Raw genomic sequence first — 72,089 nt, 5'->3', positions numbered from 1 at the left:
ATTATAATTTTCTTCTCATAATTTAACAATGGAAAACATCTAATAAATAAAGAAGATTGGCCATCCCTTTTCAAAGTATCAATCATTTTAAAATGTTTCACATACCTTGCATTAAAATCAAATTCTTTTCCTTTCGTCTTCAAAGTGACATAGCAAGATTTCACATTTGCCTGAAAAAGAGTTAGTGTGATATAACTTAGTGCTATACCATCAGGTTGCCTAATCCTGACCCCCCTCTAAAACAAACAATGTACCCAAATTTTGGTTTAATAATCCTTTTTATACGACAGCATGGGGGAAAACATGATCATCTGTCTACCTGTATGACGTGTTTTGACCCTTTTTTGCTAATTCCATAAAATTACCAATATTTCTACTTTGTATCCATTCCTTTGGTTTGTTTATATATTACTTATAATGGATCGGCTCAGATTAGTCTTGTTTATGATTACGTAATCAAGTTTGTGGAGTAAAGACCAACATTTTCTGCACATTTGAGGGGGGTCAGGAACCTTAACAAGAGAAAGTGATCATAGACCAAAAACCAGAATTTGCCTCACATAGTAACCAATATCCAAAATAATATTTACTTACTTTAGTACATTTGCGGACTTCTACTTTTTTTTTCTTCCTCGACTGTTCCATTTCTTTCATTTTTTCCACTAGATCTTCTTTCATATTGGAAAATTTCTCTTCCATCTTTTCATACTTCCGTTCCAAGCTTTCGTACTTCTTTTCCATTGTGTCCATACGCAGGATTAGTTTAAACTGTTTGGTGCTCATCCGGTCTATGTCATAATCATTGAAGCCTGTGAAAACAAAACATAGTCATAGCTCTTACTCGCCTAGCATTTATTTAGATATTTTTTTACGAGGAAGATTTTGTAAAGGGGCAGCATCCAATAATCAGACCCATAAAAAGGCCTAAAATGGCCTGTACTGTAAGACCCAGTAAATTAAATGTACTAGTTTTACCAACAAAACATCAAATTTGTAAAAACACAACGTGAAAAAGAGAAACTTTCACGCCAACGGGGGGCTTATTAGTTCACTTTGTTTACCAAAATACTTAAGTGCAATACACTTTTGAATCCTTAATTCAATGCCTGTTGTTACTCACATGCTATTCCTTGTGATGACCAAGATTGTGTTTCCGTATCCCCTGTGTGTCTAGGTACAATAGGCATTTCAGGAATGATAGGAGGAGCTAAAAATAAGAATTTTTAAAAGTTAAAATATTAAAAAAAGGAATGCACAATAAGTTTTTAAATTTGGGAAAGGAACATTCAAAAATTATGTTTGTAATTATTTTTTTCAATCAATTTTAAGACCCCTACTCCTTTTTTGTTGGTGTTCATTTAAGAGAACCCCTGTCCTTTATAATTCTATGCCAAAAATTCTAGGTACCTCCCTTCCACTCACACTGAATTTTGTTTCTACCTAGTAAAGGAGAAATCAAAAATATGTTCCGTTCGGGTCAGCCGATCGACCAACTTGGCAGACATAGATTCCTAGTCAGACAAGTCGGAATTTTTCATCAAGCGAGCGAATAATTATTAAAAACTATCCTTTGAAACCATTTTCCAAAAAAACTTGACTAAATTTACTACCCTTACCGACCGACTCTATTTTAAGAAGATTTTTGACTCAAGCAGAACATATTTTCGATTGCTGCCAAACTACAGAAACCTTTCTAAAAAACTTTTCAAGTTTAAAAAAATATCTCACATTTGCATTGTTTTGAAGTTGGCGTACTTGCAGGATCTTTGTGTTTTTGCTGCTTCTTGTGCAGTGGGGTGGTGGAACCAGATAATAAGATAGATCGTTTTCTCTTCTTGTTTCTTATCTTGTTTCTTTGCCTTTGTGACATGGATACTCCATCTTCATCGTCGTGGCTGGTTGGATTGACTATATCATTATCATTATCACCAGAAAGTGAATTCTGCACTTGCCCGTTCTCAGAAGATGAATCATCACCAAATAAATCATCAACATCACTAGGCATCATTGTGTCAGTCCTACAAAAACGTAAAATTGAAAGATTTTAAGCACCAGAGCAGTTCAAAAGCATGTCACAATATTGTAATTAAATGTTATATCTCTTCTTAAAAAGGATACCATGATTATAATAATAATCAGGTGGACACTTTACAAAAGGAGAATTTAATGAAACTTATTTAAAAATAAAAAAATTGTTACTTGAAGTAATGTCTTTCCAAATAGAAAATTTCAGGTTATTATAATATTATAGATCTTCACTTTCTACTGCTGCTGCCAAAGGGTCGAAAGTAAAAAGGACTTGAAACATGCAGTTCAAGCATTTTAATATGTTTCATCAGTCACAGGGAGAATGAGACCTAGTGTTTGAGGGGTTTGACTTTTGCCTGAAGGCAGGTTGACATGTTCAGCCTAAACTCATATGTAATAATACCATTTATCATTAAAATCAAAATCAAGTAAATACTCCCCGTTTTTCCAGCAAAACACATTGAATTGATGTAGAGATTGATTCTGAAGTCCTTCAAATTCTTAATGTTGGCATAACAGGAATGGAATCTTCGAGTAATCTTTTTTTAATACAGAGCTAATTATAATGTTTCTTTGGGACAACCACAATCTTCTACCTGTACAGCCGCTGTACCCTGTTGTCAGCGGTTTTCATAATCATAAAAAGTGCGCCAATTTGTCAGTCAGGTACTATTGCAAACTAGGAGAAATGCGTGTATTTCGCTTAAATAGGATGATTTATCCTAAATAAGATAAAATCGATAGCTTAGTTAGGAGAAATAGCAGAAAAAGTTGATTTTCTGAACAAATTCAGAGATCCGCGTCAAGCTTTGCATAAATTTAAGAAATTTGGAGCCAGTATAGTATGCTTGTGAAGTTTGATCCATCAGTCAGCGTGCGTTCAGAAGTTATTCAACTTTTGACAAACTTCAGATTTTATGCATCAAACTCTCTTAGTAAAAACTTTGCTCGTAACGATGTTTTGAAGAAATAGAAACTTAGATATAAATAAACTTATCCTATTGTAGTAGACACATTTGCGCAATTTACGTTTGTGTGGTTTGTGTCAAGGAGAATGAACACTTTCTCGTCCTTCGACACTTTTCATTCACGCTCATATTTTTCATACGGCAAAGCGTGTAACAAAAGCATTATTTCTCCTAATTTGTATATTTTATCCAAAATAGGATAAATGTTTAATATTTTTTTACTCCGCGCTGATAAGAAGCTAACATTTGGCCTAACATGATCTTCCTTATGAGTATAATTGATTCAGAGAGTTAAAAAAGACGCGGATCTCTGAAGTTGTTCAGAAAATCAACTTTTTCTTCTATTTCTCCTAACTAAGCTATCGATTTTATCTTATTTAGGATAATTCATCCTATTTAAGCGAAATACCCGCATTTCTCCTAATTTGCAATAGTACTCGACTGTTTGTTGTGCATGGTACGTAAAATGACAGACTGGTCCACTATTTTATTTGAAAAAAAAAATACATTTTTAAAAAAATACTAAGGACTTATTCTTCATTATTTATCTCTAAATATTGTTATTTTTGTAAAATATTATTAAAATTGTTTTGAATTTCAAAGTTTGTGTAAATACAAAATAATATAAGTAGTCTGGAAATTTGATGTTTCCGTCACCTACAAATTTACGCTATTTTCCCCGATCGAAAGCGCTGGCTGGAATAATACTTTGCATAAAGTTGATTTTATGTCCGCCGAACTACATAGCGTGTTTTCAAATTGGAGATAAGCATTAGGTAACCTATGCAAACCAGGTTCCCAACCAGACAGCCTGACAACACAACCTGCCGCCCGCCTGCAAATAATCACTGTAAAATTTTTAAGTATTATGGATCACTCTCCTGCTTCTTCTGTTCCTGATTTGCATTCCAGTTCTAATGAAACTTCAATCTCTTCTAGTGAGCAAAGGTATTGAAATTTTTTTGCATACTTTAGCTAATATTTTCACTCCTATCCATCCTATTATCATGAATCCTCTATCCTTTTTTTATTGTGTTCAGCAGAATTACAGATTATATTAATTTAGGATTTCTCAAAATTAACAGACAGTTCCCCAGAATAAAAAAAAATAGGAGTGACAGAAATAAATAAGAAGGTCATTCCTACTACCTCTACCGTGAGATTGGGTAACTTGCATCCAGTGGAGGCTAACATGCATAATAGCCCTCAAATGAATGAAAGACCTGGCTGGTCTTTAAAATACAACTATGCATGTTAGCCTCCACTGATGCAAGTTACCAAATCTCACGGTATATCACGGTGGTATGGCACAAGTATTTTCGAGAATAGAAAAATCTTTTGATATCGAAAGTGTCAATCAGTTAGTCACACTAGGAAATTAAGCTTTCAGAAAAAACAACATCAGTCATCTACAGGATACATTTCAACAACAAGGATGAGAGTTACCTGAATCAAGTTCGAAAGACAATATTAATTAAAACTTGAAAGTTTGAAACAAAATAAAACATGCAGCAGACAAAATCAACCAACCAAAATTTGTCATTCAATTCCCGAGACAGCGCTTCGATTTTTAAGGCCTTGTTTATAAGCTAAAGTAAAAACAATTCCGCACATGTAAATGGGTCATTGTTTGAGGTCCGGCGAAATTTCCGGGAGATAGCCTATCCGGCCTATCCGGTGGTCCGCGGATCTAGGTGGGTTTCGCCTCCCCCGTAGATCTTTTTCTTGGGAAGTTGATCTTCAAATTAGTTTTCAAGGTTGGCTTGGCTCAAATTTTTTCATCTATGGCTCAAATTTTAGGCAATTTCTCAAAGTTTTTGAAAATGTTAATTTCATTAAAAAGCGCCGGGTTATTTTTTCAGGAATCCCCTTAGAAGTTTGGCGGCGCATTTCTTTGCTTGAGAGCATCATTAATCTTTGATACGTATTTCGGCGGGACGCTAGTGTGACTAACTGTCAATTTAATTTGCTATGTTACCAAAATTTTAGAAATTTATTTTTTTCTTTTTGTTTCAGGAATCGAAAATGTCCAAAATGTCATAATTCTTATGCTTCTCGTTACTTACAAAGACACATCAAAATTTGCAAGGGAAGGATTGACAAGGAACATGATCAATCACTTTTTTCTGATGATGAAAACTCTGTAACTGATGAAAACGATACCAATCAAAATAATATATCAGCTACTGTTGACTTACAAGTTGATAAGGACCAAACTGCAACAGAAAGCAGTCCAGAGTCCAGTATTCCAAATGATTTAAGTTCAGAAGAAAGATGTGATTTGGATGAAAGCTTGCTAGAAATGTCTAGAATAATTATGGAAGAGGAAGATGACTTTGCTCATGATCTTGATAGCTCTATATTACAGCTCGATTATAAAAAAACAGTCGGTATAGTTACATGGATTTGTTTATTCATATCTCTTTGGCAGTACTATTTTAACATAACTGACACAGCTATAGAAATATTGATAAAGTTCTTATATCATCTTTTCAAGATATTGGAAAACTGTTTCAATCTTGAAGGTGCCATCGCTGCTACGTTTCCTCCAAGTCTTTATCTCTTCAACAGATTGCATAAGAAAGATAAGAAAGATGGCTTCAAAACTTATGTGGTTTGCATTAAATGTTTTGCGTTATATGACTTGGATAAATGCAGCCGAAATTTAATGGGTGAACGTATTTCCAAACAGTGCACCAATGTAGCATATCCAAATCATACAAAAAAAGCAAGAAGGGTCAAGTGTGGCCAAGACTTGCTAGAAAAAGTAACTTATGGAAATATCACTAAGTTGATCCCCTATAAAACCTACTGCTACAAACCATTGAAGTTGAGTCTTCAGCGACTCTTTTCCAGAGCTGGTTTTCGTGAGCAGTGTTTATCATGGAAGACACGAGTGTCAGACCCAAACATCATGACTGATATATACGATGGGAAAGTATGGAAGGAATTTGAGAATAAGCATAACTTTTTCCAAGATGATGGAGTTCAATTGGGTCTTATGGTAAATTGTGATTGGTTTTGTCCCTACAAGTTTGTCAAAACATGCAGTGTTGGAGCAATTTATGCTGTAATTACAAACCTCCCCAGGAGCATCCGCTTTAAAAAGGAAAATGTTATCCTTATTGGTTTAATTCCAAACATGGAGCATGAACCCTCTACAAATAGTTTCTTGAAGCCCTTTGTAGATGAGATGCTGGAATCATGGAATGAAGGATTTATTATCAATGATATAGTGGTCAAATGTGCTGTGATGTGTGTTGGATGTGACATGCCAGCATCAAGAAAACTCTGTGGATTCTTGGGTGAGTTTTATTTCGTCAACCAATGATTATTTTCTTTCACTGCACTAGAAAAATCTTTTTGTCAGTTGAAATGAAGATTGTTATTGTTATTATATGTGACATGCCTCTTTCAAGGGCTTGTGAATGGCATATTTTTTAAAGAATTAGATTAGATAAGAGTTTCTGCATAATAGTAAAATAGAAGGCCAGATAATTCTTATTTCTATGTTAGCAGGTTTATTCCAGGTAGTGTCACTTTTCTAGAAGACCTAATTTTACCAAATCCTGTCAGAAGGGACAAAATGCTATGCTAATTCACTGGACTCACTTTTGAAAACTAACATTTTGATTTAATTTTTAGGTAAGAATGCAAACAAAGCCTGCAACAAGTGTGAAAAAGTCTTCCCAGGTGACTTTTATTTTGACCATTGATCACTTTACAAACATTAAATATATTATGCCAAACTTACATCTCTGCAATCTTTTCAAGATAGATTTTTTAATGATTTTTTCATGAGCCCTATTGCTTTTTTGTACGGTATACTTAAATACGAATTTTTATTTAATCATTCTCTTTTCACAGCTGAATATTGTATAGTGGGAATACATGAAACTTAAAGTACTGTGAAGCAAGTTCCACTCTTTTTCTTTATCATGGTATAACTGCTCCTTCATGTAAAGCACTCTCAAAGTTTTTAAGTTTAACTTAAAACTGATTGTAATCTTTTCAATGTATACGAATAATAAAATTAAGATTGTTTATACAAACTTTATGTTTGATTTTGAATGAACTTCATCTTGGAACTTGGATCATAGTTGAGGAAAAGAAAATCCTGTTTTATATCTATGGATACTATTAGGGGTCGATGAAACTTTTCCAGGAAATATTTTACTCAAAACAAAAGATGGACGTGGGAAATTTTGAACCTTTTTCAGGGATTTAAATTATACTATTTTGCTAAGAGACTCATCTTTGGTAAAATAAATTATGTCTAAAAGGTTCCTTCACTTCTGTTTAGACATCAAAAGGAATAGCCCAATGTTTAATCGTTTTTTTTTCAGGCCCGTGCACAAATAAAGATTACAGTGGCTTTGAAATTGACCCAAGAAGTACTGACCCAAAGAAGAATTGGATAAAACGCACAAATGCAAGGCACAGAGCACAGATGAGGCATACCGAACAATCCCCGACTATTACCGAAAAGCGGCGTCGAGAGAGTTTATATGGGACACGATTTACGGTTTTTTCTGAGCTTCCCTATTTTGATGCCATTTCTATGACAATAATAGATCCAATGCACAATTTGTTTCTTGGTACTTCGAAAAAAATGATAGAAATTTGGAAGGAAAAAAATTACCTAAACAAAAATAATGTTATCAAAATACAAAAGGAAGTTGACAACTTTGTTTGTTCGAATGACGTTGGAAAGTTACCAAGTAAGATTGAAGATTTTAATTTCAATTCGTTTACCGCAGACGAGCTCAAAAACTGGACATTAATATTTTCTAATTTTTGTTTGATGGAAATATTGCCAAAAAAAGACTTTGAATGCTGGAAAATTTTTGTTGAAGCATCCTTGTTGTTGTGTAACCAGGCACTGCCTGTTGCTGACATAGACAAAATCAATTCTCTTTTGTTCAAATTTTGCAAGTCATTCGAATCAATATATGGTAAAAATCGTGTTACACCAAACATGCATATGCATTGTCATCTGGCAGACTGTATCGTTGATTTTGGTCCAGTGTATAGCTTTTGGTTGTTCAGTTTTGAAAGATACAATGGCATTTTAGGATCACAGCCTTCAAATAATAGAGGTATAGAAAGTCAGTTGATGAGGCGTTTTGATTCAAATTTAGATGCATTGTGTTTGCCCTACCCGGACGTATTAAGTGAACAATTTTTACCCATAATGACAAAATTTTTCCCCGAAAAAGATTCAAGAGGTTCCATACAGCATGGATCCGATATGTCCATTGAACGCATTCTTTTGACATCGAAAAATACCAATGTCAAATTGGTTGATTGGTCTTCTTCAATTAATGTTGTAGAAAAACGTAAGCTTGTTGTTCATCATCTTAGCGAATCGGAAATTCGACATCTTACTGCAATGTACAACCATATATACCCGGAACAAAATGTATACGTTCATAGAGCTTGTTGGAAAACAAGCGAAGTTGTGGTTGATAATGTGTGTTTTGGATCTGACACGTCTCGTACACTACGCTCTTCACATATTATGGCTTTTTGGTGTGGAAAAGACGGAAAAGTGTGTGATTTGATGGATGATACCCCTAGACCAGGAAAAATTCTTTATTTTATAAAACACGTTGCAAGTATTAATGGTCGCTTCAAGACCCACTTTCTTTCAAGAATCAATTGGTATTTGCCAACAAATAATGAATTGAAAAAATAAGTATGGAGTACCTGTCATGTTATTTCGCGACTCTCTATTTGAATTGGGACATTCGGCTGCATTCATGCCAGTACAAAGAATTTTCTCTAAATTTGTATATACAAAAACAACCATTAATAGTGCAAACTATATTGTGGTTATTCCTCGGTATCGGCATTTAAATATTTAATTTTTTTATATATTTCATAGTGTGATACGGCAAGTTATAAGATTGAGATTAATCAAAACATTTCTATTTAAAAAAACTCAAACTATGCTTGAAAAATTCTCAATTTAAAGTCCCATTTTTAGCGTGTTTTCTACATTTTTAAAAATGTGTTTAGACTTATATCTTGATGCATATTTAACCTTAAGTTTAAGAAGAACCCTTCAACCATTATTTATTTATCGAGGTTTTTAGTTTTGTGATATGTCTCTATAATTGTATGCAAAACTTGTTTATATACACCTTTTTGTAGGACCTTATTTTGGTTTTCTTTTCTTTTTTTAATTTCGGTAATTTCGGAAAGGTTGAAAAATTGTCTTTCTTTTCAAAAACCATAAGAAGTGCTTTATGAACAACTCCAAAAAATAATTTTTTATTGTCTGACAAATTGCTTTTTGTTTTATTACCTTGTGTTGTGTGTGATCTTGTTTTCAAAAAATAGTCTACGTAAAGTCAATGTCTTCCTATGTGCTGGGTTAAAATAGCAACATAACCAATGTAATTTTTTAGTAGTTTCTAACCATTGGAAAGAGAGATGAATATTTTATTCCCTAGTTGTATAATTAGTTCTTTACTATTTCATATTGCATCACTTTATCTAGAAATGTTATGGTTTTTTAAATTACTCGTTTGTAAATTTTACATTTTAGGGTCATAGAATTCAAGAGGTTTAACACTCGATTGAGTTATTTTGTAAAGACAAGCATTTTGGAAAACTTTTTTTCAATGCTGGAAATTTCGGATCCTTAGACTTTTTAAAATCATGGAAAGTTTGTATTTTTTTCTCTTTAAAGATTTTGGAAAATTCATCTTTCAGCTCTTTTTCAATGTTGGAAATTTCAGATCTTTAAACATTTTAAAATGATGGAAAAGTTCGTTTTTTATTTTTAGAAATTTCGGAAAAGTCATATTTCAGCTCTTTTTCAATGTTGGAAATTCCGGATCATTAAACTTTTTAAAATCATGGAAAGTTCATCTTTTTTTCTCTTTAAAAATTTTGGAAAATTCATCTTTCAGGTCTTTTTCAATGTTGGAAATTTCAGATCTTAGGACTTTTTAAAGCCATGGAAAGTTCGTATTTTTTCTCTTCGAAAATTTTGGAAAACTCATCTTTCAGCTCTTTTTCAATGCTGGAAATTTCAAATTTCCAAATCTCTGAAAAGATTACAAAATTTCAAATTTCAAATCTAGAAATATCAGTAAATATCAATTTTCTGAACTTTCAAAAAACTGAAAGCTCAGATTTTGAAATATTTGGAAACATGACTTTAAAAAAAAAAAAATCCAGGAAATATGAACTTTTCGAAATTTGGAATTGTAGGAAAGATGGCTTTTCACCCAGTGTAACGTTTATCATGAGGTAATTTGCCCTAAATTCCTTGCTTATAAATTTCAAGTTATTATGGACTTGTTAACCGGTTTCTTTTTTAAAGCGGGCTACACAGCTTTTTGTGCAATGCAATTGGTTCTTTTCACATGACAACGGGCCTAAAACTTCCCAGAGTTGCCTGTCGTTAGGAAATTTATTGTGACGTCACTTTTTACAAGGAAAATGAACAGTGCGTTGACATCATATTCTTTTAATTTGTATTTCTGACGTCAGGAATTATAAAATTTTTTTATCTATCGCTTGTTTTTTTCGCTTTATTTCGCTATTTTTCCTAGATGAAAGCGCTAAAAATTTAAAGGAAACGGTTAACAAATACAATAAACGACCGTTTTTTTCGGGCTGTACTGCTGAAAATAATGCAATACCATCAGCTTAAAACGGCAGTTTAGGGACTTATGATCACGTTATTGTTTTTTTTTACGACTAATGTCAAATAGACCTTTTTTCAAAGAGGACGTCCTGTTGAATAATTATGTAGTCCAGCCATAAAAACAATGATAGAGCCATGCATAATTACTGTATCATGCATATTGTAATAAAAATTATGCATGGTTTTATCATTGTTTTTCTGCTGGACTAGATATAATTATTCAACAGGTCGGCCTCTTTGAAAAAAGGTCTATTGCTGTGAAGGATTTGGATTATATACATTATAAGATCAACTTTATCCTACCGGGAGTAATCCTGGTTGGATACTGGATGATATGATATTTTATAAAAGATATTGTTTTGCTTTTTGCTTAGACATCACCTCACTGGAGTAGCTGTTGAAGATTTGATTGCACTTATTGAAGCTCATATGATTATACCAAATTTAAGTAAAACCACCATGAAGTTAATTCGCAGATTTTTTTGCAAAAATAAGAGAAAATGTTATTTTTCATTATTTTTGTGTCAATTGCCTTGCCTACATTGGACTACAAGACAAAGATTGTGAAGTTTGTAAGAAGAAATCTAATGGAAATCCATACTTTGTTGTTATCCCTTTGCTGGATAATTTGCAATCCTTATTCAAATGTAAGATTTTTTTAAAACTAATATAGCCAATTTTTAGTAAGTATTATTTCACAGAACTATTGTTGTGGTATACATTACCTGAAAACACGAAAGTTAGTTTCCATGAAAATTAGTTTGTTAAAGTAGACATATTTGTTGAGAGAATTCTTCTTTGAATTTCTTCTATTTGAAGATGGAAAGCTATAATCATGATATAGAGTTGTTGTTTGTTATTTTAGGACATTAAAACATCAATTTAGAAATTTTTAAGATTCAAATTCTTGCTAACATTTTTTAATTTTAGATAAAGAATTTTTGAAAGATTTGAGCTACCCAATTTCAAGAAAGAAGAAGAATCCTAAAAATATCGAAGACATCATTGATGGAGAGATTTATCAAAAGCATTTTGGTTTGATGGCTTTTTACATGGTACACCCCAAGCTTCCAAGAAGAAAGAAATTCATATTTCGCTTCAATGTAACACCGATGGTGTATCTCTTTTCAAATCGTCCAAAATGGAAATATGGCCCATCTATTACACAATTAACGAACTTCACCCAACATTACGGTAATGATCAAATTTTAGGGGTAAAACTCCTAATATTCAATTGAAATGAAGGGCAAGTTTGTAACAAGACACACCTTCAAATTAAATCTATTCATTGAAAATGAAGGTTTTCTCAATGGCTAATGATCAAATTTTTGTGACATACTCTTTTTAAAGGTGCTTAGCCTTAAAGATAATTTTCTTTATGATATACAGACAAGGCAGATACTTTGTGCTGATACAGCAGATTTCGAGTCCCACAAGAACAAGGGAAGAAAATTTTTGTTTTTTTTGTTTCAAAAGGCTGAGTAAGCAAATGATAGAAGATACATACAAACATTATCTTAAAGGCTTTCAGAACCTATTGAATCGTAAAAACCTGTTTGTTAGCAGTTTTATTTTCAAGTTATTATGAGACAATAAAAGCCTACGTCTAAAATCTAAATAAGAAACTTTTAATTTACTCCTTAATAGGTTTTAAATTGTTTTTTGTATATGGTTCTGTTTTTAGATATCGAAGAAAGTATCGATTATTTGCTGGGCTTTGGTTTTCAGACAAAAAACCAAACTTCAAAACTTTTCTTAAGCCATTTGTTGAAGAACTAAAGGAATTTAGTACATCAGGTAAGTTTGTCACTATTTTTCTTTGCTATTTTTAAATTTCAATAGGTCTACATGTTTTTTTTTTATAAGCAAGTGTATGCCCCTTGGTCAGGCTCGTGTATGCTTAAGTTCTCAAAGCATCCAGGCATAGATTATGCTTATTATATGCTTATGAATCATGCTTATAATTCACCCCGAGTCAAATTTTATTGAAATCTTAGAAATTTTGTAAAAATTGTAAAAATTTGTTCTGATTTGGGAGCAGTGTAGCCGTGGAATGTCTTTTTTTACTTGACCTCAACCAAACCATTTTAAACTGATAAAAAATGACAACTTGAAAAATATTTCAGGCTGACACATATGCTTATGTTATGCTTAGGAATTATACAAATCTGAGCCTTCATATGCTTAAAAGCGTTATGCTTATAAAAAAAAAACATGTATCCGCAAAGTTCAAAAATTTCATGGGGACTTAATTTCGCGGGCGGAACTATTGGGTGGCAATATTTTCACGATTTTGTGACTCTTACTTTGTCAAATCTTGCATGTTGGTTGTTGTAATACACATTATTTGCACCTCTTTGATGCAAGTAATCATTATTCAAAAAGTATTTATTTGACATATTTGGAGTTTTGTTTATAAATATTTCGCGGATGAGGCCCTCCCTTCTAAATTTTCATTGAGACTTAATTTTGCTTAAAATTATACGTGGAAATAATAACTTTTCATCAGGAATTTATGTTTTATTCACCCGGTCAAATATTCTGTTATATACATTTTTAGTACTAAACCCATTTTTAAAATCATGGGGCTTACAGAGAGTAATTTGTTCAACAAATTAAATATATCCACAGCACAGAGAAAAAAAAAAGGCTGAAAAGCATTCATCACTTTGCTACAGTATTTGTTGAAAAGTGGTGTTGCAAAGCAGGTGTTGCACATGATGATGACACGCTTAGAGCTGCCTGTGGAAATTTAATGTTCTAATTATACCTCTCCCATCTCTTTTCACAGGAAAACCGATAATGACAGAAAAAGGTGAGAAACTGTTAAAAGTTTTTCTTTTTTCTGGTATCTTTGATGCACCTGCGAAAAGCATGTTCCAGAATGTTGTACAATTCAATGGGTTATACGGCTGCTCTTACTGCTTGGAACCTGGAGAAACCTGTAAAGCTGGTAAAGGTCACGTTCATGCTTTTCCTTTTAATTTTGACGAAAAATCAGGACATACTAAACTACGCTCTCATAACGATACCATTAGTCATGCAAAGAAAGCCCAGAAAAGTATTATTGAGACCGGAAACATAGTTCCAGAAAAAGGTATGAAAGGATTGTCTTGGTCAATGAGCCTTCCATGCTACAATGTTGTCAATGGTCTAGGTTTGGATTATCTCCATAATACGCTTCTGGGTGTGGTGAAAATGATGATGCAATTGTGGTTCAACAATAAGTACAAAAATATGCCTTGGTTCATCGGTAACCATGTTAATGAAGTCGATAAATGTATTGTACAACTGAGACTTCCTAACCTAATCAGCAGAATACCAAGAAACATTGAAAAGGATTTCAAACATTTTAAAGGTTCAGAATTTCGGACATTTTTGTTATTCTATTCCGCTCCAATTTTATACAATTTTCTTCCAGATGAGTATTTCCAGCACTATATTCTTTTGGTAGAATCAATTTATTTGTTGCTGAAAGATTCTATCTCCCCAATTGATCTTGAAAATGCAGATAAGATGTTGCGTCATTTCTGCTGCAAAATTCCTAGATTGTATGGATACCGATATCAAACATACAATGTGCATAATCTCCTCCATATGGTTTTTTCTGTTAAACAACATGGACCTCTATGGGCCCAGTCAGCTTTTTGGTATGAAGATTACAACGGAGATTATAAAAATCTCTACCATGGCACCCAGAACGTTAATATTCAAATTGTTACAAATTGTATAATACAACATAAAATTCCAGATATTGTACAATCACTAACCCCTGGTACTGTTGGTTTCGTTCTATACAATAAAATGACTGTTAAATGCCATCAAAGCACCCAAAAGCTGGGAGAAAAAATTTCACCTGGAATTTACTGTGTAGGAAATCAGGGTGTTGTAAATTGTTGTCAAACTGTTGAAGCTATTTTAAAACATTACTATTGTCATAAAAAAGATATATTTTCTTTCAAAAGGATCTGCTTCCATGGTCTTATTATTCAAAGTCAAAGTTACAAGCGCGTAATCAAAAGAAACACTTTCACAGTAAAGTATGATGGAAGATTTGGTGTACGCTTTGGCTTTATCGAAACTTTCCTGAAATTGACTGATGGTAAAAACATAATAAGGCATTTAGCTGTAATTCAAGTCCCTGAAGTCCAACAATACAAAATGAGTAAAGATTCAGTAGCAAAATTGAACCATATGATTCCAGTATCACCTGAGATTACGACTTATGATGTTTCTGATGTCACTGAGATAATTGACATATGTTGTTATATTCGCAGTAGAGATGGGTTGGGTTTTATTATGGAATTTCCAAATAGGATTGAGAAGGATTGAAGTTTTATTGTGATTGAGTTTATTAAATTTTTCTAAGGGACCATGTACAAATATTGTTCCACTTTTCAACGAATTTACACGATTTCTTTCGTTTTCCCAAATGATTTTAATAGTTTAAGAATCGTACCAATTTAAAGCGATGTCAGGCTGAAACGTTATTAAACGATTTTAAACGTTTTTCTTTGAACAAAAAGTGGTAAAACGATTTGAAAAAAAAATCTTCAAGTTAAAACGATTTCCTAATCAATTAAACGAATTTGAAACTATTAAAACGAATTTGAAACTATCAAAACGAATTTGAAACTATCAAAACGAATTTCTTACCTCTAAAACGAATTTCTTACCTCTAAAACGAATTTCTTACCTCTGAAACGAATATCATACCTCTAAAACGAATATCATACCTCTAAAACGAATATCTAAACTAGTAAACGAATATCTAACCTATTAAACAAATATCTGAAATATTGAACGAATATCTAAACTATTAAACGATTACTAGCTAATAGCAAAGGCTTTTCAAATCCCCAACCATAATAAGCAAGGGATTTTCTACCTTGTTGACTTTAAGCTCCTCCATTTTATCCTCACTGGCTAATAAATTCTCACCGGGTCACTGAGACAGGGGTGTGATAATTCTTCTTGCTCCCCTGTGTGCGCAAACTAAAACCAGTTTCTTAGCCCCTCTAAAAAGTCAAAGCACTCGTTATATATTTTTGGAAAGTTAAGGGGTAGGGAAATCAAAGTAGCATGGACTTTCACACCGACAATTAAGAGTCCACATATTTTATATATGGACCTATGCATTGTCTCTCCACTCTTGTGCCTTTACTTGGCCATGTCTGGTACACTAACTGATTTTTGATGAATTTTAATGGGGCAAAAACGATTTAATTTTATTGAAACGTTTTGCCTCCGGATGGAACGTTTTTCTATTTAAAAGAACGATCTATATAAACCAAAAACGATTTTGAGAACACCAAAACGATTTTGAGTACACCAAAACGATTTTGAGAACACCAAAACGATTTTGAGAACACCAAAACGATTTTGAGTACACCAAAACGATTTTGAGAACACCAAAACGATTTTGAGTGCACTTAAACGAAATCTGGATATTTAAAACGGTTGTAAACGATTTTCAAAATTTAAAACGAATGAAAACGAATTCCTTTTCATAGTTTGTCAGTCATCGTTTAGAAAACGATTTTTCTTCAAATTTTTGGCTACTAAATCGTTTCATACCTTTTCACTATACGATTTTTTCTCAAACGATTAAAACAATATTTGTACAAGGTCCCTAAAGTCAGTTAAAGGTTCCATTACATGGAGCAATAATGTAATAAGACGATACTGAAAGTTATAGGTCTCTAAATGGCTTTTTGATAATTTCACGTTCGTCAAGACTCTGCCTAAAAATTATTTTTCTTTTCTTTTGCTCTTTAGTACAATGAGTATTAATTTTAAACAGTGCTGTTACTATATTCCTAACATTTCTTATCATTTTTTGCGTTTAATTCAAACATTGGCACGATAAATGAAATTATATGAAAAGATTTTACATTACTCTAAGACAGACAAATCTTAGGTTTTGTTTTGAATTCATTAGACACATTGTAGCATTGAAATGATGATCTCTATTGGTAGAGTTTTACGTTGCAATTCAGAAACTAATAAAGTCACAATCACAGCAATTCACATTCCCTTTGGTATGGAGAGCCGTTTGTAGAAAAATTCACACGATCATTTTTTCGATAAATATGTAACATTATCGTTCGGTAAATTCAATTTTCATTCTGTAAATTCAATTGTTTTTCGGTAAATTTAATTATCGTTCGGTAAATTCAACATTATCATTCGGTAAATTCAATTTTCGTTTGGTAAATTTAATTATCGTTCGGTAAATTCAATTATCGTTCGGTAAATTCAATTATTGTTCGGTGAATTCAATTGTTGTTCGGTAAATTCAATTTTCGTTCGGTAGATTCGATTTTGGTTCGGTAGATTCAATTATCGTTCGGTGAATTCGATTATCATTCAGTAAATTCAACTTTTGTTCGGTTTGTTTCAATTATTGTTCGGTAAATTAGAGATACAACAATTTTTATGTTTTTTATTTTCATGTTTCTTAGACCACCGGTCGATAAGGATTTTGTTTTTTCTCGCTCATGCATTCTGGTCTTTGAAATTAACTGTTTTTTCTCTGAGAGCTCCATCCCATTTTGAAATTTCGACCGAGCGTGCACGACCGCGCGGCCGATGGGGGAAATAGGGTAGGGTCTTTTTAACTGGGTCGATCGAACTGCGAATCGAGCCCTCGATTACATTGCCGATCCATTCGGATAATTATCGAAACAAATCGAAGTTTAATCAAATCGATTTATTCGGGGAATAGGGCTTGGGAACTAAAGCCGCTTTCCCGAGCACGAGACTAGCTCCTAGTCCTCTTAGCAACAGCAACATATCGTCAACGAAAGCAGATAATTCTTCACGTGTAACGTAACCTCGTAACATGTAGGTCAGTTGTCTTACACATCAAATTGGAATCTATTTAATATGTCTGGACCTTCAATACCATCCTATTTATTCTGTTGATGGTAGCATACTGACCAACTTGTAAGTTATAATTTGTATCTATAGTATAAAGGCTGTATCTACAGTAGTAACTCCACATGCAGCAGACCAGGGATTTAGTCAAAAGGAGGCAGACTTGCTCATTTTCAAAAATTTTGCTGCTCAATATCTTGCCCATATCTTGAAATAACTTTCAAAGGATCCTTACTGAAGATATGGAGATAGAACCATTGAAATACAGCCGAGTGTGGTGTGGGTAGCTAATGGGCTAGACATCAATTGTCATACGTCATCGAATTTAATCGAAGCTAATCGAAGCAATTAGTTTTCAATTAATCGAACTAATCTAATACTGTCAACGGCTCTAACTTGGGACGAGTGGTCATAATATGGGATGGTTGATTTCTGGTCTGTATTTTCACTTACTGTTAATCTCCCTTGACAACAAGTTTGTTTTCTATGAGATTTGCGACTATTATGTTAATTAAAATGACTTCGGAGGCTCGGTAAATTATGCCTGAATTGCTGTCCCATGTTTCGTCAGACTGTCCCAAGTTAGAGCCGTTGACGGTACTAATCGAAGACTAATCGAACAAATTGAGATTAAAAAAAAGATTGGAAAATTTGATTAGTTCTATTAGATTCGATTTAAGCTTCGATTACCTTCAATCGAAACTAATCAAAGCTAATCGAAGATTAATTGAATTCATTGAAACTAATCGAACTAATTAAGAAAAAAATTGATTGCAAAATTCATTTACTTCGATAAGTCTTCAATTAATTTTGATAATCGAAGACTAATCGAAGTGATTATTTTCGATGAATTCGATTAAAAATACGTCGTACCTACGTCTGGAATCAATAAAATCGATTACCGATTAAGATTGATAGATAATCGATATTAATCGATGGATTATAAATATCTATTAAAATCGTTAAACGGTAAAAAATCGATATTCATAATTATAATCAATATTAATCGATGACGAAAAGCAATCGATACTAAACGATATTTACAATTTTTTCGACCTCGATTAGCTATCGATTATCGATTTTAATCGGTATTTAATCCATCGATTAATATGGATTATCTATCGATTTTAACGACCGTCTGGTTTAACCCGTTTTACCATAGTGGGGGGTTGACTTTTGGGTCAAATTTTTTGATTGAAAGAGGAGGGTTGAGGCTATTTGAGTATAAAAAGTGCTTAAACAGTCATAAAGTTCCAAAAAAAAATCCCCCTACTACATTTGGTTCCCTTTTTGTTTATCCTTCCCCTTACATTATTCTTATCTTTATAGTAATTGCTACTTACTGATTTTTTAGCCAAGACAATGAATAGTAGTAGGATTGTAGCAAGGATTCTAGGTTCAGACAACAGTGTATTATCTGAAAGGAATAGACTTTTTCGGAGAAACAACCGTGATAATGGTACTCCCAAAGCTAAAAAAGTCAAGATTGTGTCAAAAGATGTTTACCTTCTTGACAAAGAGACAACCACAATGCCTCGTGGGGCAGATAAATGCAGCTTGCATCAGAGGAAACAAGTTATAACAGCGTTTCAGTTAGAAGGGTATCTCACAGAGGAGGAGCTGTATGATAGACTTGAGCAATGCTTTTCAGAAGTGTTAGACTTTTCAAGTCCTGTTCCCAGGTATCTATATATACATCACTTTTTGTTACAGACTCATGTCATCAAACTTTCATTTTTACTTTGTATTCCAAGAACTGTATCAGAGGAACTCTCTTGCAAGAATTTAACCTTGCAAGAAATTGACTTCTCCAATTAGCAAACCTTTTATTTTATTGTGATTTAAAGAAATACTGCAGATATAAATAGGGCTAGGGACCCCTGGTTTTGATGGACTTTCATGGTATACGCCACTGAAATCTAGGCTGAAATCAGTGGTTGACAGATTGGCATTCTTTGAATTCAATTTGAATATCCAAAGTGATAATCACTTGTGTCAATTAATGAAGAAGATTTGAAAGAAGATTTTTTTTCAACAAATTTCATGAAAGTGGAAAACCCAAAAAAGCAAGACTCACAATATCTAATCTTTTCCAATTCTTTTCGTTGCAAATCACCCTGCACTTTTTTTATTGCTGTTCGTTCGTCTGTTACCAGCTTTTCTCGGGGATTGGCTCATTAGTTTTTGCTGATTTTTGGCACAAAGATGCAAAACAGTATTCCCCTAAATGTGACGGAGCACGATTTCCGGAAAGAATTTTTTTCGGCCGAAAATACCAGAATTATGCCGGAAAACTGGTTCTTTAGCATTTTCTCGAGATTTAGGCATAATTCGCCAAGATTTTTAAGATTTTTCTACTCAATAAATTAGTTCTCGTCAAAATAAGGCTTTTCTAAGATAATATTTTTGCAAATTGCTGTAAAAATAAGATGATTTAAAGGCAACTAGAGTGGGCGAATTTTCCAAATTTTCTGCCCCTCAGGGCGAACAATGGTCGCGCTTCGGTGACACTTCCACGCAAATGATTCACAAAATAACCGACCAGAAGAAAAAAGCTTATTTCGACCACTGCCGTTTTCGGATATATTGAACTTTCGAATTTTTCAACTCAAAGGAAATTTCTAACGTCAAAACCAAGATATCCTTTTTCGCATATCGGACAGACTGCCATGGTGGCCACACTCCTGGAAATTCCTGGAATACCCTGGGATTAATGTTTTCTCCTGAAAAGTCCTTGAAACTCCTGGGATTTCTGGATATTCAAAATCCCTGGATAATCTTTTTTCCAGAAGGTTTTGATCCCTCTTAAAAAATTTTTTTTTGCCTGCGGCGCAATACATTTATTGCCAATTCTTTACAAGCAAAATTTCTTTGATATTTTGCTCTGTGAAGGTGGGGCTACGTTTTTAAAATTCAGCAAGGGCTATTTTTCTTAGCCTCCCCCCTGAAAAATGCTGGGGGCTGGACCCCTCTGCATACTAGATATGTTTAAATATTAATTTTTCTTGTTGAGATTTGACACCTTTTTATCCTGGAAAATCCTTGATTTTTTCTGTTTTATGCTATTTTGTCCTGAAATATCCTGGAATTTTATGACCTAAAGTCCTGGAAAAAGTCAAAATTGTCCTTGAAAGTCCTTGAATTTGCAAAAAATAATTGTGTGGCCACCATGGACTGCTAGATATGAAATTATTTTTAATATCATCCCTCCAAAAATTTGTTATAAAACTTTTTCATATTCTTATAATTACATAAACAGGGGGGTCAGTACTAAAATGTAAGACATACATGAGTACTAAAAGGAATTTTGCTAAATTTTGACACCCCACCTATTGTTCGAAGTGTTATTTTAGTACACAAGCACTAAAATTATTTTGCCCTTTTACGGCTTTTGATTTACCAAAACATGGCATAGTGCGGAAGGGGGTCTGGCTTTGGCATCCCCCCCCCACCTTGAAAAATGCCTATCCCCCAAGGTTTTTGGGCTTTTCGAGTTTGGAAATTAATGCATGGTTTTGACTGCGTAACACTCAAATACCACACTAAAATTGCCTTATAAATAGGAAATGCATTGTAAATTGGGCAAATTTCCCTATTGGAAGTACAAAAGTACAGAAAAATGCACAATCCTGACCAGAAAAAGAAGATTTCATGTCAGTCCCCCCTTCGTGCTATCCCCCCCCCCTTTTGAGGAAAATTTCCAATCCCAATTAAATTGTCCTAATTTTTATAACAGAAGATGTCTAATTCAGATTACTGGGGAAGCCAAAAAGAATTTTTATTTTCATTACTTCATTGTTTTTGAAAAGTTATTTTTTTATCTGGTATAAATTTATATCATGTTTCTCTCTCGCAATTTAGGTTTGAGTATGTCAAGTACATAAGTGGGCAGCTTGTCACGCCAACATTGGGCCATAATGTGACTTACGATAGCACAACAGTGCTATCAATCTGTCGTCAGGAGATATCTATCTTCGAGCAACCCATGATCTTGTAAGTTTTTTGTATTATAGTTAGCAACATGATTGACTATTTACTCAAATAATTGTCTCTTTCGGAAACAACAAAGAGAAAAGAAAGAATTCAGCTGATGTTTATTCTCACATCTATTGAATAGTAACATTTTTGACACGTTTCTCTGATTACTCAATTAAACAGTAATTATCTCGTCAAAAATTTCAAATTGATGTAGAAAAAAACGAAATTTTACCATACCATACTACGTTTAACAAAGTTAAAGTCACCCATAGCATTTAGCTATCGACTTCATTCTTTTTTTATAAGATTCCCAAAAGATCAAACTTAAAAAGTGTCTTAGGATTTTATTTCTAACCGAGTTGTTTTTCCTCAATTTACAGATAACTGAAAAAATCACATTTAAATTTACTTTTTTATCGATATTTTTACAGAATTAAGGATTTAACGGGTTAAAATCAATCCGAAAAAAAATCCCAAGACACTTTTTTAGTTCAATCTATTGGGAAGATAGTATCGAAATTATTTTTTCAAAATTCAAAAGCTATGGGTGACTTTAACTTCTTTGAAGTAGGTAAGGTTAAAATTCTTAAGATTTTAATTATATCCTGCCCAGTTTTTTAAATTCAGCTGAAACTTTTACCATTAGAAAGAGAATATTATTGGTTTTCAGAAAATATATACTTTTGATATATAAAAATTTGTTGTTCTAAAGATATGATCAATTAAAGAGAATGTGTCAAGAAAGGTGAACACATACCTTAAGTCATTTTAAGTTACTGTTTATTATTTCCTAATGCTTTGGTATTATTTAAGCAAATAGCAATTAATAATTGCACCTAAATGAAAAATGTTTGATTCATTATCAGGTAGGTCCATATAAGTATAGCTTGTTAAGGGGGGTCTTAACCTCACTAGAAACTATTTGTTGAAAAATGCAACAGTGTGATGTCCTTCACCCAATGAAATCTTGAAAATTTTTAAGCAACCTTGCAAGCAACTTTGGACCTGGGTTTTGAAAAATGCTTAGCAACTCAGTTATTAAAAATAAATGTGTATGGAGTTGCTTTATGTGTATCTGAATTTACGCTTTTTGGACCTACCTTGGAGGTCCTATAAATCAACCGTTGTCCTGCCATTCGTTTGTTACCAGCTTTTCTTGAGATTGGCTCATTGGTTTTTTTCTGATTTTTGGCACAAAGATGCAAAATGGCAATTCACAAAATGTGATGGAGCCCGATTTCCGAAAAAAAATCATTTTCGGCCAAAAATGCCGGATGCTGGAAAAACCAGTTTTTTGCCATTTTCTTGAGATTTCATCATTTGTTTTTCCTGATTTTTTGCACAGAGATCCGTATTAGGAATGCTCAAAATATAACCCAGTCCGATTTTTGAGGAATTATTTCTTTGTTTTTAATCACATAAATAATTGTTGAAAGCAATTTCTGATATTTTCTAAAAATTGCCGGAACAGCTGGTTGCCGTGCTGGAAAAAACAGGTTTTCTTTATTTTCTCGAGTTGTACTCAATTCGTTCATGAATTTTTGCTTACGTTCGTTCGTTTTTTAGGATCTTTTCCATTAATGTCTATAATTGCTCTCATTTGTTTAACTTTCATTATCAGGTAGGTCCAATTAGCATTCAGCTTGTTTATCTGAAAATTTCTGTTGTCCACCCCCCTCAGCTACCAAATTGCTTGAAATTGATGAATATATAGGACAGGACCTTCACTGATATTTTCATTTATTTTTTTAGAAAAACATTGAAGTAGATGGTGCTAGTCCCGACAATAGTTTGGAAGTAATTTCTTGCATTATTTACAGTTTCCTTTTTTATTTGTCATTTTTCTCTCTGAGTAATTCTTAATAAAAGGCCAGAAAAGGCATCTTTTTTGAGTGTACTACGAAGCTTCAATGTTTCAATAAAAAATATTTTAAGATAAAAAAATTTTGTATGGAAATCCATCAGTGCCATTTAGATTCTCCTTTAATTTTTTAACGACCAAACTAAAAAAAAGACTATGGAACTAAAGAATTGACAGCATAACTGAAAAATGGTTGTTTCATTTCGTTGTTGAAAAAATCGACAAAAATGATGAAAAATTATTTCAAAATGGCGGCACTGATGGTTGCAAAATGGATTTTGATTCTGGTGGATTTTGATAGTGTCTGCTGATTTTCATTGGATTTTTTCATTAAATTTTTGTCCTTTTTCACACAAAAACACTATGGTTAACAATGCCCATGATAAAGCATGATTCAATTATCAATTAAACTGATTTTTGCTAGAAAAGCGGTTTTTCTTTCTCGAGCTGCATTTGACAAATTCTTCGTTAAATTTCGCACCACATCGCAGCACATTGGTGCAAAATAACAATGCCTAAAATGTGACAGCCCATTTTTCAAAAAACATTTTTTCCTGGCAGAAAATGCTGAGAAAAAGCTGGAAAATTTTTTTTTATTCCTTTTTTTTTTAATGGCAGAATGCCTTGCTGCAGCACCGAGGAACATCCTCAACACCATCAACAATGTCATTGCATGGTTCGACCACAACACCACAATTAGACCAACCACTATCTCAACGGCCAGGTGGCTCAAGATCAGCAATTTCATTGTGGGGTTCAACCACCACACCGCTATCAGACCAACCATCATCTCAACGCCCAGGTTGCTCAAGATCAACAGTGTCATTGCAGGGTTCAACCACAACACCACTATCAGACCAACGCCCAGGTTGCTCAAGATCAACAGTGTCATTGCAGGGTTCAACCACAACACCACTATCAGACCAACAACCATCTCAACAGCCTGGTTGCTCAAGATCTCAGTCACAGTTAAGGGAATTATTCCCAAATCTAACAGACTGGCAAGTGTCCGAAATATCTTCATCATATCCGGATTTGCAAGAGGCAGCAAGCTTTGCTGCTGAGATCAGTGAGAAAAATGAGAGTAAAGCTGATAAAACATTGGAAACGCTAGAAGATGTCTTCATATACTTTGAGAACAAATTTGATTCAGCAACTCAAATTCTTAGAGTTCATGACAAGGATATATATTCAGGGGTCCTGTCACTTTACAAGGACAAAAGTTTTGACCCACTGAAGAAACTTCGGGTTATCATTGAAAATGGGCCTGGCATAGACGCTGGTGGTCTTACTAGACACGCCTTTGACACAGTCTTTCTTACTCTCCGCAAATCAGGACACAGCCGTTTATTTGAGGGCAATAGGTATTCCCTTCTGCCCATTTGTACCGCATCAACTGCACTGTCACAGATTTTTGTTTTCATTGGGAAAATCATAGGGCATGCTTTGTTGCATGGCATCCGAGTGATTCAAATTCCTACAGTAGCCTACTATTACATTATTACACAAGACATCACACATTGTTTGCAGTATTTAGATGCGGATGATGTTTCATGTGAAGCAATCAAATATTACGTTGATGAGGTAGGTATGAAGCCAGGGTCAAGCTGTTACTCTAGGGTCGAACTAACTGCTTATTGCCCCCTGTATGAAGCTCTAAATCTTTGACATACAGAAGTTTTAAGGGTTCTTATCTGTTAGTTTGTTGCTGTTTTTGATATGCATCAATGTTCAATGTTCGGCCCCATAAGTAGCATGTTGGAAATCTAAATCTTTACCAAACTTTCCTCGCTAAAAATTAGTTCGTGCAGAAGAAGAACTTTTCCTCTAAAAATTAAAAAAGTTTCATTGTAAAAGCCTCAACCTTTTCGAAGATATCGAAGACAATATAAGGTACCAAGAAAACTAGAGCTTACCCAATTGGTGTGATACCTAAAAATAGCATTAGAAGTCATTGTACTGTAAGGAATTCTAACGTTATTTCGAACTGGCGTCAAAATTAACTGACGCTGGAAGAAAACTTCCGAAAAAAAGACAAAATTGTGAAAAATGACAATCCTCTATTTCAACCTTGTATCTTCCAAATATATGGAGAATGTTGAATTTTACCACAGATATCGAAAGATGAGGGGTTTGAGCTTCTATACATCTAAAAATTGACGCATTCTACCTCACTATTGAGTGTGATATTTCTCTTCAAATTTTATCACGCAAACTGGGTAAGACTACCGCCAGCTGGGTAAATCAAAAATGACTTTCAAACTGCTATAATTGAAAAACTAAATCAAACTGATTAAATGAAATAAGTGTTTTGTACTCCCTTCCTTAGTGGCTATCTAAATGTGAAAAGAAGTCCCAGTAAGATATACGGCCGATGTAAATAAACAGGAATCTTTATAAATTCACGCCAACTGGGTACCACACTCTAGCCATGCAAAAATAAAGTGATAAAAGTAATTAACAAGTATTTTATATTGACTGAAATTGTAAAAATTAACATTTAAATTTGATTTCTTTATGATAACTGGATACTGTAGGAAAATATTGACCAGCCTTGTTACCTTAATTGGATTAATTTTCGCATGGACTAAATTTAGCAAATCAGCTTTTTTTCACCTAATTTCTTTCACTTTCCTAGGGGTTTTGGCAAAAATTTCAATCAAAAAAACTTCGCGTTGACAAAATTTCGTGAAAATGGCCAAAATTCGCGAAAATTAATCCACGCCAAAATTAATCCACTTAATAAGGTACATCAATATTATCCAATCAGTTTTCTTAAAAATGATTGACAGTTGTATTACAAGGCTTAAAACAATACAATTTAGTGAGTCAGCTCAGACCCACTGATTGTGTATATAGTTGCTAAAGAAGAGCTTAGCACAATACAACTAATTTTATATATTCTCTATAATGTGTTCCAGCAGTTCGTAACTTAAAAATTTTGTTTTTCCTAGATATCCGATGCAGATGAAAGAAAACTGAAAGAGCTGGCAGAAAACGCAGAACTACTTCAATATATTGAAGAATCAGGAGAAAGATGCACTCTGACTGTAATGCTATTTTTGCTTGAATCATTTTTTTGACAATCAGCATAGAGCAACACTGGCATTATTCAGACCAGAGTTAAAAGGGGCATAATAAAATTACTAACAACTTTGCAAACAAACTGTCTGAAGCTGGGTACAAAATCAGGGTTCCCAACGGTCAGGGAAATACTTGAAAACCTGGAAAGTAGATTTTTCAATATCTTTCTTTGATCAGAAGCTACAGCCCATATAAGTGGATCCACTTTTACCCTTTTTGACAGTTTTTGCTTGTTTTTGCTCACTTCAAAGGGCTGTAACTTTTGATCCGAGAAAGAAATCTGAGCACAGATTTGGAATCAACTTTTATCTTAAATTTTCAATAAAAAACTTGACCAATTAAAATATTCAAAAAATGGGAATCTCTCTGTAAAACATTCATTCGTTTGTGCTATTTTTGCCGTGACAGCTTGATGTGTTGTGAGTATGTTTAAAGTGATTGCTCTCACATTTCCTTTCTACATTTATAAAGAAGCACACTTTTTCACTTGTGAATTCTGATCTCGTTTCTTCAGTAAACTGTGACAAAATTTTAAAGTTTTTTTTGACCAGATAGTTATTCTTTTTTAAGTCAGCAATTCATATCCTAGATTGAGACAATATCTAGGGCGTTTCAAAGCTACTCTTAATTTTTTTAAAGTAATGATCGATTTTTCTTTTAGAAAGAAACAAAGCAACTCGTGCTTCAGTCATTGATAGTATATGATGTATTAATCAAAAGACGTACCTCTTATGAGCATATTAGAAAAGGTCTGGAAATTGTTGGAGTTTTAAAAACTCTACAACTCTACAAAGACTTATGTAAACCCCTTCTAACATATGATGCCCGCTATGATGATGTAAATCCTGAGAGCATGCTGAGAAACATAACATGTAGCAGTCAAAATTTGTCACACGGGCCTTTGCTGTCAAAAGTGATCCGTAGAATGAGCAACAAAGAACTGAAGCAGTTGCTCAAATACGCAACTGCTTCAGATAATTTGAACGTATTAAAAGATCAAAACCTTTACGTCAGAGTTGTGCCAGACGCGGCTGGATTTTTTTCGTCAACATGTTCAATGGAATTGACGGTTCCTGAAGCACTTTTTGAAAATGAGGAAATGCTTTTAAATGCCTTCAAATCAGTCATTATACCTGGAGAACAAAGTTTCAATGCGTCTTGATTCATGGTTATTACCATTGACTTTTTTTTTACTTTCGTTTGTATTACTGATTTAGAAATTAATTTGTGTATAATTATAGGGGAATTAACATTTTAAATCCGTCAAGAAAAGAACGACAGTTTCAAATATACTGCAACTTTTAACACTGACATGAATTGGTGTCAATCTGAATTCCATTTTTAATAGAAAAAGTTTGACTGGACCAAAAGTTAGGGATTTTAAAATAATTTAAGTTGTTCATTCTGTCCAGAAATCTATAAAACTCTGATTGATGTCAATTCCCACATGCGTCAAAAGTCGCAGTATTTTAGGCTTAAAATTGATGTTAAACGGCAGTGAATTGTCTTAGTTGTGTTTTCTGTTTTCTACTTGTGACGTTCTGCAACATTTTGCTAAAATAAATTTAAAATGGAATCATTTATAGTGTTCTATACTTCTCTCATTTACAACCAAATGGGAGGTTTTTTAAAGGTTTTTCACCATAGCATATAACATAACTTTTGAAGTGGTCTTTTTTTTGTTCGTTTTTTTTGTTCCTTTTCCTCTTTAGATTTTTTTTAGAAGATTAGGGTTAATTGGAGACGTTAATTCCCCTCTAAGTTTTCTTGTGGGGGGCTTCTGAGGATAGAAAATACCTTTAAAAAGTGGATTAAATTTTGCAATTTTCACGAATTTTGGCCATTCTCGTGAGATTTTATCCACCCGAAATATTTGGTAACAGCTGCTTCATAAAATAAAGTCCAGGTAATATTTTTAGGAATTTCCATAAAGTATCAAAAGTAGAAAAAAAATTCATAATCTGGTAGATTTTAACTAAATTCGTTGAATATACCTTTCTGAGTGAAAAGGATTCAAAATTGCCTTTAAAATTTCTTGAAATTTAAATGAAATTTTTAAAATCCAAAACTAGCATAACAATGAATAACAAAGACATTTACAGTTGCGAATTTTATCATTGAAACCCTTTTTTGCTAAAAGAAGTCGTCACAAAATATTTAGAACTGCGCGTTTCGTGAAGGTAAGTCCACGTGAAAATCTAAATTCTTGATTTGCGAAAATTCTTTTTTCCTGAAATACAAACATACCGGTGGAAATACTTCAAATACCAGTCAAAATGTTCTGTCAAGTACTGGAATACTCTTAATTTGTCCACCCAATCAATACCTGAATACTAGTCATTTTCTGCCTCAGAAGTGCCCCTTACTAAGGTGAATATGGAGATATTATTTTTTAACTTCAAAATTTCAATTCATGGTCGAATTATGGTCATTTTAGAACTAAAACTGTTAATATTTGTTATCATTTTATGTCAATTGACAAAACTATCCTGACAGTTTTACACTTTTTCAGCTTTTTATTATGACATACTCATGTTATGTAAGCGATCATTTTAAAAGTACATATATTATGATCAGTTTTTCATTTGAATAGTAAGTCTTGTAAGTGCAGTTACGTGGAGTAAGATATGCTTTATAAAAATGTGAGTTATTGTTATAGTTTTACGACAATAATAAAAGGTATATTCTTTTATTTTCAAAAAATTCAATAAGGGTGGGTTTACAGGTTTACAGGGATTTCTTGGCTTAGGGAGAGGTAGAAGGCAAAGGATGGGGTGTAATATCCGAGGATGGGGTTGAGGACTTTCTAATTCAATTTTTATACTGTGTTTTATTCTGTTTTGGTTATAGTGATTTTGAATTATTGTTAAATCAGCTTTTCAAACTTTTGCTCTATTATATATCGTCTTTTTTTCAACAACACGGTGTGCAGGCGTATACAAAGGAAAAATATTCTGCAAGATCTATTGAAATTTTTTTACAAAATGTGATTTTAGTATAATTATAAAAAGTGAACTTACTCTGGCCTACCTGAGACCAAGTCTGGAAACGTGGAAATTATTTTTGTTTTTAAAGGGTGGGTGGGGTATGGACATTTTGGTGGTTAAAGGTAGGGTTTTTGTGAAGGGGAGGGGTTCAAGGAGTTTCTTGATTTAGGGCGCAGTTGGAGGCAAAGGGAGGGAAAGTATAGAAATATGATCTCAGAACTATCACCATACTGGCTCTTCTTTTTTTCATTATAGAAAGAAATCTAGTTATGAAATAATGGCAGCTGTAGATGACACAAGGACAGATCTTGAAATTTTTTTTAATGATTTAATTTCAATATCAAACCAATTGGAAAGAAATGATGCTCGAGCAGATGGGGCAGACAGAGCTGAATATTTAATTTTGGTTAGCTTGGATTTGCTGAGAACTCTTTGCTTGATTAAAAATCATATAGATATGAGGATTCCTGTAGCTGGCGATGTTGAAGCTGTGGGGGGTAACGAAGAGGGACAAAACAATACGGGCCTGCAAAATGATTTTAATTTACTAATTGAAAACTTTCAAACCTTAATTCAAAACTATGGAAGGAATTTCCCATTTGAAATCGATGACTTTGATGATGTATTTGTTCGTCAAAATGACAACGATGCTGGTATTGTTGATGCTGATGGCGTGAATCATCCTGTGTCAAGATCTGTTGGTAGACCCAAAATACATATAACTCAAGAGCAGTTAGAAGCTTTCGATGATCTCAATTTCACCATTACTAAATGTGCTCAATTGCTTGGCGTTAGCAGGCATACTATATTAAATCGCAGAGATGAATATGGAATGCCATCGGTGCGAAGAACGTACACTGACATTGATGATAATCAATTAGACGAGGTCATATCGGAAATACTGAGAATAACCCCAAACAGCGGAGAAAGGTACACCATTGGTGCATTACGTGAAAGAGGCCTACACGTGCAAAGAAATCGAATCCGTCAATCGATTCTCCGTCTTGATCCCATTGGACGTGAATGTAGAAGACGAAGGACTGTGTTTAGAAGGCAGTATCATGTACATGGACCTAATTCGTTATGGTATGATTTGAATTCAAATTACCCCCAGTAGCATTTTTATTAATCTATTCCCCCATTTATTCGACCTACCTGGAGGTCCTGTTTTCTGTTCGTTTGTTCGTCTATTTTTCGTCTGTCTGTCTGTTACCAGCTTTTCTTGAAATTGGCACATTATTTTTTCTGATTTTTGGCACAAAGATGCAAAAGTGCAATGCCCAAAATGTGTCGTAGCCCAATTTGCTAGATAGACTGTCCAATTTTTTGAAATACCTTAAGGGAACTAATTTTTGCGGTTCACAGTTTTGATATTTTTTGCGGGAACTTAATTTTGCGTATTTCTCACTTGAAAGAAAATTAGAGCTGTTCTGTAATTATTCAACCTTTGTTTTTCACATTTGAAAAAGTCTGTTACCGGCGTTTCTCGAGATTGGCTCATTAGCTTTTTCTGATTTTTGACACAAAGAGATACAAAATGGCAAAATGTGACGGAGCCCGATTTTCGGGAAAAAAATTTTTGTACCGGAAAAACCGTTATTTTTGGCATTTTCTCGAGATTTCATCATTTGTTTTTCTGCTTTTTTGCACAGAGATGCGTATTAGGAATGCCAGAAATATGTCCGTTTTCCGAGAAAATTTTTTTTACTACCGAAAATGCCGGAAATCGTCGTTTTCGTAGATTTTCATCAGACTTTTTCCTTACATTTCGTTGTATTTTCAGGCAAAAACATTACTAATAACAATGCCCACCATCAAACACGGTTCAATTGTCACTAAAACTGATTTTTGAAGCCGGAACTTTCTAAAAATTACTGGAGCAGCCAATTTTCGCCGGAAAAACGGTACTTGAATGTCTTGACCTGTACTTTGTTTTTTTTCATGAAATTTTGCACACTTATACAAAATGGCAATACTTTTAAATGTGATGAAGCTTGATTTTCGAAAAACTTAATTTTTCCAGCCAAAAATGCTGGAAATGTGCTGGAAAAACTGGTTTTTGGAATTTTCTAGAGATTTCATCATTAGTTTCTTCTGGTTTTTTGCACAAAGATGTGTATTAGGAATGCCCAAAACATGGTTGAGTCTGATCTTTGAGAAAAATTTTTTTTTTGGCCAAAAATATGCCGGAAATCGCCGTTTTTGTAGATTTTCATCGGACTTTTTTCTTATATTTCGTTGGTTTTTCACGCAAATACATTACTAATAACAATGCCCACCATCAAACAAGGTACAAGTGTCATTAAAACTGATTTTTGTAGCTGAAACTTTCTAAATAGCGCCAGAACAGCCGATTTTCGCCGGAAAAAGGGCATTTCTTGAATTTTTCGAGCTGTACTTAAAATTTTTTCATAAAAATTTGCACACTGATGGAAAGTGATAATGCCTAAAATGTGATGCAGCCCGATTTTCAAGAAGTATTCTTTTCCAGCCGAAAATGCTGGAAATTTGCAGGAAAAGCCTTTGCATTTCCTCGGGATTTAATCTTCTTTTTTTTTTGATTTTTTGCTCAAAGAAATTGTTTTAGCAACGTTCAAAACATGACCGAGTCCGATTTTGGAGAAAAATTTTCTATGCCGGAAATCGCCGTTTCGGCAGATTTTCATTGGACTTTTTCCACATATTTTTTTTTCACACAAAAACATTAGTGATATCGCTTTTACGTTCGTTCGTCCATTCGTTCGCTCGTTCGTACTTTCATTATCAGCATGTGGCTTGTTTTTTTTAGGCATATCGATGGACATCACAAGTTGATTAGATGGAGATTTGTGATCCATGGAGGTATGTACAATAGTTCCTTTACTATGTTATAGTATTTTATCATTACCCACCAAAAATTCATAACTAATCTTACTTCCTAGCATTCAAATTCAATCAAACTCTTAGGTAATCTCAGTATCCCATAACTTTATAGAAAAACTTTGAACATTGGGAGTGAAGATTTGCATTGTGTATTTGCAAAGAAAAGTTTTTTTTTTCCTTCCAGTTCCTTAAATTTAAAGTTCTCTTCTAATATGCTGTCAGTTGAATAACTTTTGATAGAGTTTGAAGTAAAAAGTGGTCTTTGCTCGTTGAAAAATTGATCGTGAGTGAAATATTACCATGTAAAAAATTTACTCAGTAGAAATCGAAAAGAAAATGCTTTTGGTGCTACAGTCAGGCCAGACTGAGTCGCCATAGATATGTGGTCTGGATTCTAAGAAGCCACTTGTCTTCTGTAAGTCTTACAATGTTGTTTTCTTTTTATCGTAGGTATCGACGGTTACTCAAGATGTTGTGTATTCTTGCGTTGTTCTGGGAATAATAAAAGTACAACTGTGTTAGAATATTTCATGCGTGCGGTTACCAATTGGGGCACCCCATCTCGTGTTAGATCGGACTATGGTGGCGAAAATGTATTGGTTGCAGATTACATGCTTCGAGTCCGAGGCTTAGACAGAGGTAGCTTTATAACAGGTGCTTCTGTTCATAACCAGAGGATTGAAAGACTCTGGAGGGACGTAAGAAGGGTTGTGGTTCAGCAGTTCAGCAATTTATTTTATTACATGGAAAGCATTGGTATACTTGATCCGCTGCAAGAAGCTGATCTGTTTTCTTTGCATTTTGTCTTTATTGATAGAATCAACAGATCCTGTGATGAGTTGGTTGGTCAATTGAATCATCACCCGATGCGTACCGCAAATAACCAAAGTCCAATGCAGCTATTTGTCACCCGTTGTATCGAGCTTTATGGTTCACAGTCTTCTGTTACATCCGAATTATATAACATCAATCAAGATGAGGATCGCGAGATACCTAATCCGTTGATATATGGGATAGAAAATGAGCCACGTATTAATTTGAATGACGATCATGGCAACATTGAAGTACCAGAAATACAAATACAGCTACCTGATCGTTTGATTGAAACATTATCGGACATAGATGTCCTTGCAAATGACGGAAATTTCGGAATCAATACATATGAACATGTTAAACATTTAGTCTCTGCTTTGTAAACTATTTTATCTTGAACAGCGTATAGCACTGGGTCTCCAATAAGTACTAAAGTTGGAGTCCTTCAAAATTGGCGTAAAAATGGTCAAAAACGGTCAGTGTTACTGTTCTTTCGAAGAAAGATAAGTCTTGAAACATTTTTGAATTCAGCGAAGAAAAAAGAATAGAAATAAAAAGTTAAAATTTGGCAAAGTAGTGAAAATCTTTTGAAAAATTCTTAAACCTAAAATTTACCTTTTACTCTTTTGTGCTTAATTGTAGGGGGATTACTCTCGGGTCCCTAATAAACGTACATGTACGTTTATTAATTTTGACAAAAAATTGTGGCCAATTTCAAGTGCCTACTTTTGTCTGTGATGCTAAATATCCATCTTCGACTATTGAGGCTTTATCTACTCGCTGAAAGAACGCAAAATACCCATTATTTACCCCCTAACCTCAGTGAAAAGATCATTCAATTAGGTTCTTATGCCTCCATTTTTGGCCCTGTATGTTTATTCGCTACTGTACGTTTATTAGGGACCCGAGAGTATTTTGCATTTTTTGGGAGAAAATTGCCAAGTTTTGACCATTTTTTGACCAAAAAAGTGTTCTAATTAGTAGGGGGCCATTCTTTGGGACCCGTGACAACAATTTCCGGAGTGGATTTTTTTTTGGCTCATTCGAAAGAAGGATGTATTTAGAAACTTTTTTGAGAGGGAGTAAATTAATTAGGTCCAGGAATTTTTTTATGGGGAAAAGACTGACGTCACAAGCAAAAACCCTTGGGACCCGAAATTTGACGAAATTTCAAAGTCGCTAAAATACAAAACCACTTATACCATTGGAAAGCTCTCGAAAAACGATATAGAGGACTTAAGCGGTTATGGTCGATTTCCCAACCTAACTCGATAAAATTAACGTCAAACATTGAGAAAACGTCACTTTAGCACAGTTTTTCTCGAGTTACGTTGAGAAATCGACCATATCCGCTTAAAAGTCCTCTATACCGTTTTTCGAGAGCTTTCCAATGGTATAAGTGGTTTTGTGTTTTAGCGACTTTGAAATTTCGTCAAATTTCGGGCCCCAAGGGTTTTTGCTTGTGACGTCAGTCTTTTCCCCATAAAAAAAATTCCTGGACCTAATTAATTTACTCCCTCTCAAAAAAGTTTCTAAATACATCCTTCTTTCGAATGAGCAAAAAAAATTCCACTCCGGATATTGTTGTCACGGGTCCTAAAGAATGGCCCCCTACTAAATTGAAATAATATAGAAAACTCAACGGTTTTGAAACACATTCGGTAAGAGCAACACTTTAAGCCATTGATTACCCCTCCTACTACCCTAGAAAAAAATTTGTTTGACCTCCCCCCCCCCCATTTAATTACACCCCCTACAATTAAGCACAAAAGAGTAGTGAGGTATTACTTTTATTATTATTCTTCCAAAAGTAATGTATCAAAATGTGTGGACTTTTTTAAAACAGAGTTTGAAATATATTATTCTGTTTTCAAGGGGGCTCTGTACGGTGTTAACATGATGGAAGTGATTTTGTTCTTTTCCACCTCCATAGTAAACAGCACTTATTACTTCATTAGCGTTTTCCCTATATCAAAACACATTGTTTTTCTCATACTTATTTATGTGTGTCTCATCTTGTCTGAAAATACTTTCCCATAGTTGAATTTTAGACTGCAGTTACATATAAATCTTTTTGACTTAAACTTAATATAAATTTCAATATCTATCTTTTCAGGTCCTAATAAAAAAATAAAATCAATTAAGTAACTGAAATGTCACATGCTTTGGAGATGTTCATGTATGATCAATTTCTTTTGGGAATTTTGGAATTTATGGATATCCTACACCAGTTTTGGTATCCTACACCATCTTTGTATTGAAAACGATTATGTGTGTCAAATGCACCTACCTTTTTCATGGCAGCTATATTTTTCAACTTGGAGGCATATAATTATAGACTGAGTGAGATCAATAGAATTATTTTCAATTTTGGTTTAACTAATTTAACTGATATTATGGTGTTTGTCATGACCACAGCTTTTGTTTTAAACAATGGTCAACAATTTGGGATTGAAAGTATGTTTATCCAGCCATATAGATCGAATCAACTTGAGTGGCAGTGGATTATGGTAGATCATAATGATTGTGTAATGGAGTAATTTTCCTCCGTTTAATGTGTGTAATCTAGAAGTCCAAGTGCAGGCCTGGTAAGTAGCAACCTTTTAAAGATTCCGATAAAAAGCTATTATCATTATATCAGCACTGTCTTTTTTTCACGGACAAGAATTTTGTGGTGTCATTTTGTTTGTGCAAGAGGTTTTAACCTGCTAGATGTTTTTAAAACAGCAACAGCCCTCGTGCCGTACCTCCTTTTCATATTATAATATGCTTATTTTGATTTTACTAGTACTGTTATTGTGTTAACCATGAAACATAGCTGGTCTCCTCTTTGAGCAAGTACTGTCTCTTTTCTCATTTTAGGTAATAGTGCGAAATATGATGTTTTACGCACGTCTAAGAAAATGGAACGTGTCGGTTTCGTAGCGAGCACAGTTGACATTGGATCGGTATGTTTTTGCACAGCTTAAGTATTATTATTAACTGATAATGATAAAGTTTTTGTCATAAAGTGCAGTTTGTAGTTTGAACTAACCAAATCTTTTTAAATCGAATGAATAGTACTACTATTATTTTCATAATAAATGTTTCATTGATTAGAACTAAAAATGTCTCAAAAAAGAGCTAAAGGTTAATATTGGCTGTCTGCTGTATCCAATATCAAAATTATTTCAACAATCTAGAAGCATTGACTTAAAAATATTCACTAGCATTGAATTTGCCTGCTTCGTGATAATCAGCTACTTTTATTATTTGGTACTACCAGAGTTAAGGGTAAATCCGCAAACTGATACATGATACAGTTTTCTCTACCACCGACTGCGGAAAGGTTCACCAGCTTTTGGAATGTTTGTTTTCCTCGTAATCTTTATAATACGGAAAAGTGTAGTTTATTTTTTCTTGATTGGCTAACCAATGGCTCAAATTTCAATGCAATTGACAGGTCCACTCTGAAAATTTGGCTTTCTCTACCACCGACTGCGGAAAGGTTCACCAGCTTTTGGAATGTTTGTTGGACCTACCTGGAGGTCCTATAAATTAACCTTTGTCTGTCCGTTCGTCCGTCCGTCTGTTACCAGCTTTTCTCGAGATTGGCTCATTAGTTTTTTCTGATTTTTGGCACAATGATGCAAAATGGTAATGCCCAAAATGTGACGGAGCCCGATTTTCGAAAAAAAATCATTTCCGGTCTAAAATGCCGGAAATGTGCCGGAAAACCGGTTTTTTGGCATTTTCTCGAGATTTCATCATTAGTTTTTTCTAATTTTTTGCACACAGATGCGTATTAGCAATGCCCAAAACATGGCCGAGTCCGATTTTTGAGAAAAAATCTTTTCCGGTCGAAAATGCCGGAAATATGCCGGAAATCGCGTTTTTTTTAGATTTTCATCGGACTTTTTCCTTAAATTTCGTTGTTTTTTGACACAAAAACATTACTAATAACAATGCCCACCATAAAGCATGGTTTAAATGTCAATAAAACTGATTTTTAGAGCCGGAACTGTCTAAAAATCGCCGGAACAGCCGATTTTAGCCGGGAAAACGGTATTTCTTGAATTTCTCGAGCTGTACTTTATATTTTTTAATGAAATTTTGCACACTGATGTAAAATGTCAATACCTAAATTGTGACGGAGCCCGATTTTTGATAAACATTTTTTTCCGGCCGAAAATGCCGGAAATATCCCGGAAAAACCGGTTTTTTGGCATTTTCTCGAGATTTCTTCATTAGTTTTTTCTGATTTTTTGCACAAAGATGCGTATAAACAATGCCCAAACAATGACCGAGTCCAAATTTTGAGAAAAAATCTTTTCCGGCTGAAAATGCCGGAAATATGCCGGAAATCGCCGTTTTTGCACTGAAAGTTTGGCTTTCTCTACCACCGACTGCGGAAAGGTTCACCAGCTTTTGGAATGTTTGTTTTCCTCGTAATCTTTATAATACGGAAAAGTGTAGTTTATTTTTTCTTGATTGGCTAACCAATGGCTCAAATTTCAATGCAATTGACAGGTCCACTCTGAAAATTTGGCTTTTCCATACTCCTCCATTGAGAATTCCGCGTCGTTGATTTCGACATCATCGAAGACTGCATCAATTTGTTCTTCCGGATCTTCAACAGCAAGCTGTTTACCCAGTACGCCCTGGATATGACGGGTTCAATTTCCTGGCCTCCTCATACTGATAAGTATCATATAGGTTTTGCTAGCCTACCATTTTTCCCCTGAGATCGTAGTTTTCGACTTCCTGGTATGTTCGGTAGAGATTCTGTAAAAATCGATCCCAAGTACCTCAACAAACTTCTCATATCTAATATTGTTACTGTCGCCAGCAAGTGGTTGATATTTTGAAATTGTTTATATTTGCTGGAGATTTGCATCCGATGAGAATTGTTTCCAATGAATCACGTTTTATTTTTGGTCGTGTTTAGGACAGTCTTATTAAACTGAGTGGATAGTTGGAGAATAGATAGCTGAAGATGTAGTTTTCAAATTCCACTCAATTCGCACCGAAACAATCTGGAGAATATGCTTTTGTGCGGTATCTTGATAAAACTCTGGGAACATGAATTTGCAATTAATCTTTGTAGGAAGTTGTACTGAGATACTGTTTTAGAATATGGAGTTTCCTCGTAAATTTTTGCATCAAGCATGTAGCAAGTTCTTTCTTGCCGAATTCTGTGTAGGTTCAATTGTAGAATTCCTGACAGCTCCTTGCCCTGTTTCAAGCTGATTGATTCGTCCTTTTTGTCGATCAAAATTAGTTCGCAAGTGTTTGTCGTTTTTCTGTGTCCGAGGATTTATTTTCCATTTTACTAGGCGGTCTGGCTGTTGCTATAGCTTTAATTTCAACTCTTTGTTCTCCTCTTGGACCATTTGCATACCTCATCAATCTCATTAGGGTAAAACGATTCGTTACCCCTGGTCAAAATACCTGAAAAGATCTTACAAGGCCTTTCAAGTTCTTATGTCAAGAACTTTCCAATAATCTTACAAGAAATTACAAACTCTCTTACAAGATCGTGCAAGTAATTACAAGACAATGTAAGAACATGCACGTCTAATATTTATAGAACAAACTACGTTCTTGCAAGTTTTCAATAAGATCTTGTCGGAAAAACTGTAAGATTTTCACATTTTCTTAGAATCTTTTTTGCCAAAAAGTTCAAATTAGTTTTAGGAAGAATCTAATATTCCAAAGGATGAGTCCACGGATGAGTCCAAGATTTTAGTAAGATTTAGAAGGTCTTTTGTAAACTTGTAAAACATAAGAAAAATACAAAGTTAATCAAAATCATTTTCATTATCTTTTCCTGTTTCATCATCATCAATGTCTGGTCCACCGTTTGCTGCATTGTTTCTCCTCCGCTCCTTCGCCCTTAAATCCCTCCCGGCCTGGTTTATGCTTTCCCTACACTGCCGCCAAGTCCGTTCGTACTCTTTGCCGTAATGATGTTTTATAAGTCCTGAACAAAAAATTGAAATGAATGTTAATTTAAAACACAGAAGCAAAGAGAAATTTTTTCTTAAGATTTCTTGTTTAATCTTAACGACAAACAGACAGACAGACCTCTTAGTTTATTCGAACTGGCATTCTGGAACAAATCTATGACATTTTTGAATATTTCAAAATCTGTCAAAATCCAAATTCTTTTCAGCAAAAGAGACAAACTTCAATCCGGTTTCAAGTTTCAAAAATAGTTTGAAAAATATTTTTTCTCTCTTTGTGTTTATTTCAAATACTTATGACGGGCTAAGTTTCATTAAACACCTTTAACTCAGTGTATCAGTAAAGATGAGGAAAGCCTCTTATGTGGTAAAAATGGACTTACTTTTAAGAAGTGCTAATCTTTCCCCGTCCATCTCTGTTGCTTGACAATTTGATTTGGCAGGCTCGATAATTCCCTTCATTCGTTCTTCTGGTGTCCATAAAATTTTAGCTATCTTAATCGCCAATTTCGTCGCCTTCCTTGTCCTCGGCACGTCAAGTAAACATTGATCATCGTACATCTAAACAAAAAATTATAATTATAACTCACCTTTCTGCTTGCAATTTGACGTCATAATGCCGCAGAAATTTTCACACCCCTTCTAAATCGAATCTACTAATGTTGGGTGTCATCTGTGCAAAGCTTGGTAGACTATTCATAATTTCAACAATTCGACCCTTAGCGACTCTACTACGATAAAGTAAATCTTCGAAAAATATGTACCTGGTTCAGAAAAAAATAGCAAAACCCCATAAATAAACTTAAAGCGTGCTTTTGTGATGTTCTACCCAAAATTACATCACGCACTTGTCTAAATACCTTATACTAGAACTCAAGACGTCAAGGAATTATGTAATGAAAATTACTTACAAAATCTGCTCTGTCAACTGTGTCATTTGATGCGGATGAAGCAGAACTTGATGCTTGTTGTTCCGTTGATGACAGCTGAAATAGCCAAAAAAATATTCAATATATTTTACTGATTTAATAAAGCCTGAACATATTTTCCTCCATCTGAGATTTTCTTATATGCATTTAATTTTACCCCTCTCCCTCTTTGGCATTTTTGCCAAACGCCTTTTTTAGAATGGGGTACTGGGCTCCAGGTCTGAACTCCTGCACTTTCTCTTTCAAATTTAATTTCGCTTATGCAATAAAGCAAGTAAATTAAGATAAGATTTTTTCTTTTAAGCATGCATGATTTTTATAGGTTTATTTTCTATTTAAATGTAAAAGGAAAATATACAGAAGACTAATTATTTTGCAGTTGCCTACCAGGATTCTTTCAAGTAGCGCATTCGTCTTTTTTGTTTCTGCCAAAACTTCCCCAAGGACTTTAGCCTAAAAATCGAAAAAATCGTAAGCATGTGTAAAAAAAAAATCAATTGAGATTGGGCTTTTCCAGAAAAAAATCGTGCACCCCCTGTTGAGGAGGTCCATTTCCGTTCCAAGGGGGTAAGGTTTGAAATGCAGTGGAATTCCATAAGGGTAGACGAAAATCCGTCAAAAATAAGCGGAATTCCAAGGGGGTAATGATTGAAAATTTGTGAAAATTCGGTATTCCAGAGGGGTATGATCCTAAAATTGCCTGGAATTCCAAGGGGGTAGATCACAAAAGGTTGGACCTCCTCAACAGGGGGTGCACGGTTTTTTTCTGGAAAAGCCCATTGACATCTAAATTTCAGGGCGATTCTCTAACTGCAAAAGGCCATATTTAGAAACAAAAGGTCTGTCACTTTGCATGTACCAGTATATCAAAATTCTCATGGTATGAATTTAATAAACCTTGCTAATAAACAATTCAACGATATAAATAAACTAACCATATCAGCATTGCCGGATCTCAGAGGGGGTGGTCTACGTCCGTTATTTGAAAATCCTGGGCTTGATGTGTGAACAAAATCGACTCCAGCAGACGCTGAAGCCCCAGGTAGAGTGGGTAGTGAGGGTAGTGGTGGTTGCTGAACCATTTGTCTGCAAGCTTTTGGCTGTTTTTCTTGTGATTCATCTATGAAAAACGAAAGATTGATTTCCGACAATATATTAATTGTCAGGCAACAGAAGTTGGGAAGAGAGTGCAAAATTTTCAAACTGTAATAGCCAAAGAAATGGTTTGCAAATAAACTATTAAAAGGGAGAGGCTTATACAAGATTTTAAGCAAAAGAAAAATGGCACGCTTAGGGGAATAATGATATCCTTTACACGATAGATATTTGTTTGGATAAAAAACGAATTAAAAGAATTAGCCCTGCTAGGAAAAAAACTTATTAAACTGTGGGAGGGGGTTTGAATAAATATGTCCTGGGTGGAAAATGTTCAAAAAATCAATTAGCGGGGGACACTTATTAGGTACCCGAGAGTACCCAGGTAAAAGAATTATGATTAAAAAAAATGAACTAAAAAGATAATACTTACAATTTGGAGAACCTGGTGAATCTGGAATCCTTTCATCCAAAATCGAGTTACCTAGGTTTATGAAATAAATTTTAAATCAAATGTTATAAAACATTCAATAGGAGGATATGGTCCAATGAAGTAGAAGCCAAAGGCTAGAATCAAATTTCTTTGGTAGGATTTGAAGCCAACAAATCCTACCAAAGTTGCACGGCCTTGCGTCAAATCTTTGTATATGTAAGCACGCTAATGCAACGAATGGAAAAAAAACACACATATTGGCTTAAAAATCACCCGCCGTTTTTGCAGCACTGCAAACAAAAATTATAATTACAACTCACCATCTATTGTTGTCTCGTCATTGTCTTTTCGTATCTCTCTTTCCAATTCTAGTTCCTTTTCTTCACATTCTCTCCTTGTCCCTGGAAGATAAAATGATAATCAATCACTATCGCTCACTACCTAAGCAAGGGAAGAAACATAAAAAATCTCTGAGCTAGTCCGGACTCGTACTAACTTTTCCTATTATCTCAAAAAGCTCATGAGTAAAAATCAGGATGGTGCATAATGTCCTCCTTGGTTGGTTCCCCATACTAAAATTCTAAATTTTTCTCCAGTTACCCCTCTCTTTTTTCTCCCCCAGCTATTTGACGATTTAGTGGTTCCCCCGTTTGGTTAATATAAAAATGCGTTAAATATAGAGATTTTGGAAAGCTTGAAAATTGAAACTGCTTGAAAAGTGAAGTTATATTAGAAACATTAGTAAAGTAAGTTCCAATCTAGCCCTATCTTTTGTTGCTCTACATCTATGTATCTCCCAGAAATAAGAGCATGTGACAGCTGAGTTAGAAAACATATACATCGTTCTAAATGAAAACCCATAAGAGAAATGAATGAACCTTTGATAAATAAACATACCAATGAACTTGACCACACAGGAATATGGCACACCCTTATCTTTCACTGTTATGTTTTCACCGATTTTGACCCCTCCTTCTAATCTTCTTTTTGACGAATCTCCAGACATTATGCTATAATTGCTGGTTTGTGGAAAATACACAAGAATCCTCAATCCATCTAATGAAATAAAATGTTAAAAATATCATTAAGAAATGCACCGTTAAAGAAGATGTAAGGAGGTGTGATACCTACCCTTCAAAACTATGGAACTGATTTAATAGGCCATCATACATAGTGCGGAAAGGGGTCTGATCCCCCTTCTTGGCACCCCCTATTTTTCCAAGGGTTTTGGGCTAGATTTTTGAAAATATATAGTGTATAGTGCGATCCGATAATCCCCTTCTTGCTGCTACCCTCTTTTAAAAATCATTTCCCTTTTTCTCTCCATTTGTTTGTTTATGGTAAAAAGGGAAGGAAAACAGCAAAGAAAAATAAAGTCTGTCAAATATAATTTACTTTTTAGTGAAAGTAAACTAACAGTGCTGGAAAATAATCTAAAATATATGTAAGCCCCCCTTCTTAAACGATCCCCCTTTTCCTTGCTATCCGTCCCACTTTTTAATGAAAATTTCTGACCCCCCCCCCTTCTTCATTTTTCTGGAAGGTGTCATCCCCCCTTAGGAAAGGGGGATTCGAACTATGTCATAGTGTCCTAGTGGGTTGGCCCCTGCTTTGCATTTTTCAAAAACTCTGTTTGCCCCCCCCCCATTTTAAATCTCACGTAAAACCTTTTTGCTGTGCCCCTTTTCAAAAAAAAATTGGAGGCCTTGAAGTCTCCAATGTCATGCGTTTTTTACTAAAAATTGAGTTATTTCTCGGAAAATGTATGTTTTCACAACTAAAAAATGCTATATTTTACTAGTACGAGGCCTGAAAATCTTTTCCCCCACTTATCAATTTTCCCATTCCTATCTAATTTTTGCCCCCTTGATCTCCAAATAGGTTTTAGCCACCCCTTTTGACATTTTTGCCAAAAAATCCCCCTTTTAAAAGGGGAAGACACTATGGGCAATCCTAATATCCCTAAAGGACTATGGAAGTGGATTTAAAGGAAAAGGCTGGATAACATCTTACCATAGTTATTAGAATCTTTAGAACCAGTGCGCTTGCTTGATCGTTGTTGTTTTTCATTATTTTGGTAGTTTTCAGCCATTACGAAATGAAGTTCAACAGAAAATCCTAGAAATTAAAGTGAAAACACATAGTCCTATTATTTGAATTTAAATTTAAGTTACAGTATTTCATACCAGGCTGCATTATAATCCTGACGTAATTAATCAAACAGTTCGATTACTGAAATTATTTAATCGCACTTTTCAATAGTCGCTAAAATTGTTGGGTGTCAATCACGCAAATATCTTCATTTCGCGTCCTCTTTGGGTCTAGAAAGCGGTATAATTCGATTAAGTTTGACAAAACGTAAAGTTCCACAACAAGAAATGTACATACTTTTATTTCAAGGATCAACCAAAACTAATATCATCGATTGTTTTTGAGCCCGCTCTCAGAGGCCTGGAAGGGTTTTCTAAAAGATTGTTCGATTAAACTCGACAAAGTTTGATTTAAAAGTGTGATTAACATAACTTAAATAAAGTTCGATCAAGTACAAAAAAGTTCGATAAAAAATACAGTAAGATTGGTACGATTAATTACGTCTGGAATAATTTTGTATTGAGTGAGAGGGTCTGGCTAAAATCAATCCAAAAATTTGCTAGTCCCACCTAAACTTTGGAAGCCCAAAAAATCAACAAAACACTATGAACAAGTTCAACAAATATAGTACCTAGTACCTAGTTTGACTTTGAATTAATTGTTTGACAACCAAAATATCCATATTTATCACAAGAAGTATTAAAAAGTAGACTTTCCAAATAGGGTAACAGTAGATAATTATCCAAACTCTTAGACCTTCACTGTATATTTCAATGTTTTATGTATATCAGGTATTAGGTAAAAAGGGACAATACTTACTCTTGAATGTATGTTGTCTGTATTTCCCACCACAAGGAGCAATAAGAAGGTAGTAAACAGAATGCATCATGGTTATTTTCCACACAGTTTTCGAATGCAAACGTTCGAAGTTCAAAATTTAGACCAGAAATTCGAATTTGAAGACGAAAATTCGAAAATTTGAAGACCGACCATGTTCAAGTGTTTTCGGCCAGACTGTAATTTATTCTTCAAAAGCTTATCCTTTTTTTCCGGTCCGCAGAATTGTTAAGACATCCGTCTCTAAAAGATATAGTTCAAAAGAGCGATGGTTGAGCGCGGTTCCAGCAAAAAATGGCGGGAGTAGGAAGGACGACAAGAAAACGTAACTACTCCTTTTCGTCTCAACATGAATCTATTTCATCATCAGAATCAAAAACTGATTCTGACAATAGTGATGCCTCTGCTCAGGCTTATATTAGAAACAGCGGAGTTAATAACCAAGAAGAATATGCAAGAGTTATTGATAAAAATTATCATAACCGACATAGTAAAACAACTGAAAGAAGAAAGGGACGCAGGGTCGATGATAACCATTACCAAGAATTTTTGCACGTGAATGAAAATGATGCTGATGATGAATTTGGTAGTGATGATGAATTTGGTAATGATGTTGACGATGGAACTTATGATGATGGGTGTGGTGGTGGTCAACAACCTCATCAGCAGGACTATGATGATGTCGTCAATAATAACAACCAGCAACAATGCAGAAGTCCTTGTTTGTAAGTAGTAAGATTGCTTTCTTAGTAGATACTCCGCCTCCAATCTTTCAATTAGGTTCAAAATAAATTTTTTGTATGATTACGTGGGCTTGCTTGGCTAAAAAAGTTAATTTGTGCATCCCCGTTTGATCTTATATAACCAGACGATCTCAATCGAACGGAATCGACGATCGAACCAGTCGATCCAAATCGAACGCAATCGACCGATTGAAATTCGATTGTTGAACGCAATCGAATCTCAATCGAACGTCAAAATTCTGGGTAATATTTATTCGATTGGTTCGATTGTTGTTCGACTGGTTCGATCGTCGATTCCGTTTGATTGAGATCGTCTGGCTTTATTCTTGCAGCTTCCCAACATCCAAGCTCTCAAACATCACAAGCCAAATGAAATTACTTTCGGTTTCCCGTAGAAATTATGCGATGAACAAGCCGGGGGTCAATGAATCGACGATCGAACGCAATCGAACATCAATCGAACGCAATCAAATATCAATCGAATCTGAAAATTGCGGTAATATTCGATTGAGATTCGATTGCATTCGACAATCGAATTTCAATTGGTCGATTGCGTTCGATTGAGATCGTCTGGATATAAGTTATAATAAGGCCTGGGTCACATCACATATAAGTTGTGTTCGCATCATTTTCAGCCCCAAAATGTGAGTCAGTTGGCATATATACCGTGAGATTGGGTAACTTGCATCAGTGGAGCGAGGCTAGAGTTCAATTAATTTTTTTCAAACTTTAATCGTTCGGGAGTTCGATTAGTTTGATTGTTCGATTAGTTCGACAAGTTCGATTGATCGTGTCATGAAACTTAAATCAAAACAAAAATAGTAGAGTAAAGATGTGAGAGGAGCTGCGTAGTTGTATTTTTAATGACCAGCCACATGGTGTCAGCCCCCCCCCCCAGAAATCTGAAGGGCACCTAGGCCAGGTTAGTAGAGGGGGGTTAATGCCTTGCAATTCTTTGGGGTTACCTATTCATTAAGGGTACCTAGCTATCTTGATGGAGGCTCTGGGGGCTGGTTATATTTTCCAAATCGAATATTTCAAAATATTTCAAATTATTGAATTTTTTTTTACCCTAGTTTCCCATCCAATTTTTCTTTCGTTTCCCCTCACGCCATCTTTTGCTATATTTTTCTACTAATGTGATTGTTTTTATTTATAGCCGCCATCTTTATAGCATAAAAACAAAGCTTTTCTCATGCGAGTGCCCTTCTCGTGCTATAGCATAGAGAAGCTAAAACCTCAGGGTAAGAGTATGCAAACATGGATAGCTAGTTGTGTTTTTGGCTCTGTTTAACCGTTTAACACTCACACTCATAACTGATTACAATCTTCTGGTATACAAAAGAACAAAAAGTGTCAAAGTGGGCTGAAACCATGCAGCCAGGTCATTCATTTGAGGGCTACGCATGTTAGCCTCCGCTGATGCAAGTTACACCCAATCTCACGGTAATAATCGGAAAAATCCAAGAAGCACATGCTTTAGGTGGCCATCAAAAATATATTTTTTGTTACGGGGGTGGGATCCAGCTTTTCATTATTTGCAAAAGTAATTCCAATGAATTTATGCAAATAAATATATAGAAATAGAAATCAAAAAAGGCTTTATAGGGGAAGGGGAAAGGAGATTTTCCAAATAAATAATAACAAATATAATCAATAACAAATTTTAGAAAAAATTGTATAATTTTTATTCTTATTATTGGCTAAAGAATCGGGTATGGTCTTTACATACCAACAAAATAGCAATACAAAACAAATAGCAAAATTTCTTTCAGGGGACTAAATTGGTTGTGAATTGTGATCTGACTAGCCATAAATTGACAGTTTTCATTAATATTTCAATGTTATTTTTAGGAACATCATCCAGAACGATTTAGAAGACATTCAAACTTCATCTGACTCAGAATCTGTTGCCTCACTGTGTAAGTGCATCATTTGATTACCTGTCTCATTTATACCGCATTATGTTACATATTTACACCCCTGTTTTATGAGAAAATTTTATAAGAATACAAGGCTAGAATTTGGCTGAAACTTAAGAACAAATTTAGAACAGCCATCCTCAGATTCTAAAAATTACTAGCAAAATGCTGATTTTAAACCCAAATTAGGTCCTTAAGTAATGAAACTAAACGTGTGATAACACTAAGAAGTCGCACACTTTTTGAACACGGATATTTTCCATTTTCTTTTATACAAACAATTAATTAAAACATTGATTTTGTAGATAAAAATCTTGCTTGCTTTGTTATTTGACCAATTTTGATTTATTTTTTTACAGTTGAATTGACAACAGATGATGACTCCATCAACAGTAATGAAGATGATGGTCATTCAGAAAATGATTTTGAATTACCAATTTTTAATGGATCAAATATGACTGTAGAGTCCTTCAATCATCTGTTCATTGTCTATTGTGCAAAACATTCTCTATCAGATAGTGCTCAAAAAGACCTGCTTGAACTCATCCGATTAATCCTTCCATTTCCGAATAATTGCACTACAACTTTGTATTTTTTGAAAAGTTGAAAAAGCCATTTTCCTTGAAGACCATGCATCACCAACTTTGCAAATTGTGTCATGCAGTATTAAACAATGATGTTTGTCCAAACGAAGAATGCAATCAACACGGGAATAGACTCAAGCCAAAGAATAAACTTTGTTACTATGTCAATGATGTAAAAGAATCCTTGAATAGAATCATTAAAGGTAATTTATAACAGGCTAAATACATTAATCGTAGAAATTTTAGCGAGACTAATTTTAGCGTTTTAGCGAGTTTTCCCTATTTTCACTAAAATAAATCTCGCTAAAACACGCTGAATCGCCAGATCGCTAAAATTTATCCGCGCAAAATTTTTGGTTATTTTGCCTTGATACATTTTTATCAATAGGAAGAGTTTCAGTGCAAAGTAATGCTAGAAAACAAATTCAATCAATAATGTTATACGAGTATTTGCTAAAATTTATCCACGCGAAATTCTTTGAAATCGTGATTCGCTAAAATAAATCCAAAAAAAAAACAAGATTTTCCTGATTTTCCTGATTTCTACGATTAAAGTATACTTTTGTTATTACGTCACAATTTTAACTTGATTTAAATTGTGCAGATTGTTTCATTCCGGGGGAGGGAAACAGCCTATACCACTGATTTTGATTTGATTGATTCATTGACCTTAAAATGAAAAAAATGGTAAATGTGGGAAATGCATAAGATTTCATGATAATAAAATAAGTACTTTTTTAGGCATACAGTAACACATTACACATTACTTTCATTGAGATTTTTTCATATTTTTTAGATAATCTTGAGGATGTTGTAAGCTACAGACGTAATCAAGATGCTGCAAACTACAAAGACGTTATTGATGGAACCATTTACCAATCAAAGGAGGACGATTTTCATGAAAATGTTGTGACTTTGATCTGGCACATTGATGGTGCTCCAACGATTAAGTCGAAACGTCTGGAAATATGGCTGATAACAGCGCTTGTCGTTGAGCTTGGAATTCGCCATCGTTATTCTTTACCAAATATTGTCTTGTGTGGATTATGGTATGGTCCTGAAAAACCAGATTTCGAACTTTTTCAAATCTCTTTTACACAGCAAGTTTCAAATCTTATGAGAAATGGTTTTACTGTTGACGGCATAACTTTTCATCTCAGAGTACAGTCTGAATTAGCCGACCTTCCAGCAAAAGCTGCATCACTTATGATGACTCAATACAATGGCGAGTATGGTTGTAGTGTTTGTTATCACCCTGGTGAACATAATGCAGAATCAAATTCTTGGATCTACAAGTACTATCCGTACGTATCTACCCGGAGAACACTCCGCACCCATGAGGAAGTTGTAGAGGCTGCTACACAAGCAGATGAAGAAGGGGAACGGCAATTGGGCATGAAAGGCAAATCAGTTGTTTTAGATATCATCAAAGTTCCAGATGAATTACCCCTTGATTACATGCACCTTGTGCTTGAAGGGGAATGGAAACGAAAAATTACCATCCTCTTTAATCCAAGTAGTAAAGTATTCACTAATGCTGAAGTCACGTCCATTAATCAGTCAGTTGGTGAAATTAAATTTCCACATGATTTCCATAAAAAGGCTCCAGAAATCGATCTAAAAACACTGAAAAAAGCTAAAGCTACAGAACAGCAAATTTTGTTATTGCATGCTTTTTTACCAGTTTTAAAAGAATACCTTGATGATGATCTGTTCGCGCATTTGGGATTGTTTGTGACAGCTATACAAACACTGAATCAAGATAGTTGTACTGATAATGATATTCTGGAAGCACATGATATGTTAGATGAGTATCACAGGTTAACAGAGGAGCTCTATGGTATTCAGAATTATACATACACGAACCATGCATTGTTGCACATTGCCAGCCAAAGAAAGCTTCATGGTTGTCCATTAGTGCTAATGTCTAATTTTGTATTTGAAGGCTTTATAGCTACGTTAAAGAGACAATATCATGGGTCTAGGGGAGTTATTTCGCAAATGATGAGGAACATTGGAACAACTCAAAACATCCATCATCATTGTAAAAAGATATGCGTCAATAATAATCCTGGTTTGTCGAATTTTCTTCAACGTTTACGAAGTAAAAAGCCTCAAACCACACGGGTCGATGACAAAATTTCAGTTGTTGGTACCACTTCATCCTCTCTGCCAGATGTTGATATTGCTGTTCCGAATAGAGTCATTAACTTTTTCAGAGACCGTCGTGATGTTTCATTTTGTAACCGATTAATTGTCAATGGTGTCACCTTCCATAGCTTGAGTTATAAGCGACGTGGAAAAAGTGCTAGCTACATCGCAGAGTATGAAGATCGTGATGACTTTGAAGCAATGGAAACTGTACATAATTTTGGAAATGTGTTGTTTTTTGCTATAGTAGGAAGAGAAGCATTCTGTATCATTAGACAATTTAGAAAAACGCATCAAAATCTATTTGACGGAGTAGAGGACTTATTGAGTGATAAACTACAAACATACGCCTATGAAAGGAAGATTGGACGTCATTTTTTTCATGTCCAGTTAACTGACAATGTAGCTATCATTAACGCTGATTCTCTTTTAAGGCGTGTAATTTTTGTACCTACTAGTGCAAACTCTGGCTACTTGTCAAGGGAACTGTTTTCCTATCAACATGACTAAATTGAAAACGAGCCTCCATTTTGTTTTCTTCATTTATTGTATAAAAGGTTTGAGATTATATAATTCATTTTCTAATGTAAAATGCAAAAATATTGTTAAAAGTTTTGTTTTTAAATAAGAGTGCTATCGTCTGCTTACTCGTCAATTTTAATTTGCAAGCTTTTTCACATTGGATTGACACGGTGGAGCGAAGATTGGTGAGAGGAAAAAGGGAGGAAAATAAAAATATTTTTTGTTTATCAGCTTAACAATTGGCAGACACTGCCCCACACGTTTTTATTTTATAAGCATGGGGTAAATTTTTGTGAGCCTCGAATATGATATGAAACGTGAAACACTTATGTAAAAACAAAACCTTTAACTTATGATTTGCTAATGCTAAATTCATCTATTTAAAGCTTAGGTGGGTCAAGCTGTCCTTAAACTTTCCTTTTCCGAATTTTTTGAGCCCCGTTGAATAGTAAGTTTTTCAAAATTTTTCGATTTTGATTACTTTTATTTTTTATTGCCATGGTAACCATTGATGTCATTTTCTATGGCAACAGGGGTGTAGGTAGAATTTTGTAACCCAAGATTTTCTTGACCTTTAAGGGGTCGAGACACCACATCAAAAAACTGTTTGCTTTTAACAAGTCTGTGCACACAAGAACCTTTTTTGATACATTAGCCCCTGCACTACTATCTTCCGTGTGAAAAATTCGCGAAAGTTTTTATGCTCGCGAAAAATATTTTTTCCTCAAATTTGCGAAAGTAAATATCGTAAATTTCGCAAATTTTCGACCTCAAGAAAGTTTCTTCCTAAAGTATTGAGTTTGAATGAAGCCTAATTTTGAAAAATTTGTACCAGTTTATATTTCTCTCTAATCCATATACTTTTTATAAATATATTGTACACATACTAGATTTTGCAATGAAGGTTGCTTAAAATTGTCAAGCTGAAAAGCACATTTTTGCTTTTTTTCAAGAATTTTTTCGATTTTACTTGGTCAGTAGAGGCACTTTTCTGAGATTTGCAAGGCTTTATCGTAAAGTTTTTTCATTGTTAAGGAAAAAGTTGCTAATTTGGATTTGAGGCCATTTTGAGACCTGAGCTTTTAGCAACTCGGTTGCTTAATAAAAAATGTTTCTTATATGTCTAGAGTTAATTTATAATGTTTTCTTTTCCAATGCTAGTACCTGATTTTCTATATGTTTATTCATATTTTATTTAGTTTAAGTACATACTTAATTAGTTTTTAACTAAAGTTTTATTTTTAAAGAATTGTTTACCAGTCAACTGTGGACCTGGCAAATATAATCTCATCCTTTTGATATATGTTTATGTTCTCCTTGATCAGTCCATCCATCATCTTCAACCCTCATTTTAGTATTATTAAAGGTTTATTATTCGTGTACACGCCTTTTATAAGAATATAAGGGGGGGTTTCACGGTCGGCGGAGGAGCGGAATCGGCCCTTTTTTCGGACGGAGCGGCGGAATTTGGCGAAAATTTAGACGGAATTACGGAAATTGGGTTCTCTGACGGAGACGGAAAATTAGACAATTTTAGTGCGGAAAAACGGAATTTAGCAAAAAAATTTGCGGAATTTCGGAATTGGTAAAAGATATTCAAAATTTGCGGAATTTTCGACAAAAATATTGAATTTCAAAGGAATTTTCGGTGACGGAATTTTGGTTCAATTTAAGACGGTTTGACGGAAACTGGAGAAAAAATTGGTGGAATTGCGGAATCGGGTACCCCCTGAAACCCCCCCCCCCAATATAAGGGTGGAAATTGGCCAAATGACAAGAATACCCCAAGAATACCTTCTAGAGTGAATTTCACATATTTTAAATATTACTTGCCGTCAAAAATCGTCTGAAACTTTTTAAATATAAAACTTCCAGTTTTTGATCCGTCTTGCAGTTTTCTTAAGATCTTGTAAGAACTTTTTCAATCAATTTTTGTAAGATCTTATAAGATACCTGTTGCGACGTTAACTTTGAAGATCTTTTTTTCTTTGGAAGGAGTTTCACAGATTTTAAATATTTACTTGCCGTCAAAAAACGTCTGAAACTTTTTAAATATAAAACTTCTAGTTGTTGATCTGTCTTGCAGTTTTCTTAAGATCTTGTAAGAACTTTTTCAATCAATTTTTGTAAGATCTTATAAGATACATGTTGTGACGTTATCTTTTAAGATCTTTTTTCCTTTGGAAGGCGTTTTTGCAAGAAATGTATAAAAATCTTGTAAGATCTTTGAACATAAAATAATTCTTGGACCAACAAGAACTTGTAAGAAATTTTCAAGATCTTGAGAAAGATCTTCCAAGATTAAAAATTCAAGGATCAAAATGTAAGTTCTTGCAAGATCTTTTAAAGAAATTGCAAAGATCTTGTAAGTTTTTGCCAAACATAAGATCTTGTATGACCTTGAAAGATCTTGGAAGATCTTTTCAAGAATTTTGACCAGGGAAACCACTAATCAAAATATTTTCCCGCTTTTTTCTGTCAGAAAAAGGAAGTTCATTGATGGAATGTAGAACAGGCCTTAACGAGGACTTGGAACTTTTGAATACAGGTATGCCATCTGTGTTAAGAATGAGAGAGATGTTACGAGGATTATCAAAAAAGCCGCCTGCAACAGATTGTTCCTTGTAAGGGGTGCCATCATAAATGTCTCTTGTACATTTGGCAGTACGGTTAAAACGGTGGTGTAGTTTATCCAACATACCATTCCGATTAAAAATACTTTTGAGTTGTTGTTGAAGATCAAACTGCACAAAATACGCAACTTCCATAGACTCAGAAGTATGTTGGGGGCATTCAAGATTAGGACAGTGCATGCAACCTGTTTCCACTTTCAGCATACAGATTTTACAAAAATGATGAATAACAACTTTTGGTGATATGGATGAGAAAATCTTCTTGAAGTGATACAGTGAGCGTGGAAAAATATTACCTGGTGGAAGAAGTAAGCTCAACATCTTAATAAGCATACACAAACAAGAGCCAGAGAGTTTGAATTTCTGACAAAAAACCATTATCATGACTAACGCAGAACCCAAATTAGTTGTTGAACCATTGTATAAGGGCTCCTGGAAATCTTTCATCGGATTATCATCATTTTCTTGTGGGTCTGTAGAAGAAATGATCAAATTTCATATGAATGCCAAGTCTGGATGAACTTGTTGGAATATAAACAAATAAAACATTTTACACAACATTCTTGAATGTCGTTATTGTCATTATCTGAAAAAATCAAATGAAATTGGTGGTCAATGTCGGGTGTTCCTAGTTTACAATGGATTTTGTCTTATGAAACCAAAGATTGATCAATTTTTCCTGGACAGACGTAACATTTCTAAAATGTTTTATTTGTTTATATTCCAACAAGTATTTGGATGGATCTGGGCAAAACTTCAAAGTGACAAATTACATAAGGTGAAAATAAAAAAACTACTTGGGTACCTAATAGCCAGGGGTTTTGGAGTAAGCAGGGGGCTTGGAAAAATCCTCCCTGCTATTAGGTACCCGAGAGTAGGTGTTATTCATTTTTAATATTTGTTTGGGGAGAATGCGACATTCTTTTGAATAACTATTACTCCAGCAGAATTTTTTAATTGATAATGTCATATAATTGATTACAACCACAATTTATCCTGTCTGTACTGGCTGGAGTAGTTTGTTATTCAATAGACCGTTGCATTCTCCCAAATGACTATGATGAGGCTGAGGTGTGTCCATACAAACAGACAATGTAATTCAGCTTGAAGCAGCAAAAAGTAATTAGCTTACCATTACAATAAAAGTCTTCAAAGATGTCATCATCCTCGTTGTCATCAGCAAAAAAAAGATAAAGGATCTTGACACTTGTTGTCTAAAGATTCGCACGGCTGTTCCAACGCGGAGAAACTGAATTGACGTCAGATTTGCGAAAAAATTTTACCTTCCCATACAAAATCCCAAATATTTCAACAACTAAAGAAGCTTTTTTAATTCTGTAAAAAACACTTTTTCAGGGAAGGATAGAGCTTTAAGAAAAATATAACTTCATAAACACTTTCTCTTTTTCTCTTTTTAGAAATCGGGATCAAAGACGCCGAAGGTAATTTTTCCAAATTTTCGGACTTGTTTACAACGGAAATATAGGCTTATAATTAGGACTTTAGGCCATTATTGGCTTTTATAACTCCATTGGAAGGATAGAGGACATGCCTGGGAATGATCAATACCCATATAACATCAGGAAACTTTGAATAAAGCTCAGTTTTTACCTTAGAAATTCAAATTTGGGACTTGGGATAAATTTCCGGGAATTTAATGATTTTTTAGAGGAGAATTTCACTAAATAATGTGTTCCAACTAGTTCCAAATCAGTCTCTCATAAAAGTAATTTGACAGACAACTGTATGTATTAATGTAATAAATGATTTCTTCTTGATTTATTACAAAATATGGATAATTTTAAGTTAACAAGAACTAAGCAGAAAAATTTCTTTCTCGCTTTTTCTGCCTCTGAGGTTCTCCTGCCTCTGTCTTCTTGATACGATTCCAGCATGACAACAGGTATATTTCCATCTTCTACACTTGGATATGGAGAAATCAGCAAGCAGCTGAGAAGTATTAGTCAAGGAGTCCAACTATCCAGCCATAAATTTACATGTTGCTGCAGGACCGCACAAGTCGTCCTACAAAATGAAGAAAACATTTTAAATAAAAAACAAACAAAAAACTATGTCTATGTCTATTTTCATCAGTTCATACTCAATCACCATTTCCCTCAGCCTTGAAAAGAACTAATAGTACCTTAATTCTATTAAGAATATTTCAAATAAGTCCTACCTTAAAATCCAGGGTCAAGTCTTTCATTTCGTGTAACTTTTTTGGTCGAACTTAGCTTTCTCGGTCGTCAGTTGTTGGTTCTTGAACCCTCCATCCCCCAGATCACAGACCTGAAGAAAACAGAAGAAAGAAAAGATATTGAAGGAAAACAAAATCTAGCTATGAAATTCTCATCTAGTATCTATTACCACAAGTCAGAATATTAGAGGCTGATGAGGTGATTATGCAACAGAAATTCTAGAAAATATTTGGGAAGAAGTAAGATTGTTTGAAGGGCTATCTTAGAGATTTGAAGTCACTCAACCCCTGGTTCTATCCAAGAGAAACATTAAAAACAAGCCAATCAAATTGCTAAAAAGCTTTTTGAAGTTTAAAAATTAGATCGATTCACTTAACTTGAAAAAGTTTGACAAAACCTCCATCCACCACCAAAATAGCAAGTTGAATGAAATTATCGCTTCTTTGGCTACCATGTTGCCACCCGTTACGCTGAAATCGGCCAATCAAAATGTGCCGCGGGAAAATCGTCAACTCTGATTGGCTTGTTTTTCGAGAAATGGAAGGCGTCGATCACGTGACCAAAACATGAAAAAAGCCGTACGAAGCGAGGAAAATTTTGTGTGAACCTATGTCTCTTCTATGGCTTGTCGCATAATGGCGCTGCCTTTATATCCTTTGAAGTAAACTTTTTCTGAAAGAAAAAGGATTCAGCTTTCGATTCATGGTCTTCATAAGCTTCCACAGGGCATTAAACACGAGTTTTCGTAGTCCAAGCTAAACTGGGCAGGCCTGGGCCCGTAAATTATAGTCTGTGTAACGACCTTATATTTTGCGAGGGACTGGTGAAAATTTCAGGGTCTTAAGTTGAAAAGCCGGTTTGCGACAAGGTTTCAAAGTTGACCGGATGTTACGATTTCGCAGACCTTTGAAATCTTATAACTTGAGATTGCGTGATCGAATCAAAACAAAGATGAAGATCAAAAATGATTCGGAAAGAACTATCTTTCGGCTTCAAGAGGCTTTTTACAGAATTTTAAAATGATCTTCAGAGCTAGACCTACAGATCAATGAGTAAGGTAAACTTTCGTCAATTTTTGTGTTGGTTCGATTCCAGACGTTCGATTTTTGGCTTACTGAAACAGCCGTGTTCGGCCAATTCACCATCCTCTGAGGTACCGATAGAAGCAAAATCTAAAAAGTCGATTTGTATACCGTATAACTTCATGTAATGCCGACACACCTTGTCTAATTCCTGGACTGGTCCCTGCGTGGTTGGGCCAGGTTTTTGAAGAGAGAAATCCAGGATTTTGTTTTCTTTTCATCCTTAAAGTTTTGGGTAAAAGTTTAATTCTCACTACTTAATGAAAATCACTGTTTGAGCTTGGACCTGACACATGTTTGGGCAAAAAATATGTTTTGCTATTTTAGCCCGAACATCATGACCAAGAAATGTTCAGAAAAGGGTCGTTGACAGAGTACACTTTTGCTAAACCCCAACGCCCCCCATTCACTGGGTACGTAAGTACTATAATAGTATGGATGCGCCCCTAAACTTTACATAGCCTTTTGAGTTCAGAAAGGTACACAAGCAAAGTATTAAAGACCAACTCTAATGTAATAAATAATAAAAATATACCCTCTGAGTTCAGCAGGATAAAATGTAGCTACCCAAGTAAAAAAATTAAAATATTATAAAATAGTTCCTCCTATTCTCATCTTCTCGTCTTAAAAGTACCCAGGCAAAAGACCCAAAAGATTTTTATACTTTCCTATACAGTCTTTGGCTTTTCCTGGACATATCCATGATAGATCTCAATCCGCACATTATTTTTACAGTTAAAAAATGAAATCGTTGAAAGTCAGAAAAACGAAAGTGAAACTTCCTAGTCTTGTGTAAAAGGGTCACGACACGAAAAACCTCTCTCTGATTCAGCCCACCCAGCCACTGTGCCGTATAAAATCACACGCTTATTTTACAAGAATAACTTCTATTAGAATATCAGGGTCAGATTTCGAAGTTTAAACAAACAGGCATATTGTTTAGAACAATAGAAACATAAGTATAATGTTCACCCTAATCCAAAGTACACTATACTTATAAAAAAGCTCGTGTACAACCTTAAATTATGAAAGGCTGAGAAGGAGGGACTAAAAAAAGCACAGAATGAAACTCTTTTTCTTATAAATAAATTATATTGAACTGGATTGCATTACATACCGTGAAGAAGTCTTTCAATAGAAAATTCATCTGTTGGTTCAGGATCATCGTCACTATCAATTTCATTAGTTTGACTGTAATCACTTTCTACTTCAGACAATACCATGTCAGCTTCCTCAACCTTCTCATCTGCGACAGGGTGTTTTTTTTAGTATTTTGCCCAACTAATTTACACTCACTAAATAAATCACCATCGTCGTCTGAGTCAGTCTCACAAAAGTTCATCGCATCGTAAGGATCTATGGGTTTCAAACTACCATTAGATACAGGAATCGACTCGTAAAATAAGTCACAGCATGAATCCATTTCCATCATTTCACTTTCTCCTCCATCAGACCAAGACGCCATCTTGAAAGGTCAAGTCAAAAATAAAATCGAACGGGATCTGGGACCTAACAAAACCCCGCCTTTATTTACGTATCCAAGGTTGCGACCAAATATGGCGGCCAACATTGGAACGGCTTCATCTCAAAAAAAATGCGAAAGTAAAAGCCCCGCCAATTTTCTCGGTTTGGTTTTCCTGGTGTCATACGCGTTCTTTTAGATCCAATCAGGCAATTGTTTTTCAAAATGGAAAGAGTTCAGAGGAATCGAAAAGAAAACCCAAAATTCAAACAAAGTGATGAAATCGGTAAGAGTATTATTCAATGACATACCCATCTAATTTTGTCTCGAAAAATCCTACAATCTCTCGTGATCAGTCTATTCTGAAGGAAGAAGAAGAGGAAGAAGAAGAAGAAGAAATGGGGAAAAGGAAAAGTAATTTAAATAGGATCGGGATAATCAATTTTAAGATTTTAATATCTTTTCAAATCCTTCTTTTTTTAATTTTTAAAAGAAAAATACACACGCTTTTTTTAAATAAGAATATCTTCTATGAGAATATGGGTGCATGTCACTAGTCCGGCACTTTCTAGTTCGACAGTAAAATAGTTCGAATCTATAAAATAAATTCACAATTTAAAGGTCTTTTTTTCCGACGTCACTTTTGTCCGAAAACAAAAGATTTTTCACTGAGATAATATTGATTAAAGTTCAATTTGGCGGCATTTTGACATAATTAGAAATAAAGAACCACAAACTTTAATTCCAGCCCGCTCCCTCTCCAAAAAAAAGAAGAAGGGTCGTAAAAACAGCTAAATCCAATTTCTTGACTCTTGAAAGCCTAATCTTAATAAGCTTCCCAAAATTTAAGAAAAGTCGGGTTTATGGGTCCAACCTCAAAATCGGAACTTTTGATTTTTATAAGCACGTGGTTGCTTATAAAAGATGTGCCCTCTTCGGCGATTCATATTTCGTTTTATGTTTTTTTTGACTCGTTGTCGGACAAAATTGTTGTCGGAATACTGACGCATTCGTCAAATCCAATGTCGGACATTTTTACTGTCGGGCTAGAAAGTGTCGGACTACTGACGACCTCCCGAGAATATCAGGGTGAAATTTCTTCCGGGAAGAGCCCAATTTGATAAGAATACAGTTACAGTCACTTGTATTTGGTCAACTTTGATGCAGAAATATAATTTTAGCTACCCTTATACAAAAAACGTGTATGCTAACATAAAAGAATATATCAAAAGTTATATACAAAAAATACCAAAATGTATTATCCAGACAAAAAAATCAGAAATTTTATAGCACACTGAAAATTGTAAATCCCATCTTGAATCTTTCCAGAATTTCTCCAAAAAGACAGGAAAATAAAAATCATCATTTTAAAAGAAAATTTAAATGACATTGATTTGGTTTTTTTGATATTGATTTTTAGTTTCAATTTATCACACCATTTACGATTTCAGTTAGATGTTTTTGCAATTGTATGTTTTGATTGTAATTGTTGTTTAATGTGCGTGCGTATAGTGCCAGATCGTCAGCAAATTGCGAAAGTATGGTTTTGAATTCTGTTGGTATATCGTTGGCAAATAAAATAAATAACAACGGGCTGAGGCAACTGCCTTGTGGTAGGCCCTCCTTTGGATCGAAGGAGTTTGATTTTTCTTTTTCAATTTGTATATAGATGTTTCTATTATGTAAAAAGCTGTTTATAATGTTTAGATCTTTTTTAGGTAATCTCATTAAGTGGAGTTTGTAGATTAAGCCTTTTTCCCAGATTTTATCAAAACATTTTTCAAAGTCAATAAAAATTGCGTCTATACAACTTTTTCTGTTGAATGCTTCATAAATCTTTTGAGTTATTAAATATAGTTGATCGTTGGTGTTTCTTTTTTTCTGAAGCTAGATTGCTCTTCATTAATTTTATTGTTTTCTTCTGCCTATTTTCTGATTTTAATTTCAAGGATTTTTTCGAAGAATTTTCCGAATTGATTTAGAAGAGTTATTGGTCTGTAATCTTTTGTGTCATTTTTTGCTCCTTTGTCTTTGTAAAGCATAATTACTTTTCCTTCTTTCCATCTCTTCGCAAAGTACCCTATGTCATAACAGGAATCGAATATTTTTTTGAGAATGGGCGAAAGGCTTGGTTCTAGGTGTTTTTGATTGTATCTATGCCAGGTGCTTTGTTGTTTTTAAGATTTTTAGCCTGTTGACTTGGTTTTTTGTTATTGGGTTTCTTGTGCAAAAGTTTCATGAAAGCCTTGCCAATTTTAAGAAGTTCTGATTTCACTTAATTTGTCTATAATTGTATTGGGTGCTAAAATACGGTCCAAACAATTAAGTTGCTAGTTGATTTACTATTTATCACTAATTGATGAGAGTTTTTTTTATTTTTTATCTGAGAGGAAATAACTCTTGAGATTTGTAGACAAGGTGCCGACGATTAATGATAATTAGCACAAGAGGGTATAAATATGGATTTTAAGCTCCACTCATCACAACTCAGTTGAGTTGTCAATGGGTTGTCAAGCCTTCTTCATCACAGCTCTCACTTTAGTTGTCAATAAGTCTCTAAATTCATTTAACGATGTTAATCACTTCAGTGTTGAAAATCGTACAATCGGCGGGATAAAGGTGATTGTCTGTGAAATCACGTATTTTCTGTACATACACATAGGGGTGACAAAAACATGTAATTATTTAAAGGCAACTTTGTAGACAAATTATCTCATTCCACTCTCGTATATCTACTTAGAATGACAAACATCAGTTAAATCGGCTGATATGTTTCTGATTTTAAAAATAAGATTCTCGTGAAAACTCTTTTGCCTTTCTATTTTTTGGTTTTGCAAGTTTTGCAAGATTTGTTAGAGTGTTTTCCGGAGTGTCTTATACAAATGTAAGTGACTGTTCAATCGCCGGCGATTATAGTTTTATGAGGCATTTTTTCACTTTTGTATTTGGCCACCTCCTCTCTGAGTTCGGTCAACTCCTGTTGTTGGTTTTGTATCTCTTCTTTTAAATTTCTGATTTGTTGTTGTAAACAACGCTGATCTTTCGTTGGAACTATAAAAAATCGACATTTGAAATGAAAACAAAGAGTTAATTACATCTAATTATATGTCATATCGTCTCTTGTTACAGAATTTTTCTTTCTCACAAACTTTTCATAGCAACGGAGTCAATTAACTCCATGGTAACAGCTTAAAAAGGATGAAGAGACACCAGTGTGCTTCCCAATCAAGTTTATTAATGTCATCTTTTTGAATGAATGACTATCGGTCTTATTAAGGATCAAATAATTGTTTTTCCACTGGGGTCATAAAATTCTATTGTCTTTATACATGTTTTTATCTTTAACATTTTCTCAGCATTTCGACAAAATGTTCTAAGAAATTGTATGTTTTCGCCCGCAAATGTTATGTTCTTAAATTTTTTACCTCGATGCCTTTGTTCTCGTGTTATAAAAAAAACGTGCATATGATTTGAAAACGAACAGAAAATTGTTTTGAATTACATTCAGAAGCTAGGAAGGTTTTAAAAGAAAGTGGCCTAAAGAGCCTAATTCACAAAATTATTGATAAATTCCTCAATTTTTTCAGTTTTTCTGTCATAAAAATTACATCAAAATATATAGCAACATCAAATTATTACTAAATAGAGCCATTTTAGTTGTTTCCAAGAGCAGCAAGAAAATTTTCAGTAGAGCCGGTGGATTTTGACTGAGATGTTCTTAGCTTTTAGCATTTTCTCAAAAATTTCACATCCAATCTCAAACTCGCAAAAAGTGTCTAAAATGCTTGCTCAAGATTTTATTAGAAAAATTCACATGATCAAATTACAGAATATGAAGAAGAGTGTATTCGTCAACATTTTTAATGAAGAACTTGCCAAAATCAGAAGTTAATCACTGGCGGGAATTTAATTTGGCGGATGGCCGAAAAAGTTTTTTCAGGTCAAAAGTTTCTTAGAGAATAGAAGGTGTTTTATCCAAAATGGAAACCAAAAGAGCACAATCTTCACTCCTGAGAACGGTGTCCCACAAGGGAGCTGTCTCAGCCCACTTCTATTCATCCTCTTCGTCGTGGACATACCCACCAATCCTAAAGTCAAACAATCCAAGTTTGCAGACGATCTAGCCCTTATGGCACAACTCCACAAAGGTGACAAACGAGTTGCCAAAGCTAATCCTCATCTTCAAAAACTGATTAATGATATACTGATCTGGTGCAATAAGTGGAGAATGAAAATAAACATTAAAAAAACAATCATTCTTAGCATTTGTAAAGGTATTCATGCCAATACATCATACACCATCGAAAACAAACAAATCACCAGAAAGACTGAAACCAAATTTCTTGGCATGATACTAGATACCCATCTCTCTTTCAACTCTCACATCACAAAAAAGATTATTCAAGCTCATCTAAAACTCGATTACCTCATTCGAATGAACAACCTAAACTTCAATCTAAATGCCAAACGTAAAGCCTACATCTTACTCATCAGGCCAATATTCGAATATGGTTCATCCATGCTATGTAATCTCTCTAAATCAAACCAAAACAAACTTGAAATCTTTCAGAACAAATGTCTAAGAATTATTACCAATCAATCTAGATACACTAGAATCTCCACTCTCCAAGACTCCAGCAGAGTCATATCAATCAATCACCGAATAAAAAACTTAGCTAAATCTTGGCTAACTCAGGCCAAAACAAATCCCAAAAACAACGTCTATCACATCAACGAAGTGTTCTTCAATGGCTTTGATCGTCTCTTAACTCCTCATGAAGTTATCTCTAATCACAACCCATAAAAAACAAAAAGTTATCGATGTCACAAAAAAATCTTCTTCTTCATGCACACACACCTATTATCTTTATCTCTGCTTCTTAAGCAAAAACACCTCTGACGAACATAACCTTCTTCATCATAACATCCATGTCTAAAATCAAATAAAAATCTACATTTTCATCCACACACACCAAAACCCTCCTTCTTCTGTCATAAAAGACCTAAACACCTTCTAACGACATGTCACATAGTATCCAAAATCTATTCACACTCCAAACCTAACACATACTATCCACCTACCAATTCTTTCTACTTACTTAACCTCTTCCTACATTGAGTGCTGTACACCTTAAATTACTAAATAGTGGAAAAGGGCCTAGTAAGGCCAACCACTAAAAACATACAAATCGCTCTCTCCATTTATTACAACTCAGTTGAGTTGTCAATGGGTTGTCAAGCGTTCTTCGCAGCTCTCACCTTAGTTGTCAATAAGTCTCTAAATTTAGTTAACGATGTTAATCACTTCAGTGTTGAAAATCGTGGACTAATACTGTCACCACAGCCATTTCAAGATATTTCGCTCGTTTCTTACGATGTTGATCACTTCTGTGTTGAAAATCGTAAAGTAATTTTAGATTTAATATACAGGTTAGAGATAGAGATAATGATACATTGTCCAATGTCATTGTCAAACTTTTTGTCAAGTAGTCTAGATCGATATGTTGCTGTGAAATGTGAGATTTTCCAATAATCTGAGAACCAAAAATTGCATCTTCCAGGATTTGAATTTCGTATTTTTTATTTGGTTTTGCCACCAACCAAAGTATCACTTCTAATTCTCTTTAAAAAGATTTATGCTCTGTATATTGAAATTTAGTGTCCATTTATTTGATCAGTTTGAATTTACATCATGAAAAGGAATATTCAGTTAATATAATCAGGAGATCGTGAAACAAACATATTTTCGCGTTCTTCTTTGTAATCATTATTCCGACCTTAACATTTGTTTTAAGGATTGTCACATATGTAAACTTGGTGCCACTTCTTTCTAATTGTCTTTTGATACGGATCGAATCCAATCTCTTCAATTTCTTCTTTGAATTCATCAACCAATCTTTTTTCCGTCTCCATCTGTGCTCTTGGCTTTTTATTTCTACATTTGCCCCATACCATCAAAGTCATTTTTCAACTTTATCAACTTGTTTAAAAGCTCGTCAGTTTCGGAATCCGAAGATATGGTTCTCAGTTTCGGAATCCGAAGATATGGTTCTCAGTTTGTGCAAGTCCAGCCCTCTCATTCCGCGCATACTCAAGCAAATATGACGCAGTTAACCCCGTAGATGTTTTGGGCTTGAGGGATGTACTAGAAACACCTTGCCCCACGTCCTTAATCAAATTTTTCAGAGAACACTTCCTTCTTAAATTTGGAATTGGTGCGTTCTCATGAAACATATAAAAAATCCTCTTATCCTTAACATTTTGTACCAAATAAATCATTGAATTAGTCCACATAGACAGCATCGTTGTAGATGCTGCCTGTTCAGTTATCGAATCCAAAAATCCTTGGATAAATTGCCAAATATTCTGCCAAAAACCTACAAACTCTATCAGCCGCCCTATCAAAATCATCCACATTCTCAGTATCATTTTTATTTAACTGCCTAAAATCATCCTCAAATTTACCCGTAATCCTAAACAAACTCATCAAACAATGGCATACTGTCCCTAATGCTTTTGCATGTTCTCCAAGTCCTCCAAATACGTCTCACTCGTCATCGACAACGCCATCCTCGGCTTATGAAAAAACTCATGATTAATCCTCCCTAATTTTGCTTCAAACGTACTATTATCCGACATCGCCGCCCCATACGGTCTTATCATATCTTTGAAAAACCAACAGAAAAATTGAACACATATCTTAGTTGGATCAAACCTCTTGACTTCTGTGCAAATCAATTTAAAAAGTTGTTGTGCAAAGACCATACTTCCTTCCATCACCGGTGCTGTGTTTGGCACTCCTTGCCCAACAACATATCTTTGGTCACGGTTGTGCAATATATATCCATAGTGTTTTCCCTGTATTTTTAACCAGAACGATCCCTCCACGGTTGTTTGAAGGGCAATTCTATAAAGAAACAAATTGAATAGAAAAAAGAGTTAAAAGTGACTTTCACATGTGTGTATGCAAGTGGTGCACCAGTGGAAACTGCATCAGCTTTAACAGCGCAACTATTTTCAGAAATCTTAATGACAACTGGACATTCAATATCATTATATCATTCAGCCTCCTCTCTCAATTTGCTTTTGTTTGTCAGGTGTGAAATCGATAATTTCTTCCATGGAAAAACTTAAAAGCATTCATTGTGTGGTGAAGTGAACGATCTTTCACCAGCAAAATTGGGAAGCACAAAAATCGATTTAGATTTCAACATGGATGAGATAATTGTTTGATAATTACATATATAACAATGTAACTTACGCTGTCTCGCGCACTTCTTGAGTTTAGTGAAAGCAGTCCGTAATGATTGTGATATTGACAAATCGTCTCTGCATCGTTTGATCCATTACTCGTGAATAAAAAGAAAATGAAAACATTATTTGAGCTTGAACTTCAAGTAATAATAAAAAAAATAATAATAATAGAGAACTAGCAAAAAGATGATGGCAAAGAGTTATTCAGCACTGGCTGAGCAGGTGGCATAAAACCTGATGGGAAAGTTAAAGTGCTTGGAAAATCCTCTGATCATAATTACCAGAACATGTGTTCCCAGTGGCCTGACCTTCTTTCTTTCCCTTTCTAACGAGCTTTACAAACTGTCAATTTCATCATAAATTCAGCCAAGCTCAGTAAACCCAATTATGTCCCGGTTGATCTACTGAAGACAAGACCGAATTTAATCTTCATTTCGTCGAACATTATGGAACATGTGCGTTCATATGTTCGCAGACTTGGAATACTGAGTTCACTGCAATCAGGGTTGAGAGAAGTACCAATTTATGTAAAACTTGTGTATTGTTGTGTTAAGCAATGTGTAAGTTGGAGAAAGCCTGTTGCTCTGATCTGCTCGTAACTGTCTAGAAAAAAATTAGCCATAAAACAATCACAATCATAGATTAATTAAGTTTGCCCTTCAAGGCGTCATCAACCACTTGTTGCATTCCCTTGTCTTTGATTTTCACCCCCTCTGCTTTGACAAGTTTTCTAATCTTTTGCTTTCTTTTAAGTTCCTTTTTTTAGCAACAGTTTTCAGCCTACTTTCTTAAATTGTTCTTTACTCATCGAACTATGAAATATGTCTCCATTTTAGGTCCTTTAAGTGAGAAATAAATATTTTCGTAAGATAGCAATTTTTTGGGTTATTGTACCTTTTCTAGATGATTATATCTTTTTTGGGTATTTGTATTTGGCTGATTGTACCTATTTCTGGCTGGTTGGTATCTTTTTATGGGTGATTGTACCTTTTTTTGGCTGGTTTAACCTTTGTTAGCTGGTTTTACCTTTTTCTGGGTGGATGTGGGTGACTGTACCTTCTTACCTGGGTATGGCTGTACCTTTTTCTGGCTGGTCGTACCTTTTTCTGGCTGGTCGTACCTTTTTCTGGCTGGTTGTACCTTTTTCTAGGTGGTTGTAGTTGCAGTTCTATCGGCGAGTCCGTTGTTGGTATCAACGAGTTTCGGTAACAATTGTTCTAACAATTTCTTGACAATACAGTTGACGCTCTCTAATTCGATGTTCAAGGGGAATTGGATTTTCATCGAATAAGGGAGCTTATCGAATAAGGGAGCGTCGTTTATCAGAGTTTCTTGTTGATGGGGACTTTAAATTTCATCGAATAAGGGAGCCTATCGAATAGTAGAACGTCGAATTAGAGAGCATCAACTGTATATGCTGACACGGGCGTTTCCCGCGCCTTTTCTCTTCGTAGATATTCCATTCAATCGGTACCGGTAGTCGCCGCCATATAGTTTGCTAAGTCGATCCATTGGAATGCCTTCTCTCTCGCCAATAAAAACTTCATTTAAGAACGAATACGTCTCATCAACACAGGTTTTGTCAAACACAAACTGTTTATTTAGTCTTGTTTCTTTTTTTCGAGATTGTGTAGTACGACTGGATTTATACATCCAATCTTTCAGGCATGGGGGGTTTCCAGTTCCTTAATGAAAAAGAAGGGGATGATAAATATATCAAATATATAATATGAGTATAACACCATATATTTTTCATAAGCATAACGTTTATAAGCTTGCTGAGACAATATCAATAAGCTTTGTTTTAAGGTTTATCAGGGGAAAAGTCCTTTGTCTATTTCTCCTCCGGAAATACATATTTAGCCTTAAAGACATTGCGAAAACCACCACGAGCAAACTCATCATTGTCATCGTCATATTCGCGTCCCAGTACACCAGATGTCCATGGTTTGGTGGGATCAAAATCAGGCTCGTTCGGATTATTAGAGGATGCATGTCTTGTTGTAATGTTAGAAACGCCACCTCTAATACCTCCCTCTATTTCTTGATATTGATCGATATCTGTTATAAGTTTTAAATATATGTTTGACATTTTGAGAGCGGCTTGCCAACTCAGACCTGGAGCTGTATAAAAGTGTGCCGGATCTAGTTTATGAAATTTCAAACACGTGTCCCTGAAAGTTTCAAATACATCACACAACAAGAAGACGACTGTTAATAGATAAAAATCATGATAGTCTTCGAATGTCTTCATATTCATTTTCTTGAAAACTTTTTGCGAGTGTTTGTAATCTTTCTCACCTATTTTGGTATCGGTTAAGTCGCTATAGAATTTCTCCCGGCTAGGTAGTTCGGTTTGGTCGAAAACTTCCCATGAGCGACAATAAGAATATGAATGCACACCCTTTCTGGTCATAAGTTTTAGTCTATTTTTAAGTAATTTTTGTTGTTCCCTATTAAGTTCTGGTTCATTGTAAGGATTTGTACTCGCCTAAAATGAGCAACAAATTGATCGATTTTATCGATTTTATTTGTGTAACTTTGATCACTCTCTGTTTGTTCGTCTGGCTGATCAATCTCTAATAGTATTGATTCAAAGTCTGCATAGATACAAAAAGGGATACGTAGCTGGCACTCCTTTTTCTTGAAGTAAAGTAAGTTATGATGATGGAAGTTTAACTCTTTGACAGTTGTAAGAGGCACATCTCTCCTCATGTTATTTTAACAACTCTTCGCTTTGCCGTGCACAGAGACAGTTTTGGCATATAAACTTTTTACCATTATGCTTATTGATTTGAGAACTCACGAGTCTTGATAAATCTTTGATAAGTACATAGTGGCTAATTTCTTCGTCGTTATCAACTACATATAATAAGTTCACGTGTCGCCTTTCTTCATCTTTAATCAGTTTTGTTATTCGGATGGTATAAACCTTTTCATCCTCATTTATCCCAAATACATTAACACTAATGTTGTTTAATCTTTCGAAGCGTTTGATTTCATTAATTCCGACTGGGTACTTGATTCCATCCATTTTGAGTTCGTTGATATATTTGTTGTACTTTGATGGTCTTTCAGCATGTATTTCCATATTGTTTTTCGCGGCCAAAATACACCACATGAAACAGCGGTTATCCAAATTTTGAATGTTTAAAGTTGCTTTCCTATCCTTGATATGCTTTGGTAGAGGGAGATATGATGATGCTCTGAGTGGATCATATTGAACAATTCCTAATAAAATATTCTTCAATCATAATAAGTATGTAAAAGAGTCTTGAAAATTTTACTGGTTAAAATAGCGGAATAGAAAATGTTTCTGCATGAAACTCATGAAGAAACTAAGAGGTAAATAGTTTTATACCGAAATACCGTTTTTTATTGATAAAAATATCGAAGTACCGACATAAAAACAGGCAATTTACCGATACCGGTAGAAAATGAAATACCGCAATCCCGTCGTTTTTTCTCGAAATACCGATTTACCGGGGGTAAAAAGGCCCAATACCGTCATACCTTAAAAGTGAACCCCCCCCCAAATGGTCTTAATGAATGTGAAGTTGTGACCCAATAAACTACATTTTATTTTATTTTATAATTACATTTCGCCGTGTCAATTCAAGACAGCCTCAAGTCCATTTTTTCCATTTTGAGATAATTGACTTTAAAGGTTGAGATGTGTTGGACTTAAGGCTATACATTTCATGTCAATGCTTCATAGAAAATAAAATTTGCACTAAAATTTAGGACTTAAGGCTGTTTATAGTTGATATATTATGGTACATTCTAAATTCTGATTTTTTTTTGAATTCCAAAATACACCTCTTTCTCATTAGAATTCAGTGGACTTAAGGCTGTTTTTGGAAAGTGTGCATGCTGAAATAGAGGGTTATGGTCTTAAGTCAATTTTCGAAAAAATGGACTTAAGTCTGTCTTGAATTGACAAGGCGATTTGTATTCAGTATCGGGCACCTTTCGCTACACTTAACTGTGTTGACCTCCTTAGGGGGCTACCCCCTAGATTAGATTTCTGTTTTATTTATTTTAGACTATTTCTCTGAAAAACCCAGAAGGGAGTTCTAGTCGATTTTTTCGTTTTTTTTTTACAAGTATAGTTTGTTTGTTTTTTTTCCTTTTTTTCAGATTAGAAATAAAAAGTAAACAGTAAACAAAAGAATGGGCGAGCCTATAAAGACAAAACCTGAGAATGAACCAATTAGCAAACCAAAGTCAATGATCAGAATGGTATTTTGTCATAACTTATAGCAAAGCAGACATGAGTACATTCCCAACCCGTGAAAGTTTTTCCGAACAAATCGTCAAAGCCTTTGGAGAAAGATTTATTGTTGAGTGGGCTTGCTGTATCGAGGATCATCCCACAACAAGTGGTAAGCACTTCCACATGGCCATCAGCTTCAACAGGTCTCTTTGATTTGCGCCTGTAAAGAAATATTTTTTTTAAACTTTCAAAGTCTCGATTCATTTCAAGATCAAAAGCTTAGGCTATGTCGTGGCCTACAGGTACATTTCTAAAAACAAGCCTAGTAACAAGGTACTTCATAGTGAAGGTCACTCACCGATGTTACTGATTAGAACCCCGAAAACCTCAAATGCTATGCGCAAGTTCAGTCAGAACTCGGCCAGCACTTTCACTAGTAGAATCATCAATAAACTTAAGTAGTTTCAATGCCTTTGACTTCTTTTTAACTCCTAAAAAGAAGTCAAAGGCATTGAAACTACTTAACTTTATTGATGATTCTACTAGTGAAAGTGAAAAAGAACAGGGGGGGAGTAATTCAAGTCTATTAGACTCATTTTATTCGCTCGAGATTGAAGATGATGAAAATGTTTCAGACTCAGGCCAGGACAGCGAAGAAGAGAAGGAGGAGTTTTTTGCACCAGACAAGCTTAAGCCTTATGAGGTATCCGAATTTCTAGTAAAGGAAGGCATAAGGTCAAGAACAGTCCTTCTGCATATTGCTAATGTACGCGCTAAGAATGGTAACCCAGACTTTAAAGCCTGGGTTGTAGGTCACTCCACAAAATTTGTGAATGAATTAATATCGACAACATGGGAAATGGAAGAGGCCGGTGCAATTCTTGAGCAAAGAAAGATAACGTGCATGGAAATTCTTAACGCTGCTTTTCAAGGGCCATGCGGTGAAACTTGTATCCAACACGAGTGGCTGAGATGTGCAGTCAGCATCTTACAGTCAAATTCCGTAAATGTTTATGTTTTTGCTGCTGCAATGCGTAATGCGCTTAAAAATGAATCGTAAAAGAGGTTACGCACGGAGAACGAGTCTCGTGTTCGCAAAGCGAAAGGATCCTATAGACGCCTCAACCCCACACTAGTTATGAAAGAGGAGGTGAAGGCTATCAATGCGCTGCTCGAAAGAATATCGTACTCTTTTTCCGAAAATTCCACACCCCAAAGAAATTCCGAAAATCCAAAATTCCATAAATCTAAAAATTACAACTTAAAACGGATCAAAACTCAAAATACTGTGAATCTTGTGATGAGGACGTCATTTTGGCCCTAAATGTCGTCACCGAAAGGGTAATAAATTTTTAACTTTACTGAAATAAAATCGATTTCTAATTGATCCGATGGATTCTATCGATGATTACCAATCCAATGAAGACTCAATAAGAAATAGTTATCGCCTGACTTTGAGTGCAATACGAGAAATATTTTACGAGCGAGGCGAGCCTTTCTATTAAACGTAAAATTTAATAGATTTAGTCTATTTAAAGGAAACAAAAATTTCCGAGTTAAAAAAAGAAAAATAACTCGGATAGTTAAAGGAATCACAATTTTCCGAGTTAGAAAATCAAAAATAACTCGGAAAGCTAAAGAAAGCAAAAATTCCAAAGTTAAAAATGAAAAATAACTTCCGGGTCTCTAGATAATTTCGAATAAAAATCAAGTAAAAGGTGTGTGTCGAGTAGTTTTGTAATAATTTCTATATATTTCATCAGTTTTAATTTCACTGACTTTTTCGAAAGAATGGAGTAAGAGCTCATCAAAAAATAGTTTTTTTAATGTTTTTCCATTATTTATTCCGAGAGTTCAGTTCTTTTCAGCTGTTTTGTTTTGATTTTCTCACGCTGCTTACCCAAATGTTAACCAATTTTATTTAGAGTCGTCTTAAGGCCTCATAACACCCCTCTCTCATTGCATTCTTAATAAATTTTCCGATCCAAAGAGGGGTTAGCCATTTGCCAACTCCGTTTCAATCTCGAGTTATCGCATTTTTTGTTTTGATGACGTCATCAACTGAAAATGACTAAAGATTCTGCCAAATTTGAAAATCATACTCAGCCTTATAAACCCTCCCATCTCATTCTTCATAAATTTACCGATGGAATGAGGGGTCAACGACCTCCCAACTCCGTTTCAAACTCCAGATATCGCATTTTTTTGTTTTGATGACGTCATCAGCTGAAAATGGCTAAAAATTCAGCCAAATTTGAAAGTCCTACCCAAGCCTTATAAACCCTACCATCTCATTCCCCATAAAAGTCCCGATGGAATGAGGGGTCAACGATCTCCCAACTCCTCTTCAAACTCGAGATATCGTATTTTAAAACAGAAATGAAAAAAATCAGACAAACCTCTTAATAAGCTCCGATTGAGTAGTCTGGGTAAATTTTCATTGTTCTCTGTACCATGAACAGGTCCAATACCGGAGAGACAACCTTTGATTATATTTTTTTTTTAATTTTAAATTTCTTTGTTTATTTCTTCGAGATTTTTATGATGGAAGCTCTGACAAAAAAGGAATTGTGCAGTGTAAGAAAGGTTTCCAAATTTCTAATGATGATGCTTGGCTCAGGAGTTGCTTTTGTCCTAATGGAACCTATATCATTATTTTGTCTGAATATTAACCCAGAATTATTCACAAAATTTCTTGCTTTTATACACTTTTTCTGGTTTGGAACGTGTTGAGTAACCCTTTTGACGGCGTAGAATAAATCCAATTTAACCTATTTGGTGGGAAAAAAATTTTGATATAGACTGGAATGACAACAGTTGTCAGTACATATATATTCCAAATCACCACATTTCTGAGATAGATGATCCA

General features: G+C 34.5%; 3 protein-coding genes and 2 long non-coding RNA genes across 5 annotated transcripts; 2 read left to right on the top strand and 3 right to left on the bottom strand.

Annotated features, from left to right (window-relative positions):
* Nucleotides 1-775: 775 nt before the first annotated feature.
* LOC136806896 (uncharacterized) lies at nt 776-1,969 on the bottom strand. Its single transcript, XR_010846623.1, has 3 exons — nt 1,729-1,969; nt 1,121-1,207; nt 776-809 (listed from the first exon to the last, which is right to left on the bottom strand). It is a non-coding gene; the product is annotated as an uncharacterized lncRNA (long non-coding RNA).
* Nucleotides 1,970-21,504: 19,535 nt separating this feature from the next.
* Nucleotides 21,505-29,143, top strand: LOC136806884 (uncharacterized). The gene is made up of 5 exons (XM_067063472.1): nt 21,505-21,531; nt 23,269-23,313; nt 23,996-24,961; nt 26,332-26,427; nt 27,123-29,143. Exons 3-5 carry the CDS (start codon nt 24,041-24,043, stop codon nt 27,621-27,623), a joined length of 1,518 nt encoding a protein of 505 aa, XP_066919573.1. The 5' UTR covers nt 21,505-21,531; nt 23,269-23,313; nt 23,996-24,040; the 3' UTR covers nt 27,624-29,143.
* A 458-nt stretch (nt 29,144-29,601) lies between these two features.
* LOC136806883 (uncharacterized) lies at nt 29,602-34,997 on the top strand. Its single transcript, XM_067063471.1, has 3 exons — nt 29,602-30,534; nt 32,237-32,289; nt 32,761-34,997. Exons 1-3 carry the CDS (start codon nt 29,726-29,728, stop codon nt 33,504-33,506), a joined length of 1,608 nt encoding a protein of 535 aa, XP_066919572.1. The 5' UTR covers nt 29,602-29,725; the 3' UTR covers nt 33,507-34,997.
* Nucleotides 34,998-38,903: 3,906 nt separating this feature from the next.
* On the bottom strand, nt 38,904-41,079 carry LOC136806892 (uncharacterized). Its single transcript, XM_067063483.1, has 5 exons — nt 40,933-41,079; nt 40,385-40,450; nt 39,980-40,054; nt 39,452-39,629; nt 38,904-39,085 (listed from the first exon to the last, which is right to left on the bottom strand). Exons 1-5 carry the CDS (start codon nt 41,077-41,079, stop codon nt 38,904-38,906), a joined length of 648 nt encoding a protein of 215 aa, XP_066919584.1.
* A 13,780-nt stretch (nt 41,080-54,859) lies between these two features.
* On the bottom strand, nt 54,860-55,785 carry LOC136806881 (uncharacterized). Its single transcript, XR_010846619.1, has 3 exons — nt 55,584-55,785; nt 55,188-55,297; nt 54,860-55,033 (listed from the first exon to the last, which is right to left on the bottom strand). It is a non-coding gene; the product is annotated as an uncharacterized lncRNA (long non-coding RNA).
* Nucleotides 55,786-72,089: the final 16,304 nt, after the last annotated feature.

This window comes from Clytia hemisphaerica, unplaced genomic scaffold (genome assembly GCF_902728285.1).
Source record: "Clytia hemisphaerica strain Z4C2 unplaced genomic scaffold, Clytia hemisphaerica genome assembly, whole genome shotgun sequence".
Lineage (NCBI taxonomy): Eukaryota > Metazoa > Cnidaria > Hydrozoa > Leptothecata > Clytiidae > Clytia > Clytia hemisphaerica.
The sequence above is the reverse complement of the archived record's forward strand: the minus strand, read 5'-3'. Positions and strand labels throughout refer to the sequence as shown.

Bases quoted from the DNA above. Each gene is read 5' to 3' on its own strand.
- LOC136806883 (XM_067063471.1), top strand. From the start codon at position 29,726: ATGGCAGCTGTAGATGACACAAGGACAGATCTTGAAATTTTTTTTAAT. The intron at 30,535-32,236 runs GTATGATTTGAA...TGTTTTTTTTAG, and splicing joins CATGGACCTAATTCGTTATG to GCATATCGATGGACATCACA. The intron at 32,290-32,760 runs GTATGTACAATA...TTTTTATCGTAG, and splicing joins GAGATTTGTGATCCATGGAG to GTATCGACGGTTACTCAAGA.
- LOC136806892 (XM_067063483.1), bottom strand. From the start codon at position 41,079: ATGGTTCAGCAACCACCACTACCCTCACTACCCACTCTACCTGGGGCT. The intron at 40,451-40,932 runs GTTAGTTTATTT...TTCGATTTTTAG, and splicing joins GATCCGGCAATGCTGATATG to GCTAAAGTCCTTGGGGAAGT. The intron at 39,630-39,979 runs GTAAGTAATTTT...TTTTTTGTTTAG, and splicing joins CAGTTGACAGAGCAGATTTT to ATGTACGATGATCAATGTTT.
- LOC136806884 (XM_067063472.1), top strand. From the start codon at position 24,041: ATGTCATTGCATGGTTCGACCACAACACCACAATTAGACCAACCACTA. The intron at 24,962-26,331 runs GTAGGTATGAAG...TGTTTTTCCTAG, and splicing joins TCAAATATTACGTTGATGAG to ATATCCGATGCAGATGAAAG. The intron at 26,428-27,122 runs GTAATGCTATTT...TTTTTCTTTTAG, and splicing joins GAGAAAGATGCACTCTGACT to AAAGAAACAAAGCAACTCGT.